Genomic DNA, 69,143 nt, shown 5'->3' with positions numbered 1-69,143 from the left:
ATATGTATGTGTAGGGTTAACAACCATAAAGTAATAATCATCGATTAGTTGCGTTACGTAATTATTATAATTTTCTTCCAATTACTCAACAATATTTTATAATCAATGTGTCATTATTATGTAGCGCAACTACTCGAATAGTATTATTGTTATATATATATATATATATATATATATATATATAAGGAGAGAGAGGGAGAGATGATGAAAAACTATTTCGTCCTAGTATGGGATTCCTCAGCATTGCGCATCCACGATTCCGTTCCTCGCGAGATTCGAACCCAGGAGATACTCCTGGAGTTCTAGTGAGAAGTCGTTACCAGTGGAGTTCATCTAAGTCTGTTGTGAAAAACTATTTGAAAAAAAAAGAAATTTCTTCGTTCGATTTGTCCTTTTTACCTAATGCCAAAATGGAAAGTTTCAATAGTGACAACATTTCAAGTAAGTGACACAAACAAAAGTGAAATACTTTCTTTAATTACCACTAATTGAGTGGAAAATAAAAGTGTTAGTGTATTACTTAGACGAATAAACAATTATCATTTGTATACTCTAAAACAATTGTTTAATGTATGTGTAAATTCATCCTATTTCGCACTTTCTCTTCAGTTACATTCAATCTAATAAATTTAGTTGCTTTAAAATATTGCCATGGGATTTTTCGAGGAATATGTTGTCTTCTGTCATTAATGAAAGTTTTTTAGATGTACAAACTGTAGCGAAAATTACAGTTTTTAAAGCGTTGTATTTGAACTAATTATAGTAATGATTTTAGAACATTGTTAAATAGTATCACAAAATATTTATTAAGAATATAGGGAAGTAAGAAGGACATTTGAGTTAGAACCACTGAATGATAATTAAAGAATTTATGAAAGACAGTAACCAAGTTATTGACAAAGTATTTCAGGCTTAACAACATACTCCTTTTGAATATAAAGATCAATTCATTCGTTAGTCATTTGATATCTAATGAATATATTTTCGTTTTATGAGAAATATATGACCGGTAGGCTTAACTGAACGTTCATTAATGCAACTAAGTACTTATTTATTTAATTTTACATCATGATCTAATGAGAACATTCCCATCACATGAGCTCCAGGTGCTCAATGCATCTGTATATTAAATTGTAATTATGGCTGATTAAGTGTTCAAACTAACAAAATGGTATGCTAGTTTTTAATAAAAGATACTAGTCTATGTTAAAAGTATTCTTAAAAACATATTGTTGAAGATTTCCCTTTTGTTTATACTCACTATGAGTATGCTAATTTAGTCACTGAATAAATTTGATGACCGATAGCTTAAGCGAAATTCTCAACCAGAATATCAATAATACACGCTAAGCATGTGTTATTCAAACTTGTAGAACTACAGATTATCATAAATAAAAAATTTCGATATGTAAAAATCCAAAAAAATTGGGCACAAAATTATGTAACACGTTTATGATTAATGCACTGGGATTTATTAATAGCAAAATATGATTCAAAGGTTAATGTGTCGAATCAAAGCTTACAAGTAAGATAATACTAAGATATCATGACCCAATCTTTTGTGGTTTGTGCTACTGATATCGATAGATATAAGTAGTATGTACCACCAATCGAAAGTGAAATACCTGTCAGCAGTAGGTTGAAAAGATCGAAGAAAAGAGAGCGAGAACAGAGAACAACTGATGTGGAAATGAAGGAACAGTCAAGTCTGTGACGATTGACTGACATTTTGCACATGAAGTATTTACTGTATAGTTCACAGATTTTACTGAGATATTCTGTAATTTTGTGCGATCGAATACATTCGATTGGCATTCCTTGTATTCTCATTCACTACATATTTAATAAATAAACATTATATATATTTGTATATATATATATATATATATATATATATATATATATATATATATCGAGGCGTGTCCTAGTTGCGCGCGGCTGAGGAGTTCCATAGTAGGACGAAACAGACGTCCAGTGTTTCCAGATTCTCCATGGTGGTCTAGCTTCAACTGACTCATGAATTCAACGAATAAATTACTATAATATGCACAAAACCTCTCTCTGATTATATATATATATATAGGTTCCTCGGTGAATTATTTCCAAAGATTCACATTCTCGCTTATTCATCTCATCTCAACACATATTCTTAATAGAAACATTTCAGGTCAACCTAATCTTTACTCTTCTACTTATTATAATATGTTCTATTAAAATCAATTTATAATTAAAAACTATAATCTTCAATGAAATATCATTAAAATGAGATTATCAATCAAATATGAAGGATGATACATGCCGATAGTTATGATGGAACATATGATTAACCTACTTTTATTTCTTGAGAAAATAGTCGAGTTACACTATTCAATTGAAATACCATAATTATTCTACTTTTTTTGTTTTAAAGAAAAAAGCGTTGTACAATTTGTCAAGTAAAAAAGCAATATCTCCATTATTTTACGTCAGGCTAATGAATATTTAATAAGACCGTTTAAATGTGATGCAATTACTTTTCTCACATTAAAATAAGAAGAATATTGATTAAAGAAGGCGTATTAATGAAATTTACAATGAATAATACTGATTTGAATAATTATAAATTAATGACTATTTAATTAATAATTACATGTATGTTTATGTATACAGTTGTTGAAAAACAAAATTCTGAATATTTACAATATTTCGCTTGATTATCTACAAGGGTAATTATTACTATGAGTTTATGAATTGTTTGAATTATTTTTTACTGGTTGGCGTTTTTTAGTGAGTTCATTTTTTACGAGGTGGGGTCACTAATCCCATGCACAACCCTCATCCTTTATCCGGGCTTGAGAGCGGTAGTAGCACCAGAAGGGCTTCAGGCGGAGCAGCAGCCTCAGAAGCAGTAGGTCGCAACATACACAAAGGCAAAAGCGAGATTCTACGATACAACAAAGCATGCAACAAACGAATCACACTTGACCGAGAAGATTTGAAAGATGTAAAAACCTTTACATATTTGGGCATAATCATTGATGAACACGGTGGATTTGATGCAGATGTGAAGGTGCGGATGAGCATAGCAAGAGCAGCATATCTACAACTGAAGAACATACGGAACTCAAAACAACTGTCAACCAACACCAAGGTCAGAATTTTCAATACAAATGTCAAAACAGTTCTACTGTATGGGGCTGAAACTTGAAAAACTACGAAAACCACCATCCAGAATATACAAGTGTTCGTTCACATCTATCTGTGCAAAATACTTCAGATCCGTTGGCCAGACACTATCAGCAACAATCTACTGTGGGACAAAACAAACCAGATTCCTGAGGACGAAGAAATCAGGAAGAAGCGCTGAAAGTGGATCGGACACACATTGAGAAAAGCACCCAACTGTGTCACAAGACAAGCCCTTACTCGGAATCCTCAAAACCAAAGGAGGAGAGGAAGACCAAAGAACACATTACGTTGAGAAATGGAGACAGACATGGGAAGAATGAACAACAATTGGATAGAACTAAAAAGGAAGGTCGAAGACAGAGTGGGTTGGAGAATGTTGGTCGGCGGCTTATTCTCCATTACGAGTCACAGGCGTAAGTAAGTGAGTAAGAGTTTATAAATGTTGTGTTGACGAACCTATCAGGTTTAAGATGACAATCTAGTTCTTAGCCTTAACCATGAAATGTAAATCATAATTCTAATTGCTCATACTGCTCTATAACCCTCATTTAGTTCTAGTTAGTAGGCGGACTTTCTCAAGGTCATTCTAGCATCGCTCAAAGGTTATCCATCAATTATAGTCTTACCGTTGTATCTTTATAAGTAATAGTAATTAATCTGACCATTTAGTTTTAAATTATTCATCGCAAGTTATTTCGGAATAATGAGTCAAATTTTAATAATTACAGTGATATTTGTGAATATTTACAACGGTAAAGATGGTGATTCTCATAACGAATTGAAATAATTTGAAGAACTGTCAAAATCCAAAGTGTTAGATAGAAATTTCTTTCCAGTGTAAAAATGCTCACCTATAGTAACATATTGTCACCCAAATAATTCAATTCATTAGATTGAAATATATATCATATGAAATATGATACAGTGAAGTCATCGATTCTGAATTAATTTTTGACTCGTTTTCTTATTTTATTGAATTCACAATGAAGTACGACTTTTCTGACTGTTTTATTGAGTCGCACACGATACACCATTGATCCGTTTCATGATACCAACAAATTATACAATACTCTGACAGACCACAGGATTAAATAGGTATTCTTTTTTCATATAACCGAATTTCATTACACTGAATAATATCGAATTTTTCTAAGAGAAAAGTTGACGTTTGTGTTCAGGTAGTTTGGGTTAAAATTGAATGTTTACTAAGCCACTATATGGTAAACTACTCACTAATAGACTTAAAAACCACTAAGTTTGACACAGTTCTAAGAAATTCTAAAAAATTGTAATGAAAAAATAATAGTTTTCTAATGCTTTTTATTTTAATGGCTCTTCAGTTGACAAACGTATGTAGTAGTAAATGACATACAAATCAACTACATCGTGTGACATGGATGGTCAGAGTGAAATGGTATCTGTTCACTAATTCCTCTATTAAGTGAGACCAATAACAAAATAATTTTATGCTTAAGTGATAAAAGTAGTTGAAATTGTTCAACGTTTTAACACTAATATCTCCATCTGGAGAGCAAAGGGTATCGTAATGGAGAAGAAAATAGATAAAATTTCATGTTACTCAAATAATGATTATTTCAGTAATCAATATTATATGATCTTATCGTTCATATTAACCAGTGTCTGAAGCTAAATTCGGAACTTACTGTTAGATTCTGTAAGCAATATAATACAATATACTTCCTACAATTGTCCACATACTACTACTATTACAACCATGGAAATGTCTATTGCAAATAAGCTATTGATTGACTGATATTTTAATTTTGATTATTCATGATAAGAAAATACTATTCAATAATAGTTGATTCATTTATTCTTTTTTATTACACAATCGAATATTACATTTATTAAATGAATGAAAAAATGTTCGGTTGTTTTATCTCATAGTAATTACTTACTGATAAAATCGTCTATCTGAGGCACGTTATATACGCTGAACAAATCGAGCGCTGTCCAAACGCATCTCGAAACACTATCTTAAATGGAGAATGTAAAACTATTACTAGTTCGACACAGGAGCATTTAATTAACTGTTGACACATCGCTCCAGACGACTCTTCTTTTAAAGTAATCTACAGAGTCAAAGGAACTGGATCGGAGTGGGGGGGCTTGGATCAATAGTTTATGCACTGCTGAGGCATTGGCAATCCATGAGCTGAAGCCTGAACTTTGCGTGCAAAAACTATTTGTCCAATCTTTCATCCTTCCTTGGCCCTAATTCCTTTAATGGGTATGTTTCTGGGGTTTTGTTTTCTGCTTGTTTTTCTGCACTTTTATTTGAGTATTAGTGAATTTTTTAAATTACTGTTTTACATTTAAAACTCTAATGAGTTATTATTATTGCTACCTTATGCAAGTTTCCTTGCATATTATTCAGTCTATTATTATGACCTTTGTGTTAGTCGCTTTTCTTCATATCTGTCGATTAGACCCATGAATTATTTTCTTCCTTACTCCTTGACTAGTACGTAACCTCATTTGTTATTTATTCTCGAATTCATTTTTGTGATGCAATCTTTTCTGTCCTCCTATAGACATATATATTTTCCATATTACTATATATATACGAATGTACAGCTTAAGTAAATGATTTCGTCGAAAAGAAAACTTTTCTTCGCTGAATTCTCTTTTACTTATTCAAATCGTATATATAATTAATTAGTAAATGAGTTTTGTTTTAATCAATAAATATTCATTTCTTTTTTCTCTATAAAATGTTTAATTATATTGAGAATATGTCACGTAAATATATTTAGATTCATGTGATTTACTATTACCTTATTATAAATGAAATCACAAGTACATTTCTATATAATAATAACCTTATGTTATTATTATTATTAATAATAAAGAATAATCATTATAATGTGTTATACAATTTTGGTTCGATATTTCCTGAACTACAATATGTATTCAATACATAAATAGTTATAGATAATACATCTTTTCTTTATGTGGATTATCTTTATTTGGAATTGATGAATGTGCTATAGAATCAGAGCCGAAAATATATTTATTATAATTTGAATAACAGTGATAATTGATAGTATAGAATAAGGATGTAATTTATTTTAAAGTTTCTAAAATCGGCGATTTGCTTGAATATTTGGGCTACCTGTTTCTGCCATCTAATTATTTCAATAAGTTATCTGTTGTTGTTTTTTTCATTTTGTTTTAACGTCTCATTATGTCCATTAATCGCATAATCTATAAAGGCGCGTTCATGAAAAGCCTACGACCTTTCGCTGCACAAGTTACAAAAAGTACTATAAAAGGCATCATGGTGGTTGGCAATATGTGTTAAAGAGAATAAACATTAATCGTATGTCGATTCTCGAGCTGCTAAATTCTAACTGTCGATCACTAATCAACAAAGTGAACTATCTGCAATTCCTACTAAGTCAAAATATGTATCGTAATTGTGTTGTCATCACAATTCAAGAATCTTGGTTAAATGATTTACAGGATGACTGCCTAGTATCACTACGTGATTTCAAAATTTATTGCCAGGATCGATCAAACAATAAAAAGAGGTGTGGTGGCGGTGTAGCTACGTTTGTAAACATAAACTGGTGTCGATCTTCGTTTGTGTGTTTCCAATTTTCAAATGACTTTATCGACTGTCTAACTCTAAGATGTCGTCCAAAACATCTGAATGAATACAAATATGTTTATGTTACCAATGTCTACGTGACTCCAGACTGCACATCATCTGCGCTATCTGTTTTCGCTGATGAATTCACTGAGTTCTCTGTTACTGCCTTCAGTGATTCACTTTCAGTTGTATGTGATGATTTCAATTTATGTGACTGTAGCTTCCTTACGTCATTAGGTCACCAAAATGTAGTAGATTTTCCTGCTCGTTTGGATGCTCATTTAGACTTCGTCTTCATTAATGATGTGGGTATATATGTGACTCGAAAATGTGCTCTATTGTCTAGGTTGGATCACTTTATAATTCGTGTTCTACCTACAGTATATGCAAAGCATGCGAAGAGTACACGCTTACATCATACCAAAAAAGACAAATATAGGAATTACTCAGAAGAAAATATCCGAAATCTCAAAAACATGTTTCATACGACTAACTGGGAATTATTTACAGATGACTCACTAGAAAACACTACTGATGTTATCACTTGTTACCTTAAATTCTGTTTTGATATTTGTTGTCCCACTGAAACCATTTTTGTAAGTTTTGATTGACTTACATCTTCACAACTAAAACGACTACGGAGGGTGAAAGAAAAGATGTACAAGGAGAAAGAAAACTCAAATGAAGTTCGTAAGCTAAATGGTCTAATAAACCTACAGATTAGACGTCTCAACTCTATGGTTAATCAAAAACTCTTGTCTTGCAAAAGCTCTCCAAGTATGTGGAAACTCTTTGAAGAACTTACAGGTGACAGACACATTATGAGAGATAACCAGCTGAATGTTTGTGACTTAAGTCTTTTGTACGTCAGTCATGTGGTGTCATGTTCCTTTCATCCACAGGTTTAAAGAATAGTTGTGTTACTAGTTTAACTAAAACTGGTGTCCGAACATGTCTTCAGTGACTTAATTCATCCCGATGTTTAGGACCTGATGGTATCCCAAACCTCCTTCTGAAAAAATGTGCTGGCGTCCTGTGTCATCCATTCACGACTATCTTTAACAGATCCTTCTCATCTAATCTCATACCGAAAATGTGGAGAAAGATGAAGATAATCCATGTACCCAAGAAAGTATCTGGTGATAAGAGTGTGAAATTTAGACCTATTGCAATAACTTCACCCTTCCTCAAAACAATGGAAAAATTATTAATACTTCCACTTCAGCCTGTTATAAAAGCACACATTAATCCGTATCAGTTTGCCTACAGATGCAAAAGAAGCACCTTCGATGCTGTCGCTGTTCTGCATCACAATATAGTGTTCAACTTCGAAAAGGGTAAGAAGTATGTTCGATGCGCTTTCTAGACTATACTTCAGTTATTCATTCTATACCAAGACAACGTTTACTCAAAAGGTAATCAGCGTCAACACTGACAGCTGGATAACCAACTGGCTATGTTCCTGCCTCTTTGGAAGGGAACAGTACACTGTATTTGGAGGAGAGTGTTCAGAGTCTCTACTGTCTCATGAAGGTGTACCACAATGTGCTGTTCTCTCACCTCTTTTCTTCTCTCTATTTTTCTGCATGATCTGCCATCTTCCATAGAATACACTTTTGTGAAATATGCGAATGATCTCACTGTATCTGTGCCTATCTCTTTCTTTATACATAACATAGAAATGAATGAGTTTTTGTCTCGTATTAATCGTTGGTCTGTTGTCAATGGTCTCATACTTAATCCAACTGAATGTCAGGCTGTTAACTTCAGCATGAGACATGAATGGCATCTAAACACCATTTTGAGATCCCATAATGCTTGTGCTTGATAGACACAGTGTTGAAGGTCAATTATCTCGGTGTTACCCTTTACTCTGATCTCTCTTGATCTTCCCACGTTTTATTGTTATCGGAGAAGGTCTTCCGTCTGACTTACTACATAAAGAGATTACATGCTCTTGTGATTACTCGTCATTTACGTTTATAATTTATCGATTCTTGCATATTACCTATTATTCTTTACTGTTCTCTATTATTCTTTCCTGGGCTTTTGAGAAAAGACTTTGATGTATTGCGGAGAGTGCTGAAGGCAGTTAACAAGGTGTGTGGTCAATCTTTTGAGGTCATAATCAATATTGTTGTGGATAGACATCTGAAGTCATGCAAACTCCTTGCAGGTGCTGTTTTATCAGATACTAACCATCCCCTTCACTCTTATCTTTCTCCTTGCATATCTTCTGGTGGAACGAAATGTAATTACATTAAAATGCATGCACGCAAGCAAAAGTATAAATGTTCTATAATACCTTATCTAGCAAATATACTGTGTGACGAACAGGTTGTTAGAGTTAACCCAGTCAATAACCTGCATTCTTAACATGTCTCTAATTTGGAAATTTGTACAGTTTTTCAGATTTTTCCTTTTATTTATCTTTGTTTCTTTTTTGTGTGTGTAAGAAACTTGTTGAAATACCCTGTGCTGAGAATTCTATATTGTACCAAAATATAATATTGAATAAAGCCATTAATAATAATAATAATAATAATAATAATAAAAAAGATTCGACTGTTCACTATGAATGTATAATGTCTGTTTCTATGTTGAGCCCATATAACTTATTTTAGCATTTGGACAAATTAACTTATACGTTCTCCTTGAGCTACAATTTGACCTTGTTAATTATTCGCTTGTCAACCTTGATTGTTTTTATGTAAGCGTATATGTGCACTTCTTATCCTACTCATCATATTTCTGTAGTTTATTTTTCTCTGACTATAAATATCGATTAACGCTTGATTAAATCGACTTGGCTCACATACTTTCTCCACTGCATATCATTTCGTTTCATTTCATTCCTTTGATCATCTACTTGGATCAATGATTGTACATAATATATGTATTCAAAAATCTATTCTCGTATTTGACTTATATTCAATTCCATCATTTACTAACACGAGTTAAAATGATAATTATATACGAGGATTGATAACATGTATATTTCAATAATAATAATAATCCACACAATCTAATTGAAGTGAGATAATGGGCCACACAAAAATATGTTTATCGATATTGTTCTGAAGAGAATGATGAAGTAATCTATGTTCAATATGAAAAGTTAACTAAATATTATATAAATAAGATTTCACAAGTTGAAATCATGAGCCAATTGAAGCTAGACCACCATGGAAAACCTGGAAGCACTGGACGGCCGTTCCGTCCTAGTATGGGACTCCTCAGCAGTGCGCATCCAGGAACCCGCCCCTCGCGAGATCCGAATCCATGACCTACTGGCTTCGCGCGCGAGCACTTAACCATTAGACCACTGAGCCGGCATCCAACGGTGTTAATGTCTAACTTCAACCAAAGGGCCGTCCAGTGCTTACAGGTTTTCCATGGTGGTCTAGCTTCAATTGGCTCATGATTTCAACTTGTGAAATTTCCAATAAATCTCCACAAAACCCATTCTGATAATAAATAAGATTATTTTCTTTAAAAACATAATAAAGAAACAGTTTAATCTAGAAGTATATTCAGTAATTATATAATATTCACTTTGAAATTTTTCACACAAATAGAAAAACATAAAGATTTTCATTTTGAATGTGACAATAATGTTAATTTAGAATAATTGATAGACTGTCATTATCAATCATAACTATAAAATACTTTATAATTGAATTCATGAGTCAATTAAAACTAGATCATCACCATGAAAAACCTGAAAGCACTGAACAGTTGTTTCATCCTGTATGAGACTCCTCAGAAATGAGCATACACCATCCTGACTCACAAGATACGAACACAGGATCTATCAGTCTCGCATGAATTTCTTAATGATTAGAAATAATTTCTATGATGTTTTACAAATAGTTTCATTCCGTTAGTAATTCACATTTTATTCGACCAAAAATAATAGCGGTTATTTTACTTTTATTAACGATATATACTGATCTATAGTGTTAATGTAGATTATATGAATTAATTACTTCGTTACAGTATAGATTAATATTAGAGAGTATTTGTTTAGTAAAGTTGTTTATTTACATAACATATACAAAATGAGTAGAAAATGATTTACAGCATAGATTAGCATAATTTGTTATTTATTATAGTTAGAAGATTGAATTAAATTCATTTTGTGTAGAGTTTCAATAAACAGTATATTGTACAGTGTTAGAAGAATCACAGATCTTTTTTATGCATAGAAAAATAATAATTGAACTAAAACGACTACGTAAATTGAAATTCGAAGAATTGAGGTAGGTTTTCGACCTCACCGTAAAACAATCAATTAACTACTAACCTGTTTACTTACTTATGTCTGTTACTCCTCAGGAAGGAGCATAGGCCAAACACCAGCATTCGCCATCCAACACTGTCCTGGGCAATCCTATCCAGCTCATTCCAGTTCTTATTCACCCTTTTCATATCTACTTCTATTTCCCAAAATAATGTGTTCTTCGACCATCCTCTTTTCCGCTTCCCTTCAGGATTCCAAGTTAGGGCTTGCCTCGTGATGCAGTTTGATGATTTGCGTAATGTATGTCCTATCCATTTCCATCGTCATTTCCTAATTTCTTCTTCAGCTGGAAGTTGGTTTGTTCTCTCCCAGAGGAGGCTGTTGCTGATGGTATCCGACCAATAGATGTTGAGTATCTTGCGTAGACAATCATTTATACATACTTGTACCTTCTTGATGATGGTTGTTGTAGTTCTACAAGTTTCAGCTCCGTACAGTAGAACTGACTGTCTTGACGTTCGTATTGAAGATTCTCACCTTGATATTGGTTGACAGACATTTGTTTTGAGTTCCATATGTTCTTCAATTGTAGGAATGAGGCCCTTGCTCTGTCAATCCTCGCCTTTACGTCTGCATCTGAACCTCCTTGTTCATCGATGATACTACCCAGGTATGTGAAGGATTCTACATCTTCCAGAGTTTCACCATCAAGAGTGATTGCATTGCTGTTCTCCTTGTTGTATTTGAGGACCTTCGTTTTCCCTTTGTGTATGCTGAGACCTACTGATGCAGAGTGTATGTACTGCTGATAATAAAATTTTTATAGGTCTTAAGCTGACTATTTGAATATTCCTTAAAATACTGAACTGATGTATTTGATTTTGTTTTCCACTTTTTATCATTTTCCATGTCCTATTAGTAATATAAATCAGTCGTTTCAGTTAACTTATGTCTGATAAGGCTTTTTCTGGATTTTATTAACTTTGTTACTGTTTTCTGTGTATAAAAAATTGACAGACTACCTAAAGTTGCACAGAATTCTTTCCAAAACCGTTATGTCTACTGATATGATGCTTAATGATTGCTGACGCTTTGTTGAAGAGATTACTCTTAAAATTTCACATTTTTGCACTTAATTAGAATTTATCAAAATGATCTTACTTTAGATGCTAAGATTATGAGTTATTTTGTAATGAAATTTAGATAAAACTAATACTCTATGTAAGTACTCCATATAAGTCTTCTTATTATACTATCGAACTTTATTAAAGAGACTGATTACTTTAAAAGAAAATACATTTGTTTCTTATCAATTCAAAAGTTGATAAATACTTCTCGAGTTGTATATTTATTCATTCTTTTACTAATTATCACAAATAACAGCTTGAAGCAGTTAGGACACGCCTGATTATAGTGTGATTTAAACGAAATACATAATAATATCAGTGATAAGAAGGCCAGATGTATAGAATTATTAACAGTTGTATGACCTTGATTTTTATCAAATTACTTCAGGTGAATATTATGAACATAAATACTAATTCTAATTCTTTGTTACATTGAATTAGCGAATTACTGCTTCTGTTTTCCTAAATCTTATAGATTTTTATTCTGATTACCTTAGTCTGTGTTGTTATTTCATCAGATCGATTGAAGTATCATAAAAGGTGAAAACAAAGTGTAAAGAAGGTGTGATTTCTATTCGATTGGTTTGCTGAAACAAATCTGCGTACTACAGAGTATTAAAACTAATCCATCATTTAATATTCATAAATATAATCATGTTTGATCATTATTGCTGATTGAGTTCTGTTGATCAATTTACAGTGTAATCATCAGTTTAAGTGACCAAACATAATAGTGAACTTTGTATTATGTTAACTCCATAGAAGTAATTTGTAGGAAATCCTAGATCCAACCGGCGAGACTATAATTTATGGACGGATCAATCAGGTATAAAATAACAGGTCTCGGATTTTGGCGAGAAATTTACTCATCCATTTGGCTAAATATAGTTTTGTCATTATGGCTAATGTCAGTTCGTGATAAAAACCCCAAATTCCTAACTTTAACCATCAACTGTAAATTATAATTCTAAATCCTCACACAAGTTTATATCCCTCATTTAGTGCTAGTTATTAGGTGGACATTCTCAAGGTCAGTTTAGCTTCGCTCAGAAGTCATCCATAAATTATAGTCTCACGGATCCAAATTTTTTACCACTTAGTATTTATAAACAAACTATGTTAAAAATCTTAGGAAAACCAGCAGCATTTTTTCTATGAAGTCTAAATATAGGTTAATAGAGTGGAACTCGTCACTGTACATCAACTTCATTGATTATGAAAAGGCATTCGACAGTGTAGATAGGAGGACGTTTAGAAACTTCATCTTGAAAACACTACGGAGTTCCTAAGAAGATTGTCAACATTATCCGGAACCCATATGACGGACTACAGTGCAAAGTCGTACATGGAGGACAGCTGACAGATGCATTCCAAGTAAGGACCGAAGTCAGACAAGGCTGTTTACTCTCTCCCTTCCTCTTTCTTCTGGTGGTCGACTGGATTATGAAAACCTCAACATCTGAAGGAAAACACGGAATACAATGGACAGCTCAGAACCAATTAGACGATTTGGACTTCGCAGATGACCTAGCCCTCCTATCACGTACACACGAACAGATGCAGATGAAGACAGCCAGTGTAGCAGCAGTCTCTGTATCAGTAGTCCTCAGCATACACAAAGGGAAAACGAAGGTCCTCAAATACAACAAGGAGAACAGCAATGCAATCACTCTTGATGGTGAAACTCTGGAAGATGTAGAATCCTTCACATACCTGGGTAGTATCATCGATGAACAAGGAGGTTCAGATGCAGACGTAAAGGCGAGGATTGACAGAGCAAGGGCCTCATTCCTACAATTGAAGAACATATGGAACTCAAAACAAATGTCTGTCAACCAATATCAAGGTGAGAATCTTCAATACGAACGTCAAGACAGTCAGTTCTACTGTACGGAGCTGAAACTTGTAGAACTACAACAACCATCATCAAGAAGGTACAAGTATGTATAAATGATTGTCTACGCAAGATACTCAACATCTATTGGTCGGATACCATCAGCAACAGCCTCCTCTGGGAGAGAACAAACCAACTTCCAGCTGAAGAAGAAATTAGGAAATGACGATGGAAATGGATAGGACATACATTACGCAAATCATCAAACTGCATCACGAGGCAAGCCCTAACTTGGAATCCTGAAGGGAAGCGGAAAAGAGGATGGTCGAAGAACACATTATTTTGGGAAATAGAAGTAGATATGAAAAGGGTGAATAAGAACTGGAATGAGCTGGATAGGATTGCCCAGGACAGTGTTGGATGGCGAATGCTGGTGTTTGGCCTATGCTCCTTCCTGAGGAGTAACAGGCGTAAATAAGTAATTAAGTACATACGCACAAACTTACATATAACAGATCTTAAAATATTAGAATTGTGGTGGACTAGTAGTACACATTTAGATCACCTAGTTTTAAACCAGTTGTTCATTTTTTGTAATTTAATCACTTTAGGATATAAGTGACTATCATTTCATGATTTTTCCATTCCCTAATCAGCTAACAGATTGCTTCCTAGTAAATTTTTCAGAATTTACATTAAAACCCGTCGTCATAGGGCATACAGTTGTTGTTTCATTGAGTATTCTATGAAGATTATTTCTTCACTGTTTCTCGGAATTAAGCAGTTTATCAACGTGCATAGCTTCCTGACAAAAATTATCATCAAACTCAAATGACTGCAACAGATTACTTAAGCAAATAACAACCGTAGACTGGCTAGAGAGTAGCTTACTAATATCTTGGTGGAATCTTGACCCGTTAAATAAGGACATACAACGAGTGCGTCCGTTACCCACTGATGTTATTAACCAACTGTCGATTTAAAAAGAATTGACAAGTTTGAAAATGGGGACTATTTGGTTTTTGTTTAATGATCTAGATGTTATGTGTTCACTGAAACATTTGAAAAATCATGAATGCAATCCTTGAAGAATTTGTGTGTGTATACTGTGTAGTAGTTTTAAACTGCCACAAATCAGTTATCTAATGCATTCCAGTCTTCAATGATTCTACAAAGAATATCAACTTATGACATCAACTGTCATTTAACAAAGTATAAATGCGAATAAATAACTTGACATATATTACACGAAATATATAGGTCTAGTCGCAATGTTGTCAGAAATAAAACTTTTATTTATACTGAAAGATATTTAAATTGCATAAGGTTATTTCCTATAATTTGCCTAATATGATTATAAAACTCATTATATAGTTGTCAACTACCCAGATGGAATAAATTATCTTACTTACAAATTTTCTACACCCAAACGTTATCGATCAAATCAATTCGCCTACTTTATGTACACCCATATATATGTGGTTATTTTTTCAAAATTATCTTAAATCCATAGTGAATTCAGAAAATCCTATTGATACATTTGAATCAGAAGCAAGAATACTAATATAACCAAAGGAATTTATAAAGGCTGTTCATTTTGAAGTGAGTCTTTATCATTGATCTATATCAGCCGACAAACTATTAAACATCAAGAAGGATTGAACAGCCAAAAAGCTAGATCTGAAGCTTTGCATCATTATGCGAATAAGATACCACTTGCCATCGACCCTTGGAACTTTTAGGTTTGGCGCTGTACACAATATCTTTAAACAATTTTTTAGAAATAAACCATGCCTAAGTTGAGATAAGAAAATCTGATAACAGTGAAAAATGATTGGGCTTCATTGTGAAACGACTGAAGTTAAAAATTTGTACTGACTTTTAACTTAGTGATGTAAAAGACATAGTGTTGAATTAATAATATTGAACATGAGTGGTTATTCACTGAAAATCAGTGTCAAACTAAACCTTAATGTCAGTTTGTAACATAATTTAATTCTTTAACTTTATGTTCATACTGAATAGCCTTTACATAATTATTCTACATTTATCAGATTGAAGATTATTTGACTGTTTTTTAGAAAATTTAGAGTACTGAGTGTTGAACTTTTTTTATGATATGAAGTACTTATTTTTTCTCCTCCCATTCTGATAAACGAAAATATTTGTCAGTATGGGGTCGTGGAGATTATTAAGTTATTGATTGAGGTCATGAACCGATTGATGTCGAACCACCATTGAAAACCTGGAAACACTAAACGGCCGTTTCGTGCTATTGTGTGACTCCTCAGTAGTGCTCATCCACGATCCCGCTCGTGGGATTCGAACCCATGGCCTTTCGTTTTGCACAAGAATACATAACCTCTAGGCTACTGAGCCGGCATCCAACTGTGTTAATGTATAACTTCGATTAATCCACGAAATTGCGCAATCATCTTTCACTGTACTGAGGTAGATACCTGTCACTACCCGACACGGATTAGCTCTAGTGGTCACGGCTTCTCACTAGAACTCCGAGAATTCCCTCACGAAGCTAGCCACTGGTGAGCACATGGTAATTATCAGTATGGGGTTGTGGAGATCATTAAGCTTTTGATTGACATTATGAATCGAATGATGTTAGACCAATATCACAATCAAAAACTTAATAATATACACAACCCCATACTGATAACTACCATGTGCTCGCTAGTAACTAGTAAAAGAATGTCAAAGTAAAGAAATTTGTGATTTTTTTATAATCAGCTAAATACTAAGAGGTTTTTATAGTAAATTTCAAACAAATAAATTCTAGGGTCCCTCTAGATTAAACTTCCGCCTGCGTAAGGATTACGTAGGAGATTAATGTTGTAGAAAGGTATTACATGTATACAATAGTAATGTTAATAATAGTTTTTAATCTGAATTTTCAGAATAATCAAAGATCAGAGTATCTTGTTCAAATCGGTCAGCTCTTGATTAGATCTTACGATAAAACACAAAACCCTATACTACAAATGTAAAATGTTTTACATAAATAAATAGCATGGTTTCAAATCAATTTGGTTTGACATCTGCAACAAAGTTATTGATTATTTATGTAACTATAAGACGAAAAGTTATAGTAATTGCCCAAGCTGCTTCTTTACCTGTCATGTATTATCATGGTACTTGCTGAAATAAAGATTTATTAACTAAAGTGCATGTTATTACTGTTATTCTTTAATTTCTAATAGCATTTGCTGATTGTTGACATTTTTTATTATTAATGATAATACATGGTCTTAGCTTTATTTACGAGTACGTTATTTCATGACACGTAGGTGTTTTTCACATCTATCAGATTAAACAGAGTACGGAAAGGATTAATTTCACTTACAAGATAGGGTTCAGTGTTACTGATTTATCATCATTATGTACGTAGACCAATTCATGATGTGCTTTGATTAGCAGTGTATCTTATGATCCATAGAATGCTTTGATAAACGTATGCCATACATATTTAGTAGCTTACATTTGTTGGACCAATCGAAAACATTTCAAATACAAAATCTTATCGTAATTCAAATCATTCAAAGTAGTTGGAACAGAGTGAGGTTTGATTCAGATGAACATTTACTCCACCTTATAATAATGGTAATGATATTCCATCTATAACTGAATTCATGCCTTTTATGAGGTATTGTTACATTTTTGACGATGATAATACATTACACTCTGTACAATATTAGCAACCTTATGAATAGTGATAAATGGAATTAAATGTTGTGGGATTTTTAAATTTAATGAACACAACGCAATTTCAAATCTTAGGAAATGTTAATTATTTTCCGGTATGTGGTTGTGGAGACTGTTGAATTTTATGAAAATCATGAACCGACCAATCTTAGACCATCGTTGGAAACTTGTGAGTATTGGACGGCCATTCCGTCCCAGTATGGAACTCCTCCTCAGTGTGCATCGGTGACCCTGCAGGCAAGACTCAAACCCAGGGCTTTCGGTTTCGCGCGCTAACACTTACCCCTCTAGACTATTAAGCCCGAATCCAACTGTATTAATGTCTTACTTTAACCAGTTCACAATACTCCAATATACCATTGTGTCACACCTGACATGGTTGAACTCTACTGGTCATAGCTTCTTCCTAGAACTCCAAGAATTGCCTCTCAGAGCTAGTCATTAGTGCATACATGACAATTTTCAGTGTGGAATTACAAAGATTGTTGTATTTCATTGAATTTATTTATTTTCCCAGGCTACAATAAAACAAAATTTAAACGTTAAAAAATATAGGAATTTAAACAATAAATTGTTGGCAATATGTATTACTGAGAAATCTCAAATGACCATGAAGACAGTTATTCAGTAATGAATAATATTTATGAAATCTTAAGAAGCAGCAAATAAAACCAATCAAATATTTTAATACATACAAGTTGTTGAATTGCAAGGGAAACACGTTAAATAGTAAAGGTAATACGAGGTAATTGAAAAGTGATTTTTATGACAAACCGAAATAATCTGGATTATTGTTTAAATACAAAGATTAATGAACAGTTGCATAGTTTTAATTTAAAATTCATATGTAGAGAGCATCTATTTCAAAGCAACTACTTAAGTAAATTAAAGGATTTGAAATGGTTTGTAAAGTCTAATGGAAGGCTGAAATGAATAATTATTGGTTGTTAAATGGACTATGCTTTAATCAATGGTTAATAATTTATCAACTTTAGTTATCCTGAATTAGGTGCATGTTCTTTTAAACTAAAGACAAATTGATAAGTAGAGTTGATTAGTGACTAGTATTTGAAACCAAGACGCATCTTTCTTCAGTTTTGTAAGTCATCAGCTGTATGTACATGGATCTAAGTTTTGATGTTCACACTGAGACTCTAATCTAATACGTTTCATTTCAAACACTGAACGTGTTATCCACTGAGTTCAGATAGCGACTAGATTGAACAACGTGTAAAGTTTATATGAGTAAGGATTCGTAATTTTTTATTGTTAATATTCATGATAGCAGCTGATCAGTTTCCATTGCCATATGTGAAATCTAGCTAACTGATCTAACATTGTTGACCAGGTTCATTTTTTATAGGGTTGCTACTAAGCTGGTAGAAAAGAAACCTTGTAACACTATACTGCGTCCTATTGAACGAAATAATCTTTCAGTCAGTAATTTGGTTTGAGAATTAGTCACTTTTGTTTGATAAACTTTACCATAACAACTTAAAACTGGGCGGCAGATAAAAATGAAAACGCATTTATAGACGTAACATGGTCTAAGTTCACGGTCCCATTTTTCATTAATGTTGAAATTGGAATGTTATAGCATCTTTTCTTAATTTGAAAAATTGATCAAAAATTCAGGTTAACGATAGATTAAGTAAGGTCTAAAGTTTCTCTATCCTATTGGTAATCAATAGGGATTAAATTGTCTCGTTTAATTTCAAGTTCCCATTATCTTCTTACTTTTAAATGAATGATTTGCCAGTGATAAAGAAATAATTTGTTCTAATTTTTGTGAATAATATTTAATTATAGAGAAATATATGCAATAAAAATGATCGAATGAAGCTACAAAGAGAATTGTGCGTAGTGACCAGTTTTCATTAGTTATAAATACCGGTAAAAGTAACTGAAAGCAATCATGGAGATTTACATTTCTATATGGATAATATAGATTATAAGGAACTTGTTAGCTACGATCCTATTAATTGATTGTAGCTTACAGTAGAAGAATGTCATATGGTAGAATAACTGTTCAGTAAGATATCAACTGTTCTGTATTAAAACTAATACAATAATATAGAGAATATTTAATACATAGCAGATGTGATGAAATTCATCGAACAACTAAATGAGTATTATCAGAAAGGGGTTTTTGTGGATACTATAATATTTTAATAGTTGAGTTCATGAATCAATCGAAGCTAGACCATTGTGGAAAACCTGGAAGCACCGGACGGTCGTTTCGTTCTATCGTAAGACACCTCAGCGGTGCGCATCCACGATATCACCTCTCAAGACTCGAACCGTGGACCTATCAGTCTCGTGTGTGAATGCTTAACCACTAGACCACTGAGCCAGCCGGCATCCAACGGTGTTAATGTCTAACTTCAACCAATCCACGAACTAGCGCCACCGTACACCATTGTTTTCAATGAGTTACTATCTTACAATGGACCCAGTTGAACTCCACTAGTCACTGCTCCTCACTAGAACTCCAGGAAATACCTGTGGAAGTCAGTCACTAGTGAGTATATGATGATTATTATCAGAAAGGGTTTTTTGCGAATATTATAGTATTGATTCATGAATTCAACTATTAAAATTAAATAATTATTTGGTTAACATATTGTAGGTCATTTATAAATCAGTCAATTCGACGTATTACAGTCAGACTAACTTGTAATGATTATCATATTGTAAAATAATAAAATTTGAGTCGAATATCCATCCATAATAAAAAAAATTCTGTTCAAATTATATAAAATTCCTCACATAACCAACTCTGTTTACTTTATTCATACTTACTTACTTACTTATTTACGCCTGTTACTCCTCGTGAAGGAGCATAGGCCAAACACCAGCATTCGCCATCCAACACTGTCCTGGGCAATCCTTTCTAGCTCCGTCCAGTTGTAATTCATCTTTTTCATATCTGCTTCTATTATCCGACGCAATGTGTTCTTTGGCCTTCCTCTTTTTCGCTTCCCTTCAGGATTCCAAGTTAGGGCTTGCCTCGTGATGCAGTTTGACGATTTGCGTAATGTATGTCCTATCCATTTCCATCGTCATTTCCTAATTTCTTCTTCAGCTGGAAGTTGGTTTGTTCTCTCCCAGAGGAGGCTGTTGCTGATGGTATCCGACCAATAGATGTTGAGTATCTTGCGTAGACAATCATTTATACATACTTGTACCTTCTTGATGATGGTTGTTGTAGTTCTACAAGTTTCAGCTCCGTACAGTAGAACTGACTGTCTTGACGTTCGTATTGAAGATTCTCACCTTGATATTGGTTGACAGACATTTGTTTTGAGTTCCATATGTTCTTCAATTGTAGGAATGAGGCCCTTGCTCTGTCAATCCTCGCCTTTACGTCTGCATCTGAACCTCCTTGTTCATCGATGATACTACCCAGGTATGTGAAGGATTCTACATCTTCCAGAGTTTCACCATCAAGAGTGATTGCATTGCTGTTCTCCTTGTTGTATTTGAGGACCTTCGTTTTCCCTTTGTGTATGCTGAGGACTACTGATACAGAGACTGCTGCTACACTGGCTGTCTTCATCTGCATCTGTTCGTGTGTACGTGATAGGAGGGCTAGGTCATCTGCGAAGTCCAAATCGTCTAATTGGTTCTGAGCTGTCCATTGTATTCCGTGTTTTCCTTCAGATGTTGAGGTTTTCATAATCCAGTCGACCACCAGAAGAAAGAGGAAGGGAGGGAGTAAACAGCCTTGTCTGACTTCGGTCCTTACTTGGAATGCATCTGTCAGCTGTCCTCCATGTACGACTTTGCACTGTAGTCCGTCATATGGGTTCCGGATAATGTTGACAATCTTCTCAGGAACTCCGTAGTGTCGAAGAAGTTTACATAACGTCCTCCTATCTACACTGTCGAATGCCTTTTCATAATCAATGAAGTTGATGTATAGTGACGAGTTTCACTCAACTGATTGTTCGACGATGATCCGTAGTGTTGCAATTTGGTCTGTGCACGACCGATCCTTACGGAATCCAGCTTGTTGATCTCGAAGTTGGGCGTCTACTGCATCCTTCATCCGGTTCAACAACACTCTGTCAAAGACTTTCCCTGGTACTGATAGTAGTGTAATGCCTCTGTAGTTTTCACATTTGCTCAGATCTCCTTTCTTTGGAATCTTGACGAGGTGCCCCCCTTTCCAGTCCATCGGCACTTGTTCCTCCTCCCAAATATTTTTGAATAGAAGGTGAAGCATGTTTGCAGTTACTTCGATGTCTGACTTCAGTGCTTCAGCTGGTATGTTGTCGGGTCCTGCTGCTTTCCTGCTCTTGATTTGTCTGACGGACATTCTAATTTCTTCCGTCGTTGGTGAGTTGACATCTATAGGAAGATCTGTGTGTGCTGCTTCGATGTCCGGTGGATTCATTGGAGCCGGCCTATTCAGCAGTTCCTCGAAGTATTCTACCCATCTGTTACGCTGTTGTTGAATTTCGGTGATTTTCCTGCCTTCTTTGTCTTTGACCGGCCTCTCTGGTTTACTGTATTTCCCTGCTAGTTTCTTCGTTGTATCGTGAAGCTGTTTCATATTTCCTTCTCTAGCAGCTTTTTCTGCCGTCGTTGCTAGTTCTTCAACGTATTTCTTCTTGTCGGCTCTAATGCTCCTCTTCACTTGTTTGTTTGCTTCTATGTATTCAGCTTGTGCTTGGACTTTCTCTGCTCGTGTTCGGCTGTTGTTTATTACTGCCTTCTTGTTCTTCCTTTCTTTGATCTCGTCCAGTGTTTCTGTAGAGATCCATTCCTTATGATGGTATTTCTTTAGACCCAGAACCTCTTGATACGTTGAAGTTAATGCTTCCTTGATGCCTTTCCAGTTGTCCTCCATAGTAGTTTCTTCTTCTTTCAGTAGATTGTGTAAGGCTTGGAACCTGTTGTTGAGAGCTATCTTGAATTCATTGAGTTTGTCAGTATCTCGAAGGAAGGCTGTATTGAACCTTTGTATTGCTGTTTGTCCACTTGTCCAGTTCTTTTTTAGCTTCAGTTTTAAATTGGCTACAACTAGGTGGTGATCTGAAGCTACGTCAGCACCTCTCCTGGTTCTCACATCTTCCATTGTCCTTCGGAATTTTTTGTTGATGCAAATATGATCGATTTGGTTCTCTGTAGTGTGGTCCGGTGAGATCCATGTAGCCTTGTGTATACGCTTGTGTGGAAATATTGTGCCACCTATGACCAATTTGTTGAATGCACATAGATTTGCAAATCTTTCTCCATTTTCGTTTCTTTCTCCCAGTCCATGTCATCCCATAATATCTTCATATCCAGTGTTGTCTATTCCGACTTTGGCATTTAGATCTCCCATCAGAATAGTTAGGTCCTTTCTTGGGCATTTCTCAATGATTGACTGCAGCCGCTCGTAGAACTGATCTTTAATGTCGTCGTTGCTATCATTGGTGGGTGCATAACATTGGATAATATTCATTAAGATCCCCTCCTTCTTTGTTTTGAATGATGCTTTGATGATTCTGGATCCGTGAGATTCCCATCCTACAAGTGCATTTCGTGCTACTTTGGACAGCATAAGAGCGACTCCCTGAGTGTGTGGAGCATTGTCCTCTTCGTGACCGGAGTATAGCAGCATCTCTCCCGTAGCTAGCCTTTTCTGTCCAGCTTGGGTCCAGTGGGTTTCGCTGATTCCCAGTACTGCTAAGTTGTATCTCCTCATTTCCATTGATATTTGACTGGTCTTCCCGGTTTCCCACATTGTTCGAACGTTCCATGTACCTATAAAAATTTTTGCTCTGGTTGTTAGAAGGGGCATCGGCCTCGTGGCTTCCGAAGGAACTCGGCTTTCACCATGAGGCGTCATAATTCTTGTAAATGAAGACCTTCTAACTCCCAGGGCAGAGTTAAAATGGTTTGGATTATTTTTTCTGGTAAGCGTTGTTTTAGCGAGTTAGTTTTCTACGGGATGGGGACGCTAACCCCATGCCCAACCCTCCTCCTTTACCCGGGCTTGGGACCGGCAGCAACCCTATAAGAGCTACAGGCGGAGTTTACTTTATTCATAAATGGGCGTTTTTCATGCAAAATAATAAAATAAATAATAATAAAATAAATAAAAATTAATTAATTAATCTAGGGAGAAAAATCAGACAAATTTGAATAAGCGCTATATTTTCAATTTGATATAGATGAGATCACTTTTATTTTACAACCAAAGTCAATTATACTTCAATTTATACTATGACTTAAAATAATTTACATTACTTTATCATTTAATATTCAATTTTTGTTATGATAGTGATTACTTGGAGACAACGACAAAAAAATAACCATCAGTATAGGGTTGTGGAGATTATTAAGTTATTGATTGAGATCACGAACCGATTTATGTTAAACCACCATTGGAAACATGGAAGCACTGGACTGCCGTTCCGTCTTACTGCAAGACTCCTCAGTAGTGCTCATACACGATCCCGCTCACGGGATTCGAACCCAGGGCCTTCCGTCTCACGCGTGAACTCTTAACTTACTTGATCACTGAGCCGGCAACTAATGGTGATATTGTCTAGAAAAATAACTGTCACTATGACACTGTTTTAAATGTTACTTAAATATACAAAAAGATAAGAAAATTATCTATCATGTAGAATTAGTTTATAAATTTTTTAGCTCCATGTAATCCTGGAATCGAAATGATGAATTATTGTTATCAGTATTGCAAATACTTTATTTATTTATTTGATAATACTAAAGATCACGAAAGTAATTTGGTAGTACTATAGTGTAAGCGAACATTACGTGATCAATCAATAAACAGAAATAAAGACTGAACCATTGATGTTAAAAAATAATTAGTTTTGCACTTTAAACACTAAATTATAAGATTTAATCACTGGGTAATTTTTGGTTTCAATTTATTCATTGAAAATGACTGAAAAAATTTAATAATCATCATATGAATTTTATGGCTAATGTTTGGGTTTTTTATTCAAATCACTGAGTATTTCAATCTTTTTAAAAATACCGTCGAAAACTAGAGAGCACTGTGTAGGTGTTTCATCCTACTAAGAGACTTCTAAAAATAATGCAAACACAGCTCTGTTAGTAATCGAAACAGAAAGTTTTTGATTGCATTATTATTATTAATGGCGTTATTCAATATAATATTTTTGGTACAATATAGAATCCTATCCACTTCCAGCGCATCTCTCAGATTTCATCCTCCGTTGGGATCTGGTTTATTTTCTCCCACAGTAGGTAGGTGCTAATAAAGTCTGTCTAACGGATATCAATCAATCAAAAGCTTATTTGTAATAGACATTTCCATGGTTGTAGTAGTAGTAGTATGTGGACAATTGTAGGAAGTATATTGTATTATATTGCTTACAGAATCTAACAGTAAGTTCCGAATTTAGCTTCAGACACTGGTTAATATGAACGATAAGATCATATAATATTGATTACTGAAATAATCATTATTTGAGTAACATGAAATTTTATCTATTTTCTTCTCCATTACGATACCCTTTGCTCTCCAGATGGAGATATTAGTGTTAAAACGTTGAACAATTTCAACTACTTTTATCACTTAAGCATAAAATTATTTTGTTATTGGTCTCACTTAATAGAGGAATTAGTGAACAGATACCATTTCACTCTGACCATCCATGTCACACGATGTAGTTGATTTGTATGTCATTTACTACTACATACGTTTGTCAACTGAAGAGCCATTAAAATAAAAAGCATTAGAAAACTATTATTTTTTCATTACAATTTTTTAGAATTTCTTAGAACTGTGTCAAACTTAGTGGTTTTTAAGTCTATTAGTGAGTAGTTTACCATATAGTGGCTTAGTAAACATTCAATTTTAACCCAAACTACCTGAACACAAACGTCAACTTTTCTCTTAGAAAAATTCGATATTATTCAGTGTAATGAAATTCGGTTATATGAAAAAAGAATACCTATTTAATCCTGTGGTCTGTCAGAGTATTGTATAATTTGTTGGTATCATGAAACGGATCAATGGTGTATCGTGTGCGACTCAATAAAACAGTCAGAAAAGTCGTACTTCATTGTGAATTCAATAAAATAAGAAAACGAGTCAAAAATTAATTCAGAATCGATGACTTCACTGTATCATATTTCATATGATATATATTTCAATCTAATGAATTGAATTATTTGGGTGACAATATGTTACTATAGGTGAGCATTTTTACACTGGAAAGAAATTTCTATCTAACACTCTTTGGATTTTGACAGTTCTTCAAATTATTTCAATTCGTTATGAGAATCACCATCTTTACCGTTGTAAATATTCACAAATATCACTGTAATTATTAAAATTTGACTCATTATTCCGAAATAACTTGCGATGAATAATTTAAAACTAAATGGTCAGATTAATTACTATTACTTATAAAGATACAACGGTAAGACTATAATTGATGGATAACCTTTGAGCGATGCTAGAATGACCTTGAGAAAGTCCGCCTACTAACTAGAACTAAATGAGGGTTATAGAGCAGTATGAGCAATTAGAATTATGATTTACATTTCATGGTTAAGGCTAAGAACTAGATTGTCATCTTAAACCTGATAGGTTCGTCAACACAACATTTATAAACTCTTACTCACTTACTTACGCCTGTGACTCGTAATGGAGAATAAGCCGCCGACCAACATTCTCCAACCCACTCTGTCTTCGACCTTCCTTTTTAGTTCTATCCAATTGTTGTTCATTCTTCCCATGTCTGTCTCCATTTCTCAACGTAATGTGTTCTTTGGTCTTCCTCTCCTCCTTTGGTTTTGAGGATTCCGAGTAAGGGCTTGTCTTGTGACACAGTTGGGTGCTTTTCTCAATGTGTGTCCGATCCACTTTCAGCGCTTCTTCCTGATTTCTTCGTCCTCAGGAATCTGGTTTGTTTTGTCCCACAGTAGATTGTTGCTGATAGTGTCTGGCCAACGGATCTGAAGTATTTTGCACAGATAGATGTGAACGAACACTTGTATATTCTGGATGGTGGTTTTCGTAGTTTTTCAAGTTTCAGCCCCATACAGTAGAACTGTTTTGACATTTGTATTGAAAATTCTGACCTTGGTGTTGGTTGACAGTTGTTTTGAGTTCCGTATGTTCTTCAGTTGTAGATATGCTGCTCTTGCTATGCTCATCCGCACCTTCACATCTGCATCAAATCCACCGTGTTCATCAATGATTATGCCCAAATATGTAAAGGTTTTTACATCTTTCAAATCTTCTCGGTCAAGTGTGATTCGTTTGTTGCATGCTTTGTTGTATCGGAGAATCTCGCTTTTGTCTTTGTGTATGTTGAGACCTATTGCTGCTAAGTCCGCTGCTACACCAGTCGTCTTCCGAATTCGTTGTTGAGTGTGAGATAGAATAGCCAGATTGTCTGTCAGCTGTCCTCTATGCACGATTTCGCAGTTTAATCCATGATAGGAATTCTGTATGATAGTGATTATCTTCTCAGTCACGCCGTAGTGTCGAAGACGTTTCCATAGTGTTGTTCTGTCCACGCTATCAAACGTTTTTTTCGTAGTCAATGAAATTGATGTATAGTGATGAATTTCATTCAACTGATTGTTCCACAATGATCCGTAAAGTTGCGATTTGGTCTGTACACGATCGATCCTTACAGAATCCAACCTGTTAGTCTCAAAATCGAGCATCTACAGAGTTCTTCATTTTGTTTAACAATACCCTGTTGAAGACTTTCCCTAGTACTGAGAGAACAATGATACCTCTGTAGTTTTCACACTAGCTGAAGACATGTAATCAAAGAGAATCAAATGAAATTCAATTTTTTTCTTCTGTTTTTATTTTACCGACCATGTAAAGAAGGTTGTTTAAATCACTTTAAAGTTTTTTTCTCGTTGTTGTTGTTTATTTGTTTTATATTCTTTTGATCATTTGATTTCATACTTGTTACAAATAAAACTATTTACGAATGAAGTTTATGCATTTTCTAATAAACTATAACCTTAGTTCTTTTAACATAAATATTTACACTAATCAATACTAATTGACATCATATTTATCGAATTAGTTGTTAACAATCGATTTTTTTTTATAAATTCGCATTACAGTATGATTGTATCAAGGTGAACTTTAATTAATATCTGTACCGAGTTGCTAAGATAATATAAACATGTTTTGTTCTTTTTTTTCTGAGTTTCAGCTTAATATATACCCATTTATATTGATGAGAAATAAAACATTTTCTATAATTAATCCTATTTCAAATAGGTTCTTCTAAGAAACTATTAATCTTTTAAGTGATATTAAAATGTAAGATGAAAAGTCTAAAGAGTAAAATCAGTATAGTATAAGTGATTTATCAATGAAAAGATAAACTTCTCTGCATCATTATCTAAATAATAACTCTACATCTTTTTGACGTGAAATTTTAGTTGTTTTTTTTTCAAAACATGTACTGTATTCATTGGTTCTTCTATATGTTTATCATATTTACAAAGATAGGAATCTTAATCATACACTAAAAGCACATAAAAGGGGGAACATTAATAGTGCAAGTACGAAAGAGTTTCGACTTCAAAAAGCTCACATCAGTAAAAGTCAGCATCAATGGGTGATTAACTAATGTAATGAAATGATGACACTTATACATCAACTGATTACATGTAATAAAACAAGAGTGAACATCAAATGAGCGATTTAATAATGTAATATATATGTGAATGTCATCTATACTTGCAAATATTTGCAACACAGTTTAATAGGTTTGAATGTATAAATGTAAACAGTGTTTTATTTTTCTTTAATAGTCTATTATTGGGTTTTTTCGATTATCTTCTATGACCATTTTAGTGCATGTTGATACCTCCGTGTACTATTTTGTATTAGCTATTCGTGGATTTGTACAATAAACTCCTTGAATTTTAGCTCATTTTGGACGTTTCTTTTATAAACAAGAATACATTTACATATCCTCAGATGAGTGATATTAATTAGTTAAATATAAGCCTTTAAGCTACCCTTCGTTCGTCTCAAAATCTTCCACAATTAAACTATGAACAGTCTTCAATAAAATTTTGAAAATCGGGTTGCTACGGCTTATTGATTTATTGATTCAAATATCTTGAAAATGAATCTTCAGTACTCTTATCTCTTTTTTGTTATTTACACATAATGTTGACACCATTAGATAACGGAAAACATTTACATCAACAACAGTCATAAGAACTAAAACTACACACTGACGGATTTGTAAAGCAAAATTTTAGTCTATTGTATAACGTCAATGAAGGCTTTCTGATTGTTGTAGACTACGCCATATGAATTGGTTTATACGAATCAAACAACTAAAAACTGTGTATGAATGCACTCGTCAAAATACTGATAAAGTTGGATAATCGTAATCGGTTATGATAAATTAAGGGCTTAAATTCTGACATTTATTATTATTATTATCAATGGCTTTATTCAATATTATATTTTGGTACAATATAGAATTCTCAGCACAGGGTATTTCAACAAGTTTCTTACACACACAAAAAAAGAAACAAAGATAAATAAAAGGAAAAAATCTGAAAAACTGTACAAATTTCCAAATTAGAGACATGTTAAGAATGCAGGTTATTGACTGGGTTAACTCTAACAACCTGTTCGTCACACAGTATATTTGCTAGATAAGGTATTATAGAACATTTATACTTTTGCTTGCGTGCATGCATTTTAATGTAATTACATTTCGTTCCACCAGAAGATATGCAAGGAGAAAGATAAGAGTGAAGGGGATGGTTAGTATCTGATAAAACAGCACCTGCAAGGAGTTTGCATGACTTCAGATGTCTATCCACAACAATATTGATTATGACCTCAAAAGATTGACCACACACCTTGTTAACTGCCTTCAGCACTCTCCGCAATACATCAAAGTCTTTTCTCAAAAGCCCAGGAAAGAATAATAGAGAACAGTAAAGAATAATAGGTAATATGCAAGAATCGATAAATTATAAACGTAAATGACGAGTAATCCGAAGAGCATGTAATCTCTTTATGTAGTAAGTCAGACGGAAGACCTTCTCCGATAACAATAAAACGTGGGAAGATCAAGAGAGATCAGAGTAAAGGGTAACACCGAGATAATTGACCTTCAACACTGTGTCTATCAAGCACAAGCATTATGGGATCTCAAAATGGTGTTTAGATGCCATTCATGTCTCATGCTGAAGTTAACAGCCTGACATTCAGTTGGATTAAGTATGAGACCATTGACAACAGACCAACGATTAATACGAGACAAAAACTCATTCATTTCTATGTTATGTATAAAGAAAGAGATAGGCACAGATACAGTGAGATCATTCGCATATTTCACAAAAGTGTATTCTATGGAAGATGGCAGATCATGCAGAAAAATAGAGAGAAGAAAAGAGGTGAGAGAACAGCACATTGTGGTACACCTTCATGAGACAGTAGAGACTCTGAACACTCTCCTCCAAATACAGTGTACTGTTCCCTTCCAAAGAGGCAGGAACATAGCCAGTTGGTTATCCAGCTGTCAGTGTTGACGCTGATTACCTTTTTGAGTAAACGTTGTCTTGGTATAGAATGAATAACTGAAGTATAGTCTAGAAAGCGCATCGAACATACTTCTTACCCTTTTCGAAGTTGAACACTATATTGTGATGCAGAACAGCGACAGCATCGAAGGTGCTTCTTTTGCATCTGTAGGCAAACTGATACGGATTAATGTGTGCTTTTATAACAGGCTGAAGTGGAAGTATTAATAATTTTTCCATTGTTTTGAGGAAGGGTGAAGTTATTGCAATAGGTCTAAATTTCACACTCTTATCACCAGATACTTTCTTGGGTACATGGATTATCTTCATCTTTCTCCACATTTTCGGAATGAGATTAGATGAGAAGGATCTGTTAAAGATAGTCGTGAATGGATAGCACATGTTCGGACATCAGTTTCAGTGAAACTAGTAACACAACTATTCTTCAAACCTGTGGATGAAGGGAGCATTACATCAGATGACTGACGTGATAACATCAGCAGTGATTTCCAGTGAGTCATCTGTAAATAATTCCCAGTTAGTCGTATGAAACATGTTTTTGAGATTTCGTATATTTTCTTCTGAATAATTTCTATATTTGACTTTTTTGGTATGATGTAAGCATGTATTCTTCTCATGTCTTCCATATACTTAAAGTAGAACACGAATTATACAGTGATCCGAGCTAGACAATGGAGCACGTTTACGAGTCACATATACACTCACATCAGTAATGAAAAGAAAGTTTAAATGAGCATCCAAACGAGTAGGAAAATCTACTACATTTTTATGATCTAGTGACTTAAGGAAGTCATAGTCACATAAAGATGATTATATATGAATTTGAACTTTTGTCTTTCATTAGAATATAAACAAGTGGATTGAGTTTTATAACATAAATTGTGTAGGTCTGAGTAAACAAAAGTAGTAAGGTCTTGAATATTCCTTCAACATACATAAACGTTTTGTATTCTGAGTTATTAAAAAGATTGAATTTCGTTTTCTGCCTGATTCGTTATTTCGTACAAATAAATTCTAGATTCTCACAGTCGTCTTGCATTCATATGGTATAATTAGTGCATCCAATAAATTCAGATTCGATAAAAGAGCTTGATGGTCATGTCGTAGACACCAAACTGTCAGCTTAATATGAATCAAAGCTAAAATTAAGGCTGACAACATATACAACAAGCAGAACGATCGCCTATCAGCAAGCTTATATGTTACTGCTAGCGGTGAAGCTGCTCTATCTTCTACTCGTTTAACTACTTTCTTGGCGTCCACTTAAACTTTGCCTGGAACTTGATTGTGTACCGTTATCTGCTTTGTAATAACATTGTAATAACGATAGTGTGACCTACACTTCGTCATACTAAACCCTGTTTATCTTCAAATATTGTTGTGGAGTAACCCGTGTTTTAAGAAGTTGTAACTATTTACCACGAAAAAATCATCACCATTTTAAACTTTTATATATTCAAATTTCTAAGAAGTATAACTTTGAATATAATTGTTTGCTTTTAATGAAAATAATATATTTTTAATCTGATACTGAGAAGAAAAATCAAATTTTCTGACATTTTGTCGCTCAATATAAGCCACTTCTTCAGAGAATAATCTACCCCATGCTCAGTATCTTTGAAACCATCTAATCAAACCTTGGTAATGATACCTACAAACTCGTTGCTTTCGAGTTGACTTTGTATCATTTTGGACTCTACTGCAGTAATTTATTGTAAGACTAACAGATGTTAATCTTTTTTACACCATTTTACTCATATAACGACTAATTATTCGCAGTTTCTTTTAATGCATTTATATTTTCTTGCCCTTGCAATTGTATTTAATACATAAACAAGTTTTTTTCTTTCAAATTGAAGTGCTGGTTATTTTTGATTCGTGTAGTTTTGACCCTCGTCATTTATTGATGTACGTTCATTTGATCAGCGTCCATTTGAACACAGTGGTTTTGATGCGCGATATTTTACGTATATCTTAATTGTAGTAAACTCACTGAAAAGAATGATATTTTAGAGATAAACTAAAGCTTTTGAATACGAAGAGTAACGAAGGTGAAATTTTGGTTACCGATAAAAATGTTAATAGTGATAGATTATATTTCTGTTGCTAACATAACTTCAATTGAAATTATAGTGATGTTTTATTATACGTACAGTTACAAATATAAGAAAAAGTTAATTGTGTTGGTCTTGCACTAAAGTACTTTTCATGATGTTCAGTGCTTAATATTAATAATTAGTACATTGTTTCGAAAATTTAAATTATTTAAACAAAACGTACAAAAAACTTTCTTTGTTTTCTATATTTACATCTACTTTACGTTTTATAGGACTATTTATATCGATCAACTATATTTCTCACAGTTGTTGTAACTCATTTTCTTTATGAATAGATTCTACTGAAATTTGTGTAAGATAGTTAATCATTTAAGGTCTAGATAAGAAAAACACAATCATAGATATCAAGAGGTTCATTCCTCTTAGAACGATAATATCATAATTTTTAGTGTTAACTTAAAATAACTATAATCGATAATATACAAACTAAAGAGTACAACGAGAGAAGACAAGCTAAATATTATTTACAACATAAATTAGTGGGACTTCGAGAAACACTACATAAAGAACAGTGGCTACTCTCTCGTATAAAAACATATGAACAATTATGAACATGAATTTAACTGGAAAAATGTCAGAATATTGAATAGAAGGAACAAAAACAACCAGGTTGTTTTTTTAAAAGTTTAACATTCAAGCTGCTTATCAATCCATGGACAAATCGAGTCGATCCAACCTACCAGTCAGTAAGAAAACATTCAAACAAAAGAATGGTCAGACAACAGATTATGGAAAAAGACAGCCAAAATAAGTGTGTAAACAAAGTTAACACAATTACGGACATAATAACCACAAAAAGTCTTTGCCAGCAGAATATGTTGTCAGTCAGTTGTGAAAACATTTCAAAATCCGCTTTTTTTTTCTAAATATGTGTCGGTGATATTATCTGGAAAGACAATGAAAACTTCATGCTCAAACCATTTAGCTCAGTGAGTATAAAACCTCGAAAGTAATAACAAACTAATATATATATATTAGAAACTATATTATCAGATTGTTAGTTCTCAATGCTATAAAAATGATGACGTTTTTTATATACTCGATTCATTCCTAAAGTCTTAATGTAAATTGGTTAAATTGCCTTATCATCAACTAACAACTCTATAAATAATAAATATATTTTTGTTCTATTTTATTTTATTTGAACACATTAATATTAGTACAAGAGGGCTCCAAATATATATGCGCCACACAAAACAATGAGAATGGAAAGAGCAAAAAACAGGAAGGTAAGGAGCATAAAAGAAAAAAAAGAACAATAACGAACAGATTAGTGTAAGGTAGTGTAATAATAATAATAATGGGGGAAACGGAAAGGTACAATCAGCAGAAATCTTTCAGTTAAGGAAGATACAACCATTTTTTGTGAAGAAAGTAAAAGAAGGTTACAACAGGACCGCCACTGGCTTCTATTCTGAGCCATATCTGATAACGTCTCTAACCACTGTTGCACCGTCTCTAGGACCCCAACCAGGAAGTCATGAAGGACCAAAAGGAACCAGTCCTGTACAGCTTTCTTTGATACCACGGCACCATGTCAAACTGACCACCTCTTGCCTTTTTCTAACCAGTCCCGGCGTCGGAAAATAATGCACGACGTGGAACTCTCTGGCACGACATTCATCGAACATATCCTAGCCACCAAAGTCGGTGTTTCAAGATGGTGACACCAATCGGATTATCGTCTCTGTGCCCGAACACACGATGCCGAACCTCTGCGTTACTAACATGGAGTTGCCACTGGATGTCAACAATCATTCGGAGATGATCAAACACAGAGTCGTCTAACATCCTCAACTCGGAGAGGCCAGGTTTCACAAGCATAGAGCGTTGTAGATCCGAACTTTTACAGCCTGACTAAAATCACGAAGGCACCAAAGATGGCACAGATTGACATAAGCCGCTCTGGCTTTCACTATACGTGCATTGATCTCATCACTCACGCCACCACCAGCACTTATGCAGCTACCCAGATACACGAACTTCTCGACTACGTCTATCTGCTCACCATCCAGAGTGAGTACAGGATTGGAATCCTGCCAGTCTTGTAGAAGTACTTTGCACTTCGAAGGTGCAAAGCACATACCATACCTACGGACACTGATTGCCAACTGATTAAATGCGGATTGCATGGCTTGAACATTATCGCACAGTAAGACAATATCATCCGCATACTCAAGGTCGAGGAGTCTTTCTCCAGGCAACAGATCCACACCACCATTACTTACGTCCATCAGAGCTGTTTCCAGAATGTCATCGATGGCAAAGTTGAAGAGGAATGGTGAGATTGGGCAACTCTGTCTAACCCCACTGCTCGAATGGAACAATGTAGAGAGGTGGTTGTATGCCCTCACTCTGCCTGAGGTGTTTGTATATAGGGCTTTTAGGATGTTAATAAACTTCTCAGGCACACCCTTCTTCAATAGACAATCCCAGAGAACAGTCCTGTCCAATGAATCGAAGGCAGCCCTGATGTCAAGAAACACTACGATTGTTGGCCTTTGATAAGTATGGCGGTGTTCTAACATTAGGCGGAGGGTGAAGATATGATCAATACATCCTCGACCAGAACGAAACTCAGCCTGCTCCTCGCGAGTCAATCTTTCTCGGGTTTTGAACAACCTACGAAGTATGACGGAAGCCAATAGCTTGAACGCAATCGGAAGTAGACTTATCCCCCAATAGTTGTTACAGTAACGATGTGAACCCTTTTTAAAGATAGGGACAACTATCGACTCATTCCATGACGTTCTTACACCCTCTAGCTCCCAGACCTTTGTAAACAACGTCGTCAATTCCTTGGTCAAAAAGTCACCACCATCTTTAAAAAGAGCCAGAGGTAAGTCATCCGGGCCAGGTGATTTGTAGCGCTTCAAGAGTTGGAGTTCCCTGCGGACACCCTCCTCATTTGGTGGATCAGTCGTCACCGGCCATGGAGGGCAGGACAGTCTGACCGATGTTGCCGGAGCAGCAGGCCACTTGAACTGCCCTTCGAAAAATTCTGCCCATCGTCCAAGACGTCGATGGATGTTAGTGATTGGCGTACCGTCATCCTCGTGGATTGTTTCGCTCACACCAGACTTCTTGTCGCCAGTGGCTTGGATGAGTTGGAAGAGATTCCGGTAATTACCAGATGCCGCTGCTGCTTCCAGCTCATTAGCATGCTCTGACTACCAAGCTTCTCGGTCCTTATGCAAGGTTTGACCAATTTCCTTACGTAACATCCTACGTTTGTGGTCAAACTCACGGTCACCCGGAGTAGACCGACGGGCTTCAATGAGTTGTAAGGAACCTGCAGAAACCCAGTGCTTATAAGCGGGACGTTTCGCGAACCCACAACTGACTGTACCCGCCATTTTCATGGCGTCATGCAATTGCGACCAATGCTCATCTATACTTTTCGGTGGAATGGTAGCTAGCCTAGAAACTAGCTCGGTTCGATACTTACTAGCAACAGAAGTTGCAACCAGCTTGCTAATATCAATCCGTTGATGGCGGTCACTTCGTTGTCCACTGAAAAGTAAGGTAAGATTGGCGCAGACCAAGGCATGGTCAGAGTTCAGATAGGTACTCCAAAAGGAGCAGCAGTCTTGTACACAACCACGCCAGCGGTAGCTGATCGCGATGTGATCAATCTGAGTCCAGGCTTGGGATGCAGAGGGAGGACGCCAGGTGGCACATCGACGATGACTGTGCCGAAAGATAGTGCTAGCCAGAAACAGGTTGTGGTCTGTGCAAAGTTGCAGTAGACGGTCCCTGTTATCTGACCTGCGACCAACGAGTCCCCATCGGTCACCTAAACGACTCTCTTCTGTGCCTAGACGCCCGACCTGAGCATTCAAGTCTCCGGCTAGTACTACAATATCTGTCGAACGCACTTTCTGGAGAAGAACAGTTAACTGGTGGTAGAATTCATCCTTGATTGCATCCGGGCTGCAATCTATCGGGGCATAGGCGGAGATGACGAAGAGACATCGCTTCTCACGCCGATCTCTTCTCACCTTGATGGAACTCTCTAATCTAACAGAACATAATCGACTGTTAATGGGGATCCAATCAATTAGTGCTGCCTCAGCTCTAGCGCTTAGTGCGACACCAACGCCAGCAAGACCGGACTAAGGTGCCACAGGGCCCCCGGATGAACGCACGTAAAACAAGCTTTTCGAAGAGACAGATGGAGAGCGAATTTGTAGTACTTCATCAGAGTCTTGAATACGGGTCTCGGATAGACAGTAAACATCGATATGAAGACTTTCCAAAGACATAGCCAGCCCTATCTGTTGTCCGACCTGCATAAATGTGTAAACGTTGAAGGCAGCCATTTTGAATGATGCACGTGGTTTCAGAAAAACTGCTTCAGTACTCATATTCGGTGGTAACATGCAACTTTCAACCAAGCAGTGACTCGAGAACGTTTAGATAGAACCGAGTTTCCACCATAGGCGAGCTGCTGTATAAGTCGAAACATAAGGATACATAAAGTGAGAATAAAAGAGGGTGAATAAATGACGTAGTAAATAATAATATTAGTAATAATAATAATAATAATAACAATAATAATGTGAATTGTTTGACTGTTAATCGAAGCGTGAACAGAATTTTCAGTAAATATCGTCATTTTCATTTTATTTGTATTGTATTTCTAACGTTTTGTGACTTGTTGTAAGTTACCACTACTCTGAAGAAGTGACTCTCCACCCAACGCTCAATTTATTTGTTACTATCAAGTCCAACCTTGAGATTGATACCTAACAACCCTGTTGTTCAATTTGAAATTATGAACAGAAAAAAAAAAGAAATCATTAACAATAATGATTTATTGACTTCTTGTAAATTTAAATATGAATTGATTTGTTGTTACATTGATTAATAAAAGATAAAGAAAGATATAGTCAATTACTATGGATGAAAGTAAACATTTTTAAATCGATACAGTTACATTATCTGTATCGTTTAAAATTTCTAAAACATATTTGTCTATCATTTAGAAGAGATTAATTGAAATAAAGTCTTTGTTGAAGAAAAAAGAAGAAATGATGGAATGAAAAAAGTCAACAATAACTGAATGTATGTATATTTTGTTCTAAACTCATATGATTAACTACTATAAATGGGTTAATTTCTAAAGGAACCTGTGATGTATATTTCATCGATCTTTGAATAATAACTAATGGCATACTTTTTGATTGAGATCATGAGTCAGTTGAAGCTAGATCATCATGGAAAACCTGGAAGCATTGGACGGCCGTCTCGTCCTATTGTGGGAGTCCTCAGCAGTGCGCATCCACGACCTCACTCCCTGCGAGATTCGAACCCAGGACCTATCAGTCTCGCGCGCGAGCGCTTAACCATTAGACCACTGAGCCGGCATCCAATATTACTTTACTGGAGAATATTAACCAGAATAGAATTGAAATTCGTCCACTTATATCGAGTGTATTTAATTGTTTGATAAATATAACTAAATAAGAAAGGTTGGTTTAGTGAAAAATTCTCTTTTCGGTGAATTCACTTTCAAGGCTGTACAATCGCAAATATATATACTTATTTTCCAGGATGATAATAATTACAATAACAATGATAATAAACTTCTGTTAGACACGGTAACAGTGAGGTAGAATAAACAAAGGTATTAAAAAAAATTTTAACTAGGGAAACTAATATTAGTTTTTTTAATATTTTTTAATACCTTTGTTTATTCTACCTCACTGCTACCATGTCTAACAGAAGTTTATTATCATTGTTATTGTAATTATTATCATCCTGGAAAATAAGTATATATATTTGCGATTGTACAGCCTTGAAAGTGAATTCACCGAAAAGAGAATTTTTCACTAAACCAACCTTTCTTATTTAATGTTTCAATGAGTGTATTCCGTTTACTAAATATAACTAACTCTAAACAAAAAAACAGATGTTTGGTTCAAGAGGTTTTGCAAAGATTAGCATAATTCGTAAGTTATGTTTGTCATGGATTAATCCCATTTAGGGTACTATTAAAGCCAAGAGGCATCGAACAGTTGTTTTACCCTAATATGGGACTCTTCAACAGTGCATACCCATGATCTCACTAGATGTTGGGCCTAGGAATTTCAGGTCTCACATAGAGCTCTTAACCATCAGAACCACTGAGTTGGTTGGTGTTCAGTGGTACAATTTCAACTTCAACTGATCTACAGTAAAGCACTGGAGGATCATCATGTTATATCCTAAATTGATTGAAATTAGTTTTATACCATTATAAACCGACCCGTTAGTTCGAATGGTTAAATCTGTAGTTTCTGTGTTCGATAACTAGTGGATTCATAGGTTCATACTATTGAAGAGTTTCATAATAGAGTAAAACAACTATCCAATGCACTCTGGTTTGCAATAGTAGCTCAACTGATATTAATTAACAACAAATATAAGCTATGGAAACACATGTTAATTTCCCTCATATAACTTATCATTATTTAATAGGATTGTATCAATTAATGATATAAATTTCATTGTATATAGAACAAGAATTCATATTATTCTGGTCAAATTAATATTTTTATGCAATTTAAATTTATATTTTTTTCATTAGAAAGAATGGAAAATAAATTAAATATATTTCAATGGTTAAGATCATGAGCCAGTTGAAGCTAGACAACCATAGAAAACCTGGGAGCACTGGACGGCCGTCTCATCCTACTGTGGGACTCCTCAGCAGTGCGCATCCACGACCTCACCCCCTGCGGGATCCGAACCCAGAACCTGCTGGTTTCGAGCACGAGCACTTAACTACTAAACTACTGAGCCGGCATCTAACAGTTTTAATGTCTAACTTCAACTAATCCACGAAATTGAGCGACACATTCACCATTGTCTTCAGTGAGTTACTACCTCACAACAGATCTGGTTGAACTCCAGTGGTCACTACTTCTCACTAGAACTCCAGGATATACCTCGTGAAGCCAGTCACTAGTGAGCATATGTTGATTAATATCAAATGAGTTTTGTGGAGATTGTAGTAATTTCAATGGTTAAGATCATGAGTCAGTTGTCTATCATTTCAAGTGATCTATATTTCACATCAGTTTAGATTAACGATTTCTTATGATTTGTGAAATAAGTTAGCAACAAGAAAAGAAAAGTACTATCTATACATACCTACACACCTTCACTTAAATTTCAAATTTCATTTCTACTTTCAAACAAACAAATAAATAACAAGAAAATCATTTCGTTGATAGACAAATTCAATTGATCGTCAAAATTAAATATAACGAATAAATTATTGAATTTTATGAGAGAAAAAAAAAACTGTTATTGTAAAATGAGTTAACTTATACACATACATAGACGCGTACACAACACAACTCTTGTCGATGTGGGAATCATAATGAATCTCTTTTGACTAAGTAACATCAGATTATAAAATATTCGTTTAAAACAAACAACACAACTATGAAATAGCTAATGAAAAAAAAACAATATGCACGTGCTTTTAATTTAGGTTTTAATGTATCACTGTACTTATGCATAATTGACAGAAGGATAAAGTACACACATGTAGAACTATGTATTGAACAAACGGGGTAAGAAGAAAGTCTATGAACTAGTGAATGAGTAATACATCGGAATCTAATTACTACTTTATAGATAATGTGAAATATTGATAACTATGTATATATATATTTAGAAACCAGAAAAAATAATTTTAAGCTGAAGAGGTAAACGGAAAAAATCTACCATTAATGAGACATTAATTTGTTACACTATACACATGTACTATAACTAGTTCTTAAAATATGAAACTGGAAAACAATTATGTAATCATAGAAAGTTGTAGCAGATATACAAAAACTACTAAGAGTGATAATGATTTCATTTTAATAATCAATTTTACGAATGTAAAGTTTATGGTAATAATTTTAGTTTCATTTGAGTTGAAGTAAACTAGACGTTTATATTACTTATCTGGAGATTAGACTAAATTTGAAAAATTTTTGGTCATGTAAAAAATATGTCTTCACTTAAGTAACCAATACTATATTATCGTTTTTCATATGAATTTGCAGTATTGCACGAAGATCAACAAGCTTGATTACTTATTATCACTGTAAACTGAAGTGTTCTCAGTTTACCAATGTTAAATTGGATTTCTAAGAAAGTTGGAGGTATTCGATAGGAAACCTTTCATTTGGATTTCGTTCTGATTGGGATTCATCAACAGCCTGCAACTGCAACCTTCTGTAAGTTGATGCATCCCATATGATTCAAACCCGTGTCGCTCAGCTTCGCCTTTCGAGACATTATCACTGAACAAGTTTGGATGCAATTAGCTGAGATATTTATATTGGTTTGTTACTGAGTGGTGATCAGAGACATATTAGTTAATTTCCTTCGCATTGACCGGATTCTATAGGTCAATTTTCAACGTAGTTTGTATTTTCAATTTTTTACGAACTGATATTAAATAGACATTACTTGAAAATCAATAAGCAATGGTTTTCAGCTGATGTAAACCGATGACAGAACTATCAGTAAAATTTAATTATTTATCACAAATTACTTAATTGTTTGAGAATGATACAACTATTTAGTTAGACGTTATAGCATAGAGATTAACTATGGTAATCCATGTTCAGAAAATTACTAAGTACATATAAACAAAATTATTTCAAAATAAAATAACAAGCAGATTGAAATAGTGGATTGGAATTTAACAAAATAGTTGTAGCATTTCATGTTATATTAGTTTGAAACAGTAATAATAACTTGGAATTACTGTTAACAATAATAAGCGTACATGAAGAAAATCGAATGTCAGGTTCTTTGAAATAAGATGATGCAGGGATGAATCCCAACAAGAATAAAAAACCCGTCTATTACCCTACTGTTAGACACTACCCAACTTTAAATAAAAGTCCTTGTTCACTGTTTGTTAGAACACTACTTACTTACTTACACCTGTTTCCCCTTCTGGAGGAGCATAGGCCACCCACCAGCACTCTCAATCCCAACGTAGTATGTTCTTCAGCCTTCCTGTTTTCCGTTTCTATATACAATTCCAAGCTAGTGTTTGTTTCGTGATGCAGATTGGTGATTTCCGTAATGTATGTCATATCCACTTTCAACGTCTTTTTAAAATTTCCTCTTTACATGGAAGCTGGCTTGTACTCTCCTACAGTCGGCTGTTGGTGATGGTAACCGGCCAACGGATATTGAGTATCTTGCGTAGAAAACTGTTTACACTTACTTGCATCTTTCTGACAATGGTTGTAGTAGTTCTCCAAGTTTCAGCTCCGTACAGTGGGATTGTCTTGACATTTGTATTGGAGATTCTGACTATGATATTGATTGACAGTTGTTTTGAGACTCATATATTCTTCAATTGTAGGAATACAGCCCTTGCTTTGAAAATTATTGCCTTAACACCTGCACCAGATCTTACTTATTAACCGATGATGCTCTATTTTGTTCTTTCCTGTGTAAAATGTTATGACAGTATATCTTACATTATATACAAGTTTCTACTTAAATAAAGGGAACCAATTGCATGAAAATTCTACTTAGTTGAAATACTCATTGTGTGGGCTTGACATAGAACCAGCCCCTACAGGCTGACAGTTTTTTCGAGCATCATATGTCCTTTGATTGTAGAATGATGTCCTTGCTATACCGATCCTAGCATTCACATCTGAATCCGATCCTCCACGTTCATCGATAATGCTAACGAGCTATGTTAAAGTTTCCACCTGTTTCAGAGCCTCTCCATTAAGTGTGATTGGGTTGGTGTTCTCTTTGAGGATCTTGCTTCTTCCATTGTGTATGTTGAGGCCTATTGCTGTAGAGGTACCTGCTATACTCATTGTCTTCCTCTGAATTTTTTTGTTGTTTATGAGGTAAAAGGGCTAAGTCATCTTCGAAGTCCAAATCATCTAGATGCATGCAAGCTGCCCATTGTATTCCGTGCCCTCCTCAGATGTCGATGTATTTATAATCCAGTCGACGACTAGAAGACACTCTAGTTACCACGATAAAATAATATACTAACGCTTGCTTCTAAATAGATATCATCAGGATCCAGTGTATGGAAAAGTCAATAAAAATATACTACTGATTAAGTATTAGACGAATTGCAATTGCACTCCAGTTAACTGTAATAATGGATTTATATTACAAGTAATAGAAATAACATTAGCATTAATATAGAGTTATATCAGTAACTAAATAGTTAGAAATTGAAATGATAGTTTCAGTACTGTTATACAGTCTTATTTATTTGCAAAATTTTACGTACAGTGAAAAATCTACCTTTGAAATGATACACATCTTTGATGAATATACCAACCAATAAGATTATACACAGACCATGTTGAAATTCACTTAGTCGTATTTAAATGTTGTACTAATTTAGATTCAATGACTTATTTATGTACAAATTACCTAATACTTGAAGAAATCGCTGATATTTCAAACATATGAATGAATTCTTCTTAGCTGATGATTTTAAACCATAAAAGTTTGAATTTAGCACATGTACTACGCTTCATTTTTAAGTCACGGATACATGCAACTAACAACTATGGCTAAGTATTAATAGATGAATGATGTATAATTTGCAATCATCAAGTTTGATTGATTTTTTTTAAAGACTGAAACCAGTCACGTGGATTTCGTATTTGGATGAGTGGTTATTTGGCCAATCAAAGATGATAAAATTTTGTTGAATAAAAGTTGATTATCTCAATGAAGCAGTTACCATTGAACACAGTAGGTTGACGATAAAAGATCTGACCTTCACTGGATCATCCAATATAATCAATATTTTCATTATTTTATCGTTCGATTGTCACTTCATTTGTGTTAAAATTATTAACCTACATATAATACTGTGAACAATGGGTTAAATCGCAAATTCTGACCTAATTATTTCAGTTATTTTCGTTCTAATGATAAACTCAAGTGAAATTTATACAATGAATTCGATGACATAACGTAAACTGTTGATGATTTTTGATTACTTTGCCAAGTGATACAACTCTTATTATTTAGTACTTGAAAACTTTGATTACATTGAAATAGCACCCTTCCATTTGAAAATTATTACTTAGAATGCTTGAAGATGTCATTTTGACTATATTATGCAACATCACTTCAGTTTGATTGACCTCTACTTGAATAAGTTTGATTATTTTTGGTAATTTTGAAAAATTTCTTTATTCTACTATAGAATACTTTATGTAAAAAAACTACCTACAAATACAATTGTACAACTTCAAAAAATAAGGTCGTCGTAAAGAAAATTTTCCTTGATGATAGATCTGAATTTTTTTCATTGAATCAATAGACTTCTAGGGTTTTCTCCCAGATACAATAAAATCGATACGATCATTTTTGAGTGAATATCTGGGTAGATTTATTTATTTATTTTTGTTTTAAAATACCAAAGTAAAACGTAACTGAATGTTTTTTTTCTAAAATGTAGTGGTCATATCTGACACAACAGGGGAAAAGAATCACATCTGTCTTCTCCTACGTGGATTTTGCAATTTTAATATAATCACTGGGTTTTTTATTTCAGTATATTAGCCTCTACCATAGTAATAAATAATGATATAAATTATCATAGCAAATTTGTTTAGATTGCTGAATTTAATAATGTGCATCATACACTGCTTGTACAATAATGTACTTACTAGTGATTAATTCCGAGAGAAAATTCCCCAGATTTCTAGTAAGAAACCATGACTATTGGAATTCAACTAAGTTGAGTATGAGGCAGTTATCTACCGATGGGATTGTAAAACAGTTGACTAAAATTTGATATTTAAACCATTAGATGGTGGCTCAGTAATCCGACAACAAAATCTAAAGGCGATGAGTTCAACCCATAGTAGGCTTTTGGATGTAGACGGCTAAGAAGTTTCATATTGAAACGAAACAGTTGTCCAGTGCTTCTGGTTCTACATGACTATCTAATTAAATTCGTCCGATAATCCAAGTTATAAATTAATGTCAATAATATACTACTTAATTTCCAACAAATAACTTCTTATAAATTAAATTGCTTATATTATTTAGGTTAAAAAATAAATCAACTTTATTTATGTTTATAATTTCGGGTGACAATAGTATAAAAACAAATCACTTATATTCTTTTTGTTCAGGAAACAAAAAAGAAGAGTATTTACATTTACATTTTATGTATAGAAAAGTTATTTTATTTACTTTCGATATTTTTGGTATTACCATCATAACCTTTATCATTTTGCCCGCATAGTGAACAACATTGAAATATACATTCAAATTTCAGGTCATCTAATATAAAATTGTTCAATTTTAATGGTTTATTACTTAACAAGTATTATAGTCTGTAATTTTAGTTCAACTTAAAAAGAATAATAAATTGATAAATAAAATCTTAATTTTATGGTATCCTATTCAATTTGCGGCCTACGCTCCATTGGGAGTAACAGGCGTAAGTAAGTAAGTAAGTAAATATTCAATCTGTTGTAATAACAAAACTTGTTAAAATCTTTCATAATCATTTTGGTAAATCCCTGAGATGTATTATATGCTTGTAAAATAGTTCATAGTGTTTTCTTTGTCATAACACCAAAACGATTTTTTTTGCTTAAAATCTAAGAAATTGATGGCAAGTGTATGTGTGTGTGTGATAGTTGAAGGAATCCAAAATTGAACGAAATGCTTATCATCATTTTAATTATTATAGATATACTGAAAATAATAATTACAGAATTCATGCTAGTTTACAGGTATGAACAGTTTGATATAAATGGTAACATTAAATATAGAGAACAAAAATGTGATATAAGATTGTTTTAAGTTCACTAATTCAAAAATTGTTGAGGTAGTACATTCATGACATGTATTACAGCAATGTTATGCATCGGTCTGGAACTTTTAAATCTTTCTAAGTAGATATCCTGTTGATTTATGAACGGTGCATTTAAGGTCATTACGTGCACCATAACGAATTAATTATAATCATCTACAACTAGAGAAAGTAAAATGGAAATAGAGAGCACAGAACAACAAGGCAATAATTACTAAAATATGTCAGTCAGGTCTAACGTAATGCATGTGACATATGACTCAGTGATATACTGTTCATGTTAAAAATTATTCAAATTAGTTAGGGATACAAAGGACGGTGTTAACGTATAGTTTTACTTAGCTTAGTGAATTCAGTAACAAGAATGACTAAACATTTAAAGTACCTATAATCTAACTTGTGGAATAAGATACACTTACAGGTGCTAGAATGTTTAATACATTTTCAGAGGAGCAGTATGCATCAATACAGAGAACAAAGTATGGGAGTGATTTTATCTTACGAATAGATTTTGGTAGGTTGTTCCATAGTCTGGAAAATCTACAGGTAAAGTAATTGATATAGAGAGATGATTTAGAATGAGTTTCTAGTGATAAAGAGCTGTGGATGTCGTAATTAGAAGTTCCTGCATATTTAATTACTTGACTGGATGTAAAGAATAGTTTATTAAGTATTTTGAAGAGAAAATAAGATTTAGTTTAGGTCTCCTCTTCCATAAAGGGTCGAGCCGAAGTTTATTACATCTGTAATTATAAGTCAAGATATAACCAGTTTCAAGGAACCGAAGTGTAAATCGTCTCTGTACTGATTCCAACCTTAATTTATCCTTTGTGCGCACACTACTAAGAATAAACTTGCAGTATTCTAGGGTTGGTCGAGCACAAACTTTGTACATTAAAATACGTGGCTCATTGTCATAAAGGTTTCGAGTTATGTAACCTACTAGACGTTGAGACTTGGAGGTCTGTTTCAATACCTGTTCTGTAAACGACAAATCGTAGGAGTACCTATGTCCTAAGTCTACCACTGTATGTAACTTAGACAGCACCTCACCATTTATGGTAAGATCTAAGTTGAGTGATGTACTACTGAAGCATATCCATCCACATTTAGCTGTATTAATCTCCAGCTGCATTTTGAGCACTATTGCGCTACGCTGTTAAGCTCCGTGCTGATGCAACTTTGCATATTGTTCAGCTCATTATGAGGAAATGAATACACTGCTTTAAGATTCTATGCATACATGAGGGGCTAACCCACACAAAAACACTCACAAATATCATTGATAAAAACTAAAAAGAGCAGAGGGCCCAAGACACTATCTTATATTACACCACTTTCAACTGGATAGCATTCGACAAGGGAGAGTTAATTTTGGTTATTTGATGGCGGTGGCTGAAGAAGGAATTAAACCAAGCAAGCGGAGGCATTTGAACCCCGTAAAATGCGAGTTCACCTATAAGAAGTTAGTGGTTGACCATGTCCAAAGCTTTAGAAATGTCCAAGTATAGCACTAAGACTAGATATCCTTGGTTACGTCAAGAAAAGACTAAATTAAAGTCTAAATGGCATGACATAAGACATCAATTTTAAGAAATCCATGTTGAGAATCATTGATAAATAAGTGGAGAGTTCGTCACTAACAATTTTTTCCATAATCCTAGAGATAATTGAAGTAACATTTATGAGCTAATAATTCTTCATGTCAGTATCATCTCCAAATTTGGAACGTGGTATGATATACGCAGTTTTCCAACAGTAAGAGTAAGTACCTGCTTCCATAGAGAGAGTAAACAGATTTAGAAGTGAAATATTTCAATCACCATATTTGTAGAAATAGGATGAAATCCCGTCTACTCCATGACCTCTCGAAACCTTAAGGGCATTTATAGCCTTACTAGTTTTCAAGCATGTGAAGGAGATAGATTTTACTGAGTTACTAGTCACGCATACGACTTTTGAAAGTGTCATTTAGGAATTCATCATTGTTCGTTAAAATACCACTGAAAAGGTTTGCTATAGTTTTAGAGTTGTATATAAGAGTGCTATTATGCAGGATTCATGGTATATCAACATTTTGAGCTGCTTAACAGGTTGAAGAGTTAGGTTTTGTACTTTTGAGTTAGTATTAAGTGCTAACAGATCCTAATTAATGGCTTTTAACCTGTACTTCTCTTTAATTTAGTTAAAAATTATTGTTATTTGTGAAAATGTTGTAAAGTCGTTTGACTAGGTAGTTGAGTATGGACTTACACTGGGAGATATCGGATTAATGTCTTTATTAAATATATATTAGTTACTTGAGGTCATTACCGGCATAAGAGACAAATTAACATTCTCCATTGGAAAATCAGAGTATTGGCTAACATACGATAGATTAACCGCATCAGTGGGTCCTGCTGCTGAGGCAACGGAATTTTGTTTAAGGTACGCTTTTGCGTAAGTCTTTGATTAGTGGTATAATCTGAGACTATACAAGCGTTCTCAAACTTCGTAAGCATGCAGATTAACCGTTTGGATTCCTTCAGCTTTGAATCGAATCTAAACAAGATAGGGCATGAGTATTTTTGGTGCTTTTTATTGAAACGAATACATTGACATAGACTATCTTGAAAGTCAGCTGCAGATTTAAATACAATTTTGTCAGGTATGTTACAGAAAATTACTTTATTTCGAGAGATCATTAGATTCGTAACCTCACTAGAGATAAAATCGATATCAGATTCTACATTGATATCTTCAAGTTTCTCAGGAACCACGTACTTCAGCAATAGCAGTTTAAGGGGTAGTAGTGTCTTTGGTTCATGCTTAAGATCATCATACTTTGATAAAGAGCCCGCAAGTGACTCCATTTTAGAACCCATATCGCCTGATTGCTCATATTGTATAATTCACTCTTAATATTATCGATGTTTATTGATCTTGATGTAGAACTCGTTATGAGTCATTCGGCAGCAGGTGTGGTGTAAGTCCACCCCTAACATTATCTGATTCAAAAGGAGTTACTGGGCATGGGGTATAGGTAATAACAGTTGTTATTATCTGAAGGATTAGGATTTTTCTGGGCTCTTTTTTTAATAGTCTACCCACTTTGCTGTAAGTGCTAATCCTAATGCTATTAATGAGTTATGCAATGGGATTCAACGGTATCTAAATACTTTATATTAGATACCGTACTATTGTTTCATGTATCATAGTTTCGAGTACTTATTCGATTTGTGTATTTATAATGAAAATCATCTCTCTTACTTCAGAACTCATTAGTACTCCAAAAATGCGTATCTTAAAATTCTAAAAACGCATTTGTGATTAATCATGTTAACTAAAAAGCGAATTAAATTAAATCGACAATGAAGCCTATTGGCTATTGAATTCGGTAGCGATAGCGTAAAAAATAACCAGTTTATCAGTACACGGTTGTGGAAATTGTTGGTTTCACTGATATCACGAACGAATCTAAGTGAGACCACCACTGAGAACCTGGAAGCACTGAATAGACGTTTTGTCCTCGTATAAAACTCTTTAACAGTGATCACCCACCACCCCGCTGCCGGAAATCGAACCCAGGACCTTCGGTCTTACATGCAAGAGCCTAACCTTCCGACCATTGATCTGGTATCCAGTGATCCGGATGTCCGAATTCAGTGAATCTACGATATTGTGCTATAATTGTCTTCGGTGGGTATTTTCCTAACACCTGACGCGGTTGAAGTCCACTGGTCAAGGCTTCTCACTAAAACTCCAGAAATCTTATCTCGAATCTAGCCCTCAGCGATCTGTTCTTGATAAGTTATAGTGCTTTAAAAACTGAACCTATTGTAACTGTGAATTAAATCGATGTGAATGCTTCGTACTCAGGAAATCCATTTTGTTTTCCTTGAGGATATGTATTTGCTCAATGTGTAGTGCTTAAATGCCTTTAATAAAATCAAACAATTCTGTTATTTTATTCAGTACTATGAAATCATCCGAAAACTCCTTAAAGTTCTTGCAGATTCAATCTGAGATTAGTCCTGTTAGTTTTGAAGCTCAGATTTATCAGTCTTCTTTTTACTTTTCCTCCACATCTTTAATTAGCCAATTCATAATATGCCACCTGGTTGTGCATAATCACATTTTATCTTGATTCTGTCCTGTATTAGAAATAACCGTTTCATTAAACCAACTAACTGAAGCTTTCATCAATTGCACATAGACTTGGGACTTGGTTAAGTGAATACTACTGAGGAGTCCCACAATAGAACGAAACGGCCGTTCAATGCTTCCAGATTTTCCATGGTAGTCTAACTTCAATTGATTCATAATCTCAACTATTAAGAATACTGATTTATTTGGTTATTTCAAGTCAATTATTATCGATTAAATGATTATTTCAGTACTATTTACTAGTTTATAACAAAGTTATGATAGGAATTTGGCTTAATTATTACAAATATTTAAAGATATTAATATTTATACTATTGAATCTTATTCGATATTGATAGTTTGTAGTAACATACTAATGTTGATTTAGATATATATACCCATATATAGTCATTAATACATATATAATCAGTCGGATCATATTTATCTATTTAATAACAAAATAATTAACTAACTTATTCCATTCCTATCTGATCTCACATGTGATTGATAATGTGATATATATTTATATAAAGTAAACAGAAAAGGGTTTTTAATAACTGACTGAAATATAACATCAGATCAAATTACGAAATTAGTATATATATATATATATATATATATATATATATATATATATATATATATATATATATATATATATATATATATAATAACGTATATTCTTCTCATGTTCTTCTAATTACTCAGTTTGATATGAAGACAATTATTTACTCTATAACAAACGTATAGAGAAAAAAAAAGACTTATAGAGTTATTAAAAAAATCATTCAAATCAGATGTGATCTTATTTCTTTTACTCGATTTATTAAATGAAACAGATACTATGATTATGAATAGAAATTTGATAGATTTAAGATCCAGATATATATTTACTCTAATTAAGTTCAATTTCATTGGTAAATAAGTCTAGTATATGTGTAGTCCTATTCAAAGTATCACTAATGACTTATTATTCAAGTGTATAATATGTAGTTTATTCTATTTTATATGACTTAATAAAATTTACACAAAATGTGGATAGGTTTATGAAGCATATGATAAGATTATGATCATCTCAATTAATTGAGCATACAATATTTTGAAGAACTAATTATTTTGGGCTATTAAAATCCTATAAGTTGTAATAATAATAGTAAGTATGTACTAATGTAATATTAATTACTTTAATTATTACTTACTTACGCCTGTTACTCCTCGTGAAGGAGCATAGGCCAAACACCAGCATTCGCCATCCAACCCTGTCCTAAGCAATCCTTTCCAGCTCATTCCAGTTCTTATTCATCCTTTTCATATCTACTTCTATTTCCCAAAATAATGTGTTCTTTGGCCTTTCTCTTTTCCTCTTTTCTTCAGGATTCCAAGTTAGGACTTGCCTCGTGACGCAGTTTGATGATTTGCGTAATGTATGTCCTATCCATTTCCATCGTCTTTTCCCAATTTCTTCTTCAGCTGGAAGCTGGTTTGTTCTCTCCCAGAGAAGGCTGTTGCTGATGGTATCCGGCCAATGACTTTAATTATAGTCGTTTACATTATATAGTAGGGAGCAGTAGGATCGAGAATTTTTTTCAACCTATTCGGAGACCAGTGGGTGGATGGATGTATGTGCACCAGTGTTGTTTTTATTGAAAGTTTAACGAATCACTTTATCTCTTCACCAGTTAGAAAATCATCCTCTAAATTACTGAGTCACAATAGCTCTCACCTCTTCAAAAGGGGTGGGGTTAGCTGTAATGATTAGAAATATTTTCTAATTAATATTCATGACTGAATTTCACCAGTCGTTGTTATACGGGTTCCTTAAAAGTATACCTTGGTGTTTTATGGATTTACCAATTGATTATAATTTGGAAAATCGGTAACAGTTTAATCCATGTTAGACGTTCAGTTCTATCCAAATAATCCCCTAATATTTGAAGTGATAGCTCCAGGCCTTCAGTTTTAACAGGAATATAAACACTGGGATGTATGTACATCCAGCTAACAAATCGTGAATATGTGCTATTTGAATTTAAGATATAATCAACTAAATATTGATATTACGGAGACATGTTCAGGAAATTTAAGAAACAAAAACGGATCAAACAAATGCCAACAACCCTTAGTTACTGATTTCTCACTAAGTTATCAAACATTGTGTCCCATTACTGTGTAGAACCATATATCTGATCAGATTTTACTGAGTACACCTTCAGTGTTAACAAAATTTCCATAACTAATCGATTTCTTTCAGAATCAGGTGAAAGAAGTAAACAAAATAATTTATTAATCAGATTATCTTAATAAATAGTTTGATTGAAATTCAAAAACTGTTTGTTCTCTTTTTATTGAATTAAGCTGTTTGTAAGAATTGTACTTAATTCTACAATAGTTCTCATCAAGAATTGACATTGAATAAAGATTCATCAAAAATGAAGGGTATCAAACAACCAGGTTGATGTGATCTGCAACGAGCAAATTGTTATTTGGTTGGAAGTGAAGAAAAGGTCGGAGAATATGAACACAGTGACCTCAAGTGTTGGAAAAAGTATGAGATTCGTTGTCACTTCATGGTCCTCTACACTGTGGAAGAAAATCTCTTGAGAAAACACTTTAAAACGTAACAGGATTAGTAGTGGTTTAATTAACTTAAGGGCGTGACTGCAGAGCACAAGTGGACATCGTTTGAGACCTGTTATATACGACCTTTTTGCGAGTAGTTTTGGTGCATTAGCCCCGTGCTTTTTAAACCTTACTACTGGTGAAAGATATCCGTGTCACAAGTTGAAATGTATTATTGTTACAGCTGAACATTTCAAACCCATTCATTCTGTTGTAGAAAGGCGGGATCGTTACAGATGCTGGTTGTTTAGTGAAAAGAACTAACTGTAGTCACACTCTGTACAGTTTGCAGTATGACTTCGCCTTCGAACATAAATTTGTTTCTTTTAATCTTACCTTTCTCCTAATCCGCCTGCATAACATAGTAGGGAGTACATGAAAGAAGGTTATGGCTAATGTAAGTCAACTGAGTTATCACAAGATGCAAGCTCACTTCAAGGTAGCAGTGTAATCAAGCTATTCAATAAACCACAATTCAATAACTAATATACCCAACTTTAGTTTATTCGTGATATAGTGAAACCATATTTCATCAATATTATTATTATTTATATTCAGAAATCATACATTCTTACAAGAAATTTTGATAATATAAATTTTTCAGCTGATCGCCAAAAAAATTATTTATTCATTATCTGATCGGAGATTATTATTATGTACTCAAACTTAATATATGTCTATCAAACGAAACAAAAATCGATTTGATGATTATATTTCACGTAAACAATGGACTTATAAAGATAATAAAATATTATGTAAATAATAAGGACTACTTGTATATATGTCACTAATCAATTAGAAAATGTAATTTATGAGAAGATACAAATCAGAAATGAACTTCTACGTGTAAAATTTATCAGTGATTTTTGTTGTTGTAGAGAAATAAAAGATAGAAAACTTATTACAATAAGAGTCGACTAATGTCAATGTGTACTACTATAATAATCAATTATTCTTCTATATTAATAAGAATGTTAGAGAAAAAGAGAAATTAATTCTAAACTAGCCTTATAGTATACTGAATAATGTTAAAATAGATAGAAATATTAAAGAAATATAAATCTTTGTTAGTTTATAACGAAAAATCTGACAGTTGTACCTGTTTCATTGTTAAGATTATTTTTATTTATGTTAGATATTTACCATCTAAGAAATCTATGGTATGATGCAATCCTATATGTAATATGAACTATATTACTCACACCGATACAATCAAAATTCATATAAAACATTTCATTATTTTGCTTATGTACTGTGGAGACAGAAGCCGATTATACAGGTATCATCAATAACAATTAAGAAAACTAGATGTTATTTTTTTAAACAGTAACAATCAATCAGAATCTATTGTGTTAATGCTTGGCAAACTTAGTATTACCCTCTGCAACCTTATTAATGAATGATCAGTAAATTACTTTATTATTATTATTATTATTATCAGCTTTATTCAATATTATATTTTTGGTACAATATAGAATTTTCAGCGTAAAGTATTTCAACAAGTTTCCGTTTTTTTTCTTCTTGGTCGGTCCTGGCGATAAATATTGAGTGATCGCCAGTTAGATGTTAGCAGTTCAGTAAATGAACATCTGAATAATGTGCATTCTTTTCGCTGTATATTGCCAGCAACCACATTGGCTCTTATTGAGTTTTTTGTAACTTTGACAACGAAAGGTTGTACACTTTTAAGAAACGCAGAAGAATACATCATGTGATTAATAAACATATTGATATATTCAAACAAATAAAAATAGATAACTTGTTGAAATATCTGGATGGCAGGAACAGGTAGCCCAGATGCTCAAGCAGGCCGCCTTTTGTTTATAGTGATAGTGCTAAGTAAAAATGTTAACACGGAAAAAAAGTACCCAGCATTACACTCAAGAAACTCACTGATTTGACACACTTTAGTGAGTACATACAATTTTCAGTTATTTAATCTATATAAACTGTAAATTATTCAGCAAGCATTATCAGATCATATTATAAAGACGATAAATTAGCGAAGCCACAAATCAATAACAAATATTAACGTGACTTTGATGCCCGATATCACTTGTGACTAATGATGCTCCTCTCAATTTTAAGGTAGAATGATGGTGAAATAAATAGTTAAATGGCATGCTGTGGAAGCCATATATACATTTGCTGCTTGAAATTTACATTGAAACATAATAAAATAACCACAGAAACGAATTGCTTAAAAGCAATATGTACATTAAACAATTACGCAAGTCATACAGATCGTGTAATCTAAACTAAGATCCACGAACAATGTTTATATGAAACAAAGAGAAAGACAGGAGTATAACAGAAAAAGATATTAACAGTTGATGATGGCGACGATGAGCTGTGTATGGATCTGAAAGAAATATTTCCCATCATCTTTATTCAAAAACAGTTGTCAATTAACACATGAAATTTTTTATTCTCAGGAAAAGATACAGTTACAACAATAATTGAGATAGAATATTTCGCATCACATAATTGTGCACATCATAAGTAACTTTATATTCTTCTTTGCAAAAACTATCTGACAAAATAGTGATCTGTAACATCATTACTGACATTATATTTGTATAGATAATAAAATCAGTAGGGAATTTCTGTTCAACCTCATTAACCATATGAGTTTTGTTTTTAAAACATTTATAAAATGTCTACGAATTCATCGGTTTTTTAAGGGTTGTAGTTTACTCCTATTTATAGGAATACTTTTTTATTAATAAATAATCCTAATCTCAGGAACTGCATAAATGTTCGCATATTACATTTTCAGCCAAACATAACGAATGCCCTAATAGTACTACAATTCGTACGTCCAAACATCAGAATATGGAGATGGTTTCGAATGCACAACTAAATGGAAGTAACGGGTCTTAAACAAAATCCAAAACTTAAATGAATCAAAATGAAAAATCACTTTGGTAAACACCCATGTTTTACTTCGTTGATATGTCAACACTATAGTAACCAAAACAAATACAACACACACCTGAACTAGTCTGTTAAATTTATGCGTTTACACAGATTCAACATTACAATCATTCCATTAATTTTACAGAAATCCAAAACAAATTTAGAATTCAATTTTGTTGGTATTCATTACACGACAAATATGATTTTTCTTTTTTTAAAAAAAGGAAAAGAAAATTTATGTATATTGAGCAAACATATTAATTTAAATCTGGTAAAAAGTAAAACCATGATAAGTATAAATCAATAATAAGAAGGAATTCTTCCAGAGAAGAAATTCCAAATACACATTTTTTTCATAATGTTAATAATAATAAAAACAATCGCAAGAAGAAATAGTACAGAAATGAGTATACTTTAGATTATCTGTAGAGAAGAAGTAAAAAGGATAGGGCACGGAAATAATGATGAAAATGAATAATGATGGTATTATTATGAAGTCACTTGAACATATATGAACGCACGCACGCACGCATAAACACAAATACATACGTTTACAAAGTGTAATTCCAACAAAAAGTTATCAAACAGTTTGTACCTCTTTTATCTTTCATTTATTTATAATCATCAGCTTTCAAAAAGACATTGTTATTGAAGGTAAAGAAAATGTGTATTGGAATCAATAAAGAATAAATAATCAATATACATCGGAAAGATAGTCATCCATACAAAGGAGATAGATGTTGAGTGAAAAAATCATTCCGAACACTATATATATATATATATATATATATATATATATATATATATATATATATATATATATATATATAATTGTTATTAAATCTCTGCGCCTATATAGAAAAGACATTATATCAGTGAGAAGTAGTTAATGTAGGATTAGTAGTAGGGATAGTGATTACAAAAAAAGACTCAAGTATGTATATTTATAGTATAGCATAAAAATTACAATATACTGTGGAATAACAATCATTGTCATCATTTGTAAAATTTATCTGTCACGAGGGACAAAAAGGAAAACATGTCGCAGTAAAGAAAATGGAAATTTTAACAAGACGTTTGAATGGAATAAGTGTTGTATAAATTGATCCTGTAAAAAAAACACATCGAATATCTCACCTAATTTTAATATGGGTGTTTCTTTGCATTTTCTGTTCCATGTAATAAACAATATGAAGTGAATTATTTACTGTTGCTATTATTACTGGTGTTGCGATTTGCTATTGAACACTCCAGTCTGCCAGAGTATAATTATCACAATTACCAGAAGTATGCCACCGACAACGCCAACAATAATTAATTTCATACGAAAATTTTCCCACCAAGTTTTTCGGGCCACTTTTGTAGCAGTTGTTTGGAATTGATTAGCCTGAAGAAAAACGATTTTGAATAATTTTTGTGAGTTTATACATAAGAAAATATAAAAATAAATCATTAGTCTTTTCTTCGAGTTGAACATGGCCTTATCAACTTTGGTAATAGTTGTAAGACATGTCAATTTTCTATTGAGGTTGTCTGGAAATAGTGGGTAACTGAAGAGTAGTTCAAGACCAGTTGGACTGTTACGTTGTGTTTTGTGGAATGAGAGTGGATTACGGTTCGCCTTTTTCTATGAAATAGTTACACTAACACATAAAGGCCCAACAATGTTCAAGTACTATTTTCCTCACAATTCACAGAACTGTCGAATCATCGACTAATTGAACAGCTCTAATACAAAAAGCATAGTATTCAATATAAAAGCGAACATTGCCTTATCTATAATAATTTTCCCTTAAATAAATTATGCCCTCAAAGGAGAACGATAAAAGCAAAACTAGAATACACAAGATACAACAAATTTCTATATTATTATGAGCAAAAGAAGAGAAATCTACATATAAATGAATGTAAAGAACAATAGCCGTGACATACGACCCTGTAGTAAATTTCAGAAGAAATCGGTTGCGAAGGAAAACAAAATGCGTTGCCTTGACAGAACAACTTACAATGCGGAGAGAAAAAGATTGTATACTAACAGAAAGACATAATGTGTATGTGTGAGAGAAGAAGTAATCGATCGAGGAGAAAAACAATAAACAAAGTAAATTAATATCTGCAAGTATTGCTTTTTTGTTTATACATTTACAAGCATTAAGTTAGGAAGTAAATGTTACAACCTACATTTTTGTACAGATAATAGTTAACTTGAGTCAAAAATGAAATAAAAGTGCAAGCATTGAATATATATTGAGATAAATTCATTAGCTGGATTACAGAAGGATAATTGACGTATAAAAATGGGAGAGAAGATTTGTAGATCAGGTGAAATTTCGTTTTCTGAATTAAATGATTGTACCATGAAGTTTTCATAGTTCTCCTGGACAACATTTCCGACATAAACTACCTGAAGTTTATGTTGATGATGTTGTTTAGAAGAACAACGAATGCTTCAAGGTTTACTTATCCGACTCAAAGGATGAAACTACACGAAAACCAAAAGCCAACCGATGATTAATAAGAATGACAGAACACAGAAATTTATAGAACTAACTTTTAATAAACTTAATAACCTGAATTATGATAACAAAACTTTTGAAGGCAATTTTACATGTGAAAATACGATTGATTGTCTGACATCTATAAAATATTCAACTTCCTTATCTGATATTGTTCAAATTGAATAAATGAACTGTTTATGATCCAATATTTCATTTAAGTAAAGTACATAAAAACATATTGAAAATACAGATACAGCTTTAATAAATAAAGGTTAATAACTATCGATAAGTTTAAATTTTAGGTGACTAAACGACTCGACATTACGAAAGCGAGTAATATGTCATGTAATTTATAACTCTAAAAAGTCGAAATACAACACAAAAAAAGTTGCATAAAAACCCTTACATTATATATATGTATTTCTCTTCAAAACGAAGTATCATTATCCAGACATTCTTAGTTCATTTCATGATTCTACATAAGTTGGTACGTGATTTTAAATTTAAAGACTAACTTAGCGACTCTTCAAAATATTATTTAATTTACTTATTCTCCTTAAGAGGACTTGTAAGCTTCAGCTATACTAGTTTTGATATATGCTTTTCATTTTGTATCTTGAAAACAATCTAACGGCTATTTAAAATGTTAACTGATACAACAGGATAAGATATACAATCAAAGTTGGTTTAACATATTGAATAGGAATACCTTTCAGCCAACAACCTAGTGAGTCAACGTCTTGGTAAAACTGAACTATACTGACGACCTTGAATAGATCGAGACTTATGATAACCCATATCCGATTTCTGCGCAAAAATCAAACTAAGCAAACCCTACCGATATCTAGTTCCCAAAATATTTAAAATCGATGGAAAAAGTATTCTTATGCAACCACATAATAGATGTGACATAGTATGTAAACTTAACTCAGAGAAATACCCGCCGCTAATGAAGATTGCATCTAAATGATGTGATTTTGGATATAGTCAAGAGCGTTTATATGATCGCAAAGTATTTTCTCACTCCAACTCCTAAACCTCTCTCTAAACAATAGGATGATACCATAATTTATGGACGAAGTAGTTAGGCATTAGATAGCACCTCTTGAATATTTGCGCGAAATCCATTCATCCATATTGCTATAAAGCACTCGCATCATAGCTGTATCAGTTTGCGAGTAAAAACCTCATAACCCTAGCCCAAACTCCTAATACATAACCCTTATCATTCTTCCTTTACTATAATAATTTAACACATAAAGGTTCATTGATCATGTTAGAACTATTTATCTACAATAATTTTATTTATGACTTCTTATTGTTAATTATTTTATTAGTAAACACTTTTCTGATTGGATAATAAGTCACCTAAGATCCCCAGTATAGTAAGTTTTACCAGCCTTTCTTCTTTAAATAGTGACGACAAAATTAGAGTAAACTCTGGTGCTGATCACTTACTAAACATGATCGGATTTATGACAATTAGTCTACTGAGATACATTGCTAACAAGAAATCAATATCTTAGTATACTTAGTAGCAATTCCTCAAACAAAAACGCAAGTCATTTGATAAACAACTTCCCAGTAGTGTTAACACAAATAGAGTGCGAAAACGGCAAGTCATCTTGATGTTAACAAGATCGTTAAAGGTGATCACAAATCGGGATTCAATGTAGAACAGTGACTGAATGAACCATACACCTTTTGTACTTTATTTAGGTAATTAGCCGTGAACCAAGCTATTTGTGTGTAGGCAAGTAATACTGTGGTGTGGGTTACTTATATCCACACAAGTAGTATATAACGGTGATCAGGCATAGAATGCATTTCAGTAGGTCGATGAGGAAATAACGGGAACGGAATGCAATTGGTATGAAAACGCATGAACAATGAAATCTGAGACAATGGATTGATGTTTGCAACAGGAACAGTCAAGTTTGAGATGATGGATTGGTATATCGCAAACTAACGATTTACTATACGGTTCTCAGATTTTATTGAGATACATCCGACTGTCCCCACTGGTATTCTGTTCACTATAATACTACCTGGGTGCCCAGATCAAATTAAGTGGAATGGGGTGTGAAACTCTGACCTATAGTACGAAAGACAAATGCTTCGACCATTAAGTCACAACTTCATAAGACGTTGGTCGGCTGAATACTGTTTGAATTAGTGTATCTCGAGTGATAATAAGAATATTGTTGGATTTTAAAGTCAAGTCCAGGTCACATCTGAGATATAAATTTTTCTATGGATAGAATGTCACAAGCAAATACTTATGGTATGAAACAATTTTTCAGAGAAAATTAATTATTATAATAGTTTGAATATAAATGCATAAGCCAAAATTAAAGCCGAAAATAATACAAAACATTATATAATTGCAAACACTCACGCTGGCTGCAAGTTCATCTGTTTTACTGACCAAATTGTTTAACCGATCACCTCGTTGAAGCGCTAGTCTAGTATTCTCTTGCATCACAGCTGTTACAGTATTCACATTATTACGTAACTGGTCCAACGAATCATTTCCCTTAGAAGAGTTGGGTGATTCCTGAAAAATACAGTAAATATGGGAAAAATGATGTTGCACACAATAGTCAATTAGAAAGAGCAACGATAATATCAATACGGGTAAACATGAAATGAATTTCACAGTTAGAGCTATTTACTGTTAAGCTATTAAAATGTGGTAATTACAAAAGTAGTTGGAACATATAGATTCGTTATTATGAAGTACTTTTGCATCATATTCAAGAAACTGTTGTAATAGCCAGAGACATAAACTTCATTACTCTAGAATAGGTAAGTAGTTAATTTAAAATAACTATTGTAATTAAAAAGGTTGGCAGTATAAATGCAATTCAGTCAGTCAGTCAGTAACAACGTAGAACTTCGTACGTACGTACGTACATCAGTTCGAGTTGCCACACCACATTAGCACAGAGATGCAGTTGTCGATTCAAATCCCGTAGTGGTAGAGGTAATAAGAGTATAAGCAGTAATCGGGAAGATTAGGGTTTGGAGATGTTATTTAAAGAGTATAATACAGTGAAATAAATTTGGAAAGAGGAAAAAAGGGACATGAAGAATTCAGAAGATTAGAATTTGGGAGAACACAGAGAGTGGATGCACCTGCGCCATTGCAAACGATTTTGAGCCATGTCATTCAGGGTCTCTAACCATCGGTTGCTATCGTCTCGCATATCCCAACCAGGTAGTCTACACCTGCCAACATGGCTCAGTCCACTTGTCAGTGACTTCATGGACTTGTGCCATGTTTTGGTTTGGCCGCCCCTAGCTTTCTTCCAACCTACTCCTATACCACTGAACATCGCACGTCGAGGCAGTCGGTCGTTGGGCATACGTAACACGTGTCCCAGCCATCTCAACTGATGAAGTTTCAGTAATTCATCAATTGATTTGTCATCCTTACCTAAAACCCGTTTCCTAACAACTGAATTACTTACTCGATGGTCCCATGATATACGAGCAATGTTTCGAAGACACCTATTATCGAATACTAGTAACCTACGAATTTCCTCTACTCTTACCGGCCATGTTCCACTGCCATAAGGTAGGACGGGACGAACTGCTGCGCAGTAAACACGTCCTTTGGTTGATAGATGGATATCTCGCCTACACCATAAATGACGCAAGTTGGCAAAAGCTAGTCGACCCTTCTGTATCCGTGCTGAGATTTCGTCACACACCAGACCACAAGGGCTGATGAGACTTCCAAGATAAGTGAAGCGGTCGACACACTCAACTACTTCACTCCCTATCACTAGTTCGGGTGTCGATGTAACCCAATCCTGAAGCAACATTTTTCATTTCGAGGGAGAGAATCGCATCCCGAACATGCTTGCATTGTTGCTTAGAGTGGTCAGAAGACTCTGCATTTTGTCAGCGTCTTCACCAAATAAAACTATGTCATCTGCATATTCTAAGTCAACAAGTGAACCTCCCGGTAGAAGTTCAACCCCTGGAAATTTAGATGAGGAAAGTGTTATCTCTAAAAGTACGTCGACCACAAAGTTGAACAAGAATGGGGAGAGTGGAGATTGGAGACAGAATCCAAATTAACTTTGATAAAGAGAAAGACGGATCAACAGACATGGGAATGATACGAATAAGTGACCAAAAATACATTTTACTATCTAGTACAAAATAAGGGAATCCGTTTCCTTTGGAAATCAGTTTCATCAGAGATGTCACGACTACACAAGGCTTCTGTACTTAGACTGGTGATAATAGGAAATCTACTTTTCTATGGACAAAGCAGTGTTTAGTTGACTAAATTTCTAAACTTTAGACTGACAGGTTGAAGGGTTCAACCTCTCTTTACACACTTCACTTTAAATAACTAGGTGGTAGTGTTATTAGCCTTCGCCCGAAATATGGCCTAAAACTAAGTAAACGAATTTGCACTCGATTATTGAGTTCTGTTAAGAAGAATTAATTTGAACGGTCAAGCACGAAGTATACAGACTAGGTGCTCTGTTCTACAAAATTGAGGAAGCTGATAGAAAAAGGACTGAAAATTGAGTGGTAAGTATTTTTGGAGTTTATTTTGTGTTTTATAGGACAGCCGGGTAAGATATGTTAAGCTTCGGTGTAGAATGCCGATGGATGAAATTATGGGACCATAAAGAGGGATGGAAGTGGTTAGAATGTCCTAGGAATAGTCGGCTCTCAAGGAACAAGTCCTCTGGATGAGGTGACACTGATTCATCTATCTTTTGTTTTCATATTTATTTTGCTACCTTAGTTCTTGGCCTTCAAGTCGCAGGAAATGCAACTAGTAACCATCATTTACTTGTCTTTACTTATTCTGCATATTCTGCGTATCTTCCTTCGATCTGATTTGTCCATTATTTTTTTAATTGGTTGATGGATTAGATCGATTCCTATGAGTTTGTTGATTGCTGACTGACTCGAGTGCCAAGCCTCTCACAAATTCTTTGGTGTTCTTTGTATTTTCTCTATCCAGATCTCAACATTTTTCTAATCGAACGAAAGGTACATAGATCGGGTTATCAATAGTAGAACTTATTGCAGAAGCAGTGATGCAGAGACGAGAAGACTCGATTTTACCGGTGATCAAACCAAAATGTGGGTTCGTTATGTGCGCTACGTATTCATCATCAAAAGCGATGTGATAGAAAACAACTACAATCTGATCAAAATCGTCTTCGATGACATAAAATCCACAATGGAAAAGGAGTCGAACAACAAATCATCATTATTTGATGTACTGATTATCAGAACCGACACAAGAAAACTGGAGACTCAAGTATATGAGAAGCCAACCCACACAGATCAAATTCTCAACTACAGCAGTGAAAACCCAAAAACTCAGAAGATCAATTACGTACAAAGTTTATTCAAGAGGGTGAGAACACAGTGCAGCACACTTTCAGCACGGAAAAATGAAGGAAAATATCTGGTGACCATCCACCAAAAGAACGGCTACCCACACAAGTTCACCAAGAAATGTTAACCCAACTTATTATCAGAAACGAAATCAAATACAGAAATCAGTAAACGGATAATCCTACCATATATAAAGGACATATCCGAAATTAAAACGTTATTGAAGCTGCTTGGAATAGGTGGAGAACATAAACCAGTAAAATCACTTTAACTAACCCTATGCAAACCACAGGACGAAGGGACAAAAGAAGAAAAACCAAACATCATCTACAAAACAAACTGTTCCAATCGCGAAAAACACTACATCAGACAAGGTGGATGCCCTTTTATCTTCGACTGCATAGACACCTATTAGCGGTCAAACGGCATAATATATCCTCGCTTACATCAATGCATGTGGACAACGGTGGACACATATTCGACGTCATTAAGTAAAAAATATGGTATTCAGCAATTAAAAGCAGATGATGTATAAATGCAGTCATGTACTCTCTTTTAAGATAAATAATAGGGATTGAAAAACTATGAGGTTTCAAAGCGGCCAAAGAAAATCTATGTGCCATCTGATTGTGCTTCAGATAGACAAACAAATCAATGAAACAGGGTTAGTAGTACAAGTACTCGGGAATATTTGATATAGCTTTCAGCACAAAAAGCATTCCATACAAAGGAATTGAAAATATTATAGGGGAAAAGAAGTGAGAAGTCACACAATTCATAGATATTAAAAACAGTATTCAATCAGAGAAAACGTTTAGTCAAAAATCTAGCCAAAAACGATTCCCCTCAGTTCACGAACTATAGCAGAATAGCCACTGACTCTGAGTAACACCTGATAACTTCTCCACAATCACCAAGACTCTAACCGGAAAGTCGTAGTGGACTGGTAGTTTCAAATCCTGTATCATTATTTTTCGTACCAATCGATAGATTCAGGATACTAAACAACTAAAAGTCTAATTACGATTCTTTACCACATAAACCAGATTAAACCAATTGAGGTGATGTCAAAACACCGAGAAAAAAAATCTTAGAATAACGTTTAAAGCTTAAAGATAGTTGACTATCTCTGAAATTTTCAGACGTCTTAGTTATTTAGACTTGTGAAACAAGCCACAGACCAACATTTCCAGATATTAGGGAGTTGTTCAGTCAAAATACATACAATTCTTTCAGTATATTATACATCAACCATAACTTACTTCTTAAAAGATTACAATCAGAAATGATACAATATAACTTACCATCAAATCTTCCAAGGTTATATTATAAGACTGTTGTAAACAATCTTTACCACCACTTTTAGCCCTTTGAAATCTTGTACCATCGCTTAGGAAATTGCGAGAAACCTGAAAATTAAAGTGTTGAAAAACAAAATTAGACTTCATTATTATCACGTAGTTAATTCGCTTTAGGGATTTTTGATAAACATGCGGTAACTGAAGGGAGAAGCTGAAGGGAAACCTAATACATCTATCAAACATGGTTCCAAAATCGACGGGAAACTGAGAACTAATAATATTACCGATTATTATCAGTCGAGCGTTTAAAGTGGGAATGATATTAATTCACAATCTCAAGTTGGGAGCTCTCTCAAACTAGAGGCTTTGAAGCACCGAAATTTATATCACACTACTCTATGGACTGGATTCAATCACATCGAGTGAGCTACTCAACTTTTCATATTCGAGTATCAGTCTACCTAGTCCAGCTAGTGAATAAGTTGGTTTTGAATTAGACCAAATAGAACCGATATTTTCGGCCACAAAAGTAGAGACTTTATCATCACACTTGTTAGTAGGATTTTAGATTTTCTGTGTATAAATGTGAATTTAACGTTAGACGTGTATTATAAGGGCGAAATTACATGTGACATACAGAAAACTGGAACATCCACATGGTACTTGGACCCCAAAAGCCTCAACTGTACCATGGATGTAATAGTATTCCTCGTTAGAACAAACCTCGGATCTTTTGGGTCTTACTATAATTCAACAATTTATTCAACCGTATTACGATTGGTGACATTTCTTAACGGACTCGTACAAACGACGCGTAAAAGTGCCTCCCAAGTAGCATGGCATTGATCTGTGGTGATGTTCGCACTATTCTTCCACAATCTACAGCGTTTGGAGATTAGTTTCATATAAACATTATGGAACATCTGAACCCCCAAGAAAAATTGTTCCCCTTGATTAAATGTGTACGATAATAAAGTGTGGTAGTCTGACTGTTTTGCGCAGTTCCACATACACACCAATCACATATTATTATCGAGATTAAATCGCTAAATACCATTATGTTAATTGAGCAAAAAAATTATAAAAACTAAGTTCATTTGTGAACAGACTAACCTCTACAACCAAGTTCCGAAATTTTTGTCGAGAAGCATTTCGATCGGTTACCGCGATAAAGGAAAGTCCTGAAACGGTCAGGCAGTGAAGAGAGAAACTAGAGTGAAAATAAAATCAAGACTGAAGTACTTACTCCCCTTCACTATAGTATATATCTTGATCTGGAGGATTACATAACAGATATTTAAGTACCACGTCTTCAAAGCTACGTTTTGAGAACGACCGATGCCAAACGATATGTTTCTCGTTTGTTATAGCAAAGTAGCGTAGATCCATCGTTCAGAAAACAGACAATTGAGCCAGCATTTCAAACTGTGCACCTATCTAGACTGCGCGCTGTTGGAAGCGCAAATAGCACAAACGAAATATGCTTCAGCCTTCAATCTTAAAATTATGAATGCAGCTGTAAAGAAACTTGTTTGACAGGTAACCAGAAAAATGAGCTCGTATGCTCACAGTTGAAAATTCCATGTCTTTCGAACTTAGGAAGACGGATTCGAACCTCAATTATCACTCGTAAATGTTTTAGATTGCTTAGTTCTGGTCATCATAATATTCACGCTCTATCTAAAGTAAACAATATACTCTCGCATCAAGCCTAGAACTGCTTGTACAGGAATTACTCAGAGGAAAAATATCCGAGGTTTGAAAACATGCTTCATACAACAAACTGTGGTTTATTTACAATCGACTCATTGGAAAAAACGGTCGATGCTGTCATTTGTTATCCTAAATTCTGCTTTTCTGTTTGTTGTCCCACTGAAACCAGTTTCGTAGTCGGGAGAGGAGAAGAGGTGATGTACGGGTGGAAAAATTCCGTTGAATTTCGAAAGCTGAATGGTCTAATAAACCAAGAAATTAAACGTCTGAACTTCGTGTCTACTCAGAAGCGTCTGTCCCGTAAAATCTCTTCTAACGTGCGAAAACTAGTTAAAGAGCCTGAAAGTAGGGGACTCATTAGTGAAGAAGCCCAGCTGAATGCTCATGTTTTGAATACGTTTATTGTATGTCAATCTTTTGATATCATGCTTCCTGCATCCGTGAGTCCGAAGGTGAACTGATTCTAGAAAATGCCTCCAGTCCCTCCAATCATTCCAGTGTTTAGGATCTGACAAGTGACCAAGCATTCATGATGAGAAATGTGTTGGCTTTTGCCTCATCTATTTATGGGGATCTTCAGCGGATCCTCTTTAACTAATTTTTTACCAGAAGTGTATAAAAAGACGAAGGTAATCTCACTACCAAAGAAGGTATCAGATGGTACGATTGCTAAATTTAGACCCTTAACAGTAACTTCGACTTTTCTCACTTCATGCTCAACTTGAATCAAAAGAGAATATTGATCAATACCAATTTTTCCACAAATGCAAAACACGTACCTTGGATGCTGCTATTATTTTGTATGACAGTATTGTCTTCATTTTGAAAAGAGGTAAGAGATACGTTAAATGCACATTTCACGGCTAGACGTCTGAATTTGACTTTATTTCATGAACACTATCAAGCAGGCACAATAGTGTCGCCTCCGACAGCTGGATACTCGTCTATATCTTCACCTCTGTGGAAGAGAGCAGTATAATATATGTTGATGGCAGCGCTACAAAGAACCGTTCTTGCCCTTTTTCTGTGTACGGTCCTCCGTCTTCCACAAAAACACTTGTGTCAAATGTGTGGACGATTTTACCGCTTGTACGCTATTTTCCGTCTCTAAACACCACCTTGAGATGAATGAGTTCTTATCACTTATTCAATGATAGCCTATTGTTAATAGTCCTACAAATAATCCTTCCGTATTTCAAATTGTTAATCTTAACCTGGGACATAAACAGTACTTAAGAACTTTTCTGGGATCACGTAGAGCTTATACTGTTTGAGATTCCTTATTAAAAATGTACTGAAGATCACTCGTCTTAGTTTAGGTTTTTCCTACTACCTCACACAAGTTGCTGTCTTTAAAAAAACTAATGGAACTGATAAAGTTTGACGGTACCGACTGAGTCATGAACTGATAAGAAGATATATAGAAACTAACTGTGCTAGATGAAGGCAACTGCGGAAAAACAGTACATCAATTATGAAAATAATTGTCCGTAAATTTATTGACTGATTGTGTCTTTGGCTACGCGGCTTGTATCGACTATATTGCGCGACTGTTAGTTTGTAAAAATGCTTTGTGGTGGCGTAAAAAATCACTGAGGATAACTATCTATAGAGTTAGTCCGGTATTAACTGATGGAAAGAATGCAGTTTCGTTCTTGAGTCTGAAAACTAAAGAGTGTTCGGAACATGCCCCACTTTAACGATTCAGAGGTGTCAGCAAATAAAAGTAAGTTTGAATAATGTTACTAAGTAACCTGAAAATATTACAGCAACACCAAATAACCTCATAAAATATAGTAGTATGGGTGTTCAATATACGTACTGATTACTCTAGTTTTATTGCAAGCGTTCTGTTTGTGGCATAAATTCGAGGTATCGGACCTCTTCGATAGAATGCCTATCGACTCTAGCATTTAATGAATTAATGGTTTATGATTCGTATAAACTATGAATTCCCTGGTTCTAACGTGTGTCAGAATTGCCTAGTGGTTGTGTGCATTGATAGAAGTACCTGTCCGAAGGAAGCATATCTCGTCTCTTCTTGAATAGATATTTTTGACAAGAACACAATTGGTTCCCAGGCGTTTCCAACAAATTGGTTAAAAGTACCGCTCAATTATTTGTCCAAAGCATCTACTATCAGGCGAGTGAATTTTCGAATACGTCAATGTAGATAATGATAATATTTCTGCCAGGAAAGGTACACGCCATTTTCTACAGACATGGTCTACAAATTACAACATTTATTGGCTCTCAGTATGTTTCTCTAACAGGGTAGTTATACAGACAAAATCAATAAAAGTGAAAAACAGTACATTCGTACACATGTCTTGAAGCGTTAATGCTTAGGTTTACGCTTTGGCTTTACCCTGAGTAAAGTCGTCAACATATTCTCCAAAGTGGCATCGCATCCACGTGTTTTCCCAAGGTCATAGTTCACACCAAGTGCTCTACAAGTCTACTTTATAACAACTAAAAACTTAAAAAGTATTGCATAAATACTTGGCACGAACAGAATTCTAATGCAATTATGCCGAGATTGCATCTGGTGTGTAACGTGGACGCGATGCCACGTTGGAGAATATTTTGAAAACTACTCAGTATATCCGAAGGAATGAACTGCTATCCATTCTTATAGAGTATATTTATTTATCATGCATGCTGTGGAACAATAAATTTGTGATTTTTAGGTCATGCCTGTAAAAATGGCATGTACGTGCATTTGTAGAAATTATATATATATATATATATATATATTAATAAGTTATGATTATGGACGTTGAATCAATACTGATGTAAATATCTTGAGCATTTATTCATTTACTCCCGCTGTTGTGTTGGGATTCCTCAGAATCACAGATTGTTTTGTGCAGCATCGATACTTCATCAGTGGTGTGGCGAAAACAGCAATAAATCAGCAGTCAGAAGTGTTGCCGAAGGACTGAAGATATTTGATTGACTAAAAACTGTTGTAATTAATATCAGTTATTTCGCCATGTTTTTGAATGCATCTGTTTTACTCGACTTCCGAACGTGTTTATTTAGATCTTTGACCCCTGACATTTTAGTTTCACTACGTCTTTGGTTTGATATTTGGAAGCGCTTGTTCTAGAAACTGAAGGTTCGTTTTGTAACTGTTATAATTACTATTAGATCAATATTTTTGTGGTGAAACTATGATTGATGGACAATCTTTGAGCGACGCTAGAGTGTCCTTTAGAGTATCCACTTAATAACTAGGACTAAATGTGCATTGCAAATCATTGTGGGGAATTAGTATTATGATTTGCAGTTGGTGGGTAAGGTTATGAATTAGATTTGGGGTTTTCATCACGAACTGACATTAGCTACAATTCCAAAACTCTATTTAACCAAGTGAGTGAGTG

The 69,143-nt window shown here is 34.1% G+C and overlaps 1 protein-coding gene across 1 annotated transcript; it reads right to left on the bottom strand.

Moving 5' to 3' along the window:
• Positions 1-54,355: 54,355 nt before the first annotated feature.
• Positions 54,356-65,513, bottom strand: MS3_00004219 (uncharacterized protein). Its single transcript, XM_051212110.1, has 5 exons — positions 65,291-65,513; positions 65,158-65,254; positions 64,048-64,152; positions 59,763-59,921; positions 54,356-56,253 (listed from the first exon to the last, which is right to left on the bottom strand). The coding sequence occupies exons 1-5, from the start codon at positions 65,431-65,433 to the stop codon at positions 56,086-56,088; spliced, it is 672 nt and encodes a 223-aa protein (XP_051072250.1). The 5' UTR covers positions 65,434-65,513; the 3' UTR covers positions 54,356-56,085.
• Between the last annotated feature and the right edge of the window lie 3,630 nt (positions 65,514-69,143).

Source organism: Schistosoma haematobium, chromosome ZW (assembly GCF_000699445.3).
Source record: "Schistosoma haematobium chromosome ZW, whole genome shotgun sequence".
Taxonomy (NCBI): domain Eukaryota; kingdom Metazoa; phylum Platyhelminthes; class Trematoda; order Strigeidida; family Schistosomatidae; genus Schistosoma; species Schistosoma haematobium.
Note: the sequence above shows the minus strand (reverse complement) of the source record. Positions and strands in the feature narration are given on the sequence as shown.

Coding starts and splice junctions, on each gene's coding strand:
- MS3_00004219 (XM_051212110.1), bottom strand. CDS start 65,433: ATGGATCTACGCTACTTTGCTATAACAAACGAGAAACATATCGTTTGG. Junction 65,255..65,290: donor ATATACTATAGTGAAGGGGA/GTAAGTACTTCA, acceptor TTTTCACTCTAG/TTTCTCTCTTCACTGCCTGA. Junction 56,254..59,762: donor CAGATGAACTTGCAGCCAGC/GTGAGTGTTTGC, acceptor GTTTTTCTTCAG/GCTAATCAATTCCAAACAAC.